Below are 52,940 nucleotides of genomic sequence, written 5' to 3' on the forward strand. Positions count from 1 at the left end.
CACTGGATAGGGAGACAGAAAGAATTAGAAACTAAACACATTCTCAAACTTAACCTAGTAACAGAGCCTATTGAGGAAGGCTGACCATTCCTACAGATTAATGACAAATCAGTGAACAAGGAATAGCTTCACAACAAACAGAAAGGCAAAGTATATCAGGGAAGATTTCTTCAAAACTTCCAGGCCACTTTGGAAAACTATCTCGATCCTTCCAGTCAGAAGCGGACCTCCTCTCCGCCAGGGGCGCTATAAAGCCGCGCGCCCGGGTTCCGCCCTGTGGAAGTGCCGCTCTAGGCCGCACGCCGCGCGCGTAGCCCTATTTCCGCCGTCGCGGGCTAAGAAAAGGGAGGTCTTGTCGCGTGCTTGTTCTTTTTTGGCGTCCCGCGCGCTCTCTCGCCATCTCTCGAAATCCCCAGGCATCCTGCAACTTTCCCAGCTGTCTGCTCTGTCTCCGCCGCTTCCCGGCGCCAGGGCGTCGAGGTGAGTTTACTGCGGAGTATGTGGTCTGCGCCTCTCGCTCCATTAGAGGAAACCGAGGCTCCAAGGAGCGGAGAGGCCTCTGGGGGTCATCGTCAGGCGGGGTCCGTCTCACCCGGTGCGTGTGTAGCCCTATTTCCCATGTCCCGGGAAAAGGCCCACGGAAGGCAACGGCCTAGGCCGCCCCCAGCCTCGTGCGGAGTAGGGTTGCCTCGAGCCTCAGGCCTTGAGCCTGGCAGAGGGTGCAGAGCTTCTGTGCTTTTCACACCCGGTCTTCGATCTCCGACGCATTAGAAAGCCCGAAGCTCTTTGAGTCGTCTAGACAGGCTCAGTCTTTGTGCCACGTCGTAGGAACGTTGGCTCACGTTCCCCTCGGCCGTTTTTTAAGGCTAGACCTAAAACCCATTTTGGACACTGGTTGGTGGAGGTTTAAGTCCTTGCTGTGCACCGAAAGCCCTTTCCTGTGTTTTTTTCTGCCTAGGCCTCGCTGTGAACGCCTCTCCTGCAGACATGAAAGCTCCCTCCTGGATGTTTCTTGCTGGTTCTGCAGCAGCCAGCGCCCTCTTCTCTCTGGATTCCCTCGGGGGCGTTCAGCCTCCAGGGGGAGGATGTCCCCGGGTAAGTACTGCTATTCATGGGCACTAGAAACCGGGGGTGACTCCTGGATTGCCTTCTGTGGACACCAGCAGAGGGGAAGGTGGTAGAGCTCTGTGGTGTTCCGAGAACTGCGTGGCAAAGCCCCTGTGCGGAGTGAAGCCTGGGGTAAGGGAGGAGGCTGAATTTGAGGAGTAGAAAGTCAGATCTTGGCTAAGTTTCCTCATTTTCCTGAGCTTTACTTTCTGTTAAGTAGGGAAGCTGCCAAAGTTCCATGAGGGCAGAGAGCCTCTGACTGCTTGTTTTTGAGCCCTCAGGCCTGCCTAAATGCAGATAACTAATTTTGTGCTTTGAGTGATTAGTTTTAAGCATTTTGATGGAAAGTGATCTTTCTCTGCTTTTTTGATGGGGGTGTGTAGAATTGTTTAATTTTTTGCTCCATGGATCCTGGGCTTGGATGGGTTGCTTTCTCCTCCTTGGACTGTTTGTGTGAGCTAATATCCTAATGTGGGCTTCTCTTTGGGTTCACCTGCCATTTTCTGCCCCTGTATCTGATTTGGGGTTGCCTGTACCTTTCTTTTATGGTGCAGGGAGAAGAATTGCTGAATGTGGATTGTCCACACTCAAGGGTTCACTGTTCTTTTTTTGTACTGGGGCATGAACTGGAGTTTAACCCTTGAGCCACATCCTCAGCCCTTATGTTTTATTTAGAGACATGATCTCATTAAGTTGCTGAGACTGGTTTTGAACTTGAGATCCTCCTGCCTCAGATTCCTGAGCTGCTGGGATACAGGCATGCGTCACCACTCCTGACTTTTTAAAATGATCCTTCTTGCCAATTTTAGATGCCTCCTTGCACCTGGCTTCTGGCATACCTGTGTTGTGTCTGAGGTGTCAACAGACACAACACAGGTGTGGGCCCCCTTTTGCCCTCCACTTCTCAGAAGTGACAGGAAGACTGGTAGAAATTATAAGACTGAAAGCCAGAGACTGGGTATGAGTGGTACTGAATCGAAAATCTGACAGTATTTCCACTGAGGCACGCTGACGACCAGAGCTGGTCACTGGAAATTTAAACACAGGTCTGTCAATCCCAACACACTGCTGCCTTCCTCCCAACATCTCACCTAGGGACTCCCAGACCCCAATCAAGTTCTGAAAGCACCTTCTCTGCAGCAGCTCTACAGAGGAGGAAGAAGGCCCAGACCTGTCCTGCTAGACAAGGGAAAAGAGCTCAGAGAAAAGGAAGCAATGTGACCTGGCGTTCTCATTCCCTGCTCCAGGGCACCACCTACCTAGAACTTCACAATCCCTGCTCTTGCAGAGGACAGATAGACATCTACCTACCTGTTTACCTCTCTCTCTCAGCAGTCACATGGCACTCCCTCGGGACACAGCCCACTTGGCACTGCTTACAAAATGTCTAAGAGACCATGATATTCACCAACAGGAAAACAGCTGGGGAAGCACAGTCTCTGGTGGTTATGCACCAAAAGCTCTAGCACAGGCTCAAGTAACTGCCACTATCCCACTAAGACTGTGGCTTCTGGAAGGGAAAAAATTGGACCCTCTGCATATGAGGACACCTTGAGACTTTTCCTATATTACCAAAGATCAATACACAGGCAGCCTGTAATCACTTTGAATGCAGGGGAAGAAACAAAGGGCACAGGGCTTGCTAAAACTGGAAACCAGTGTCAAACACATGGAAAATGGCCTGGGACAGCAGCACAGCAGAGCATAGTCCTAACAGTTGTCATCTTATCCTGCATGTATAAACTTAACCCGTACCAGCCAACCACAAGAGTCAAACAGAAGACCCTCCAAATAAGAAAGGTCCTTCTGTTGTGTAAGATAGGGATTATGTGTCTGATATCAGAGTCAGAAGCAACTTCTGGGATTACTACTGCAAATGTGAGCATTTTCTTGTTGCTGGTCTCTTTCCAGTTGAGGTCGTTTCCCAAGATGTTGGCCACAGCCTCCTTTCTCGCCTTCTCTGCCCTTTTCTGCCCCTGTATTCGAAAGTGATCATGGGCTGCCTGTGCCCTGGTCATTGGTAGTGCAGGGAAAGGAACCGCTGAAAGCGTATCCCCGTGTTTGGAGGGTCCACTTCTGTCCTTGCCAAACCCTGGAGCTTTCCCACACCTCTGTCCCCCTTTTTGATGGTGGGATGCTGGCATCATCTAATTGAATGCATTGGCTCTTTTCCCTGGCCCAGGGCAGGTTGTTGTGTTACATGAGGGAAGAATGTGGGTGCTTGGACTTGACTCCCAGGAGTAGTGGGTTAGGTGTGGAGTCTTGACAGTGGCCATCACCTTCTGCCAGAAGTGTTCTCTGCCTGTATCCTCAGCCTCCCCCCATAGAGCTAATCAGACTGGATGGAAGTTGGTGCTTTGCTTGTCTCTTTACTCTGAGGTGATCCTGAGGGCAGTATCTTCCTCTGTATCTTGCTTTGCTCTGAATGCTAGAGGGTCAGTGTTCTGTCAGGGTAGGGCAAATGAAAAAGGGGGAGTCTGTCTACTGTAAGGGAGATGGGGTTCATTACCTCGTGGAGTGTTGGCAGGGAGGAGATGCTGAGTATGCAACCTGAGTATGGAGGTTCAGGGTACGATTAGGTTGTTTTTTTTTTTTTTGTCCCACTGGAAGAATTCTACATGTGGTCTACTTCTGTAGGTCCTGGCCTCTTGTGGCCTTGGGAAAGTTTCTTTGGAAAGGCTCTTCCTCCAGCTGTGGGTAAGGTGGCAAAGATCTAGGGTGGGCAGAGCAGAATATAATTTGAGGGATTTATGGCAGCAGCCCATACTAACACAGCCCCCCTGCACCATCACCTCTTCCAGGTTGCCCAGATGCCGCTAGAGAAACACAGCGCACTCAACACCCTTTTGAACAGAGCCCTTAGTAACAGTTGGCACAAGAGATAACACTGATTTAGATTAAGATCTCCTGCCCCTTTCCTAGAGGTAAGCTGCTTGTCTTGTTCCTATAATAAATCTTGGCTATTTAGGTGATGGTCATAAGTGTTTAGTCAACATTTATGTGCCAGTGTGTACAGAGGCTTGGCCATAGGTGTTTTCATACAAGAGAAGGTCAGACCACAGGTGCTGAGATAAGCATCTCTGGTTTGTTCTCTGGAGAGTGACTTTCTGCATCCCTTAAAGTCATGTTCCTGTTCCCTGGTGCATGGGGTGGTGATGAAGGGGGAGGCAAGGATGATAAGGGATTGACCTTTATTGAGGAACCTGGATCACATTTGGCCCTTTGCATGCCTTTGGAGGCTGTGCGGAGCAGGTGGTTCTCGGGGTTGCAGAGCTCTGGAGCCCTTCTGTAGTGCAGCAGTGGCAAGTCATGGTGAGAAGTGGTAGAATTGGGCATCAGAGCCACTCACACCTGCTGGTGCTTTTTATTAAGGCACTGGCGATTGAACCATTTTGTCACTCAGCTGTATCCCCAGCCCATTTTATTCTATCTTTAAATTTTCAGATGGGGCCTTGATAGATTGCCCAGATTGGCCTCGGAACTTTGAGTCCTCCTGCCAGCATCTCCAAAGTCACTGGGATTACAGGTATGTGCCACCACCCCATCCATACCTGCTTCTTAAATCCTTTTTTGTCACCATGTCTGGCTAGTTTCTTTCTAGTTGTACTCGATGGTTAAGATTTATCATAGCAGCAGACAGAGGATATACAGCCAAATGTTAAAGGAAAAAAGGACAAAGGTGGGGTCAGGAGGAGTCTGCAGGCTTTTTAAGGCTGTTTCCATCCCTCATCCCTTGCAGGGAACCCATTCTTCCCCAGCAGTGGGTAGGCCTCCCCATGTTTGCCGTGTTTCTGCTCAGAGAAGCCCAATAGAGACTTGAGCCCAGGGCTTGTACTGAAGTCTGGTCATGTGAATACCATCTGCCTGGCATGCGGTAAAAGTCCAGGCTCCCAGGAGGAAAGTAAGTGCTGGGTCTAAACCACACTGTTTGCAGTCTGGGCTTGGTGAGCCACCCTGATCAGTTCACTGCTGAGATGGGAACATGCCGAGACCCAGGTTCCCAGATGCCAGCCAGGGGCTGGTCTGACCTATTTTGAACCTCAGTTTCCTGGTATGGAAAACAAAAGATGTAATAAATAGGTCTTATGGACATGTCCATGTGAGCCTGATCTCTGGCCTGTAGGTTTTTCCAGTGTTTTTTGTTGGAAGTATCTCCTCAGTTTCACCTTGGCAGTTTTATGGGGTTTTGTATGCTAGATGGCAGCTGCAGGATTCCTGTGCTCTTTGTCTTGGACTAGGCCCCTGGCATTAGTTTCCTGTCCTTGGCCCTTCCTTGATCTTTCTTTGGTCCTGCATTCGAAAGTGATCATGGGCTGCTTGTGCCCTGGTCATTGATAGTGCAGGGACAGGAATGGCTGGAAGACATTTTCCCCGTGTTTGGAGGGTCCACCCATCCCTTCCAAACCCTGTAGTTTTCCCACACTCCAGTTTTTCTTTTGCCAACCCTTATAGTTGTTTCTGGGTGCTTCATGATATCTGGCTGGGGATGTCATGTGTGGATTATATGTGGAAGGGTTGCCCAGAACAGAATCCAGTGTTGTGAGGTGGCGAGTGCAGGGTTGTGTGTGCCTAAGTTAGGGCTGAGATAGGGTATTATTACATGTTGTCCTTTAATAGAGATTCCTAAGTGTGTACTAATAAGAGGAAGGAAAGAGTGAGTGCTCATAGTGGTAGGGTGTCCAGCTCAGTACACCACCTCACTTCCCAGTCCGCATGGCTCCTCTAGGTTTTGCCTGCTCTGTGTCCCTATGAAGTATACATTGGCATGACTCACTGGCCATTGTTCTGTGCTTATTATTCCTCTGCCATTTGTCCTGGCCTTTGGGGCTCATCTTAGAATGCCTGGTTCTCGGGCTGACCCTGGAGGAATGGGTGAAATTGTAAGATAAAGAATGAGCTGGGCTCAGTGGTGCATGCCTGTAATCCCAATGGCTGGGGAGGCTAAGACAGGAGAATCCCAAGTTCAAAGCCAGCCTCAGCAGTGGTGAGGTGCTAAGCAACTCAATGATACCCTGTCTAGGGATTTGGCTCAGTAGCAGTTCAGTCCCCAGTGCACATCCCCCCAAAAAAAGAATGAAGAAAAGTATAAAAATTTAAAAAAAAATGAGCTGGGTGTGGTAGTGCATGCCTGTAATCCCAGTGACTTGAGAGACTGAAGGAGGATCACAAGTCGAGGCTAGCCTCAGCAACTTAGTGTGAAACTGTCTCAGAATCAAAAAGGGCTGGGGGTGTCGCGCTCAATAGTGGAGCGCTTGCCCAGCATGCCTAGCATGAGGCCAGAGAAGGGAAAAAATGAAGAAAGAAGTGGAGAGCGACGAGAAGTCTGTTTGTCACCTTTTAGCCCCTTCCATCCCCACTGGAGATTTATTTTTATTTTGAAATGAGGATCTTGCTGAATTGTTGAAGCTGATCTCAGTCGGGTCTTCCTGCCTTAGTTCCCAAGTTGATGGAATTACAGGCTTGCACTAACCACCTGATGAGAGATGGGTTTTTTAATTCTCGGTGAACGTCTTGGGTGATTGACTGATAAATGATGTATGTGGCTTCTTGTCCCTGCAGGATTGTCAGCTGTCCTCTGTGCCTAGCAGCCCCCTGTCATTAAGAGGAGGCTGAAAAAGGAAAAAAGGGGAGGCTGGGCTATGATGCTCCTGAGGTGTGGATCCTGGATGCTTCTCCAGAGAGAACAGTGATGTTCAGCTTCAAGACCAAGGCAAAGGCTGCTTCCTTTTGTTTGCTCCCTCACTGTGGCCTGTAGGGACATGCTCCCCAAACTCTCCTCTCCCATTCTGAGAAGCAGAAGAAGCTTTTGTTAAACACAGTAGGTATTATAGACCTCCCCTTGGTTTCCAGGAGCTCTGCAAGGACCTATGTAGCCCTCATCCTTCTTGGTTCTGCAGTAGCTTGTTAAAATGCTTTGGGAAGTCAGAAAGTTAGCTGGTGTTTTTTTCTGAACCTTGGTGGGATACTTTTTATGACTCAGTTCCAGACCTAATGAACTCAACATTACTCCCAAAATTTGACTTCCATCTCATTGTTAGGTCAAAGCTTATGAACCCCCAAGTACCTTTGAGAACCAGGGGCATCTGCTGCAGTTACAACCAGTAAACTTAGTTACTGTGTCCCTTTTCCGAGTCACTATGTCTCTCAGCCTGGCCAGGGCCCTTTCCTCAGCTGCTGACCCGGGCCTGTCTTTTTTTGCCCCTGTATTCGAAAGTGATCATGGGCTACCCGTGCCCTGGTCATTGATAGTGCAGGGAGAGGAATTGCTGAAAGCGTTTCCCCGTGTTTGGAGGGTCTGCATTTGTCCCTTTCAAACTCTGGAGCTTTTGTACATATATTGTCTCTCACTCTCTTACCTCCTGATACCTAGTGCTGAGGCCACTGCAGTGCACCTTCTAGCATGGTGTGGGCACTGGGGCCTTATAGAAAGGGAATCAAGGCGGGGCTCTGCCCCGGGGGACTTTGTTCATAGGCTGATTTTGCAATCACAATAGAGGTCATTTCTCCTCTATCTTTGCCTCATGCTTCTTGTCCTCAGCCCCAGCTCAGGTCACTGGTCACTGTGGTCTTGCTCATCATACCCTTCTCATGTACTGGGAATTGAACCTAGGGGCAATTAATCACTGAGACACATCCCCAGCTTTTTTTTTTTTTTTTTAAATTCTGAGATAGGGCCTCCCTGAGTTGCTGAGGCTGGTTTTGAACTCAAGATTCTCCTTCCTCAGCCTCTTGAGTCGCTACTGGTGTTGGCCACCATGCTTGTTTGCTGTAAGCTTCTTCAGGGCAGTGGCTCTATGTCTTTATATGTCTTGTCACAATCTGCTTTGGGCCTGGAACTCTTGTCACTTTTGGACAAAAAGGAGGCAAGTTCCTATAAGGATAGAGTTCTTTCCATTGAGCAGTCACAGGAAAATGCCCTTGGATAAGGCAGCCTGCCTGAGGTTGAGGCATTTGTCTCATTTTCTTCTCCCATTTGAGGAATTTCTTTGGTGATGAAACTTACCTTATTTTAGTCTACCCATAGACCTTGCCCTAAAGAGGGCCCAAGGTCGGCCCATCAGGTGTGGATTTTCCCACTGGTCTTCAATTAAGGGGGCAGGGACTACAGTAGTAATTAAGGATGGCAAAACACAATATGGACAGATAGGTGAACTCAACCCTTACACACCAGACGGTAGACACAGGCCCCCACCACCTCTCTCCTTCCCCTGATCTGTTCCAATCACTGAGGTCTGTAACATGTTGTAAAATAATAAAGTGGTTATCCTAGTAAAGCAGATTAACATCTGTCACACAGGACTTTTTTCCCTATTGGGGATTGAACCCAGAGGTGCTTAAGCACTGAGCCATATCCTAGCCACTATGCCTGTCTGGGCTGGGATTATCTTTTTTTTTTTTTTTTTTTAGGTGTATTGCAAGAGCAATTAAAATCTTAGGAAATTAATTTAACAACCTCTTAACATGGTATGATAATCCTCATGCTAACTCAGTCTACATATCTAAATCATTTGATTTATTCTGGCCCATTTCCCACTACCACCTGCTTTCTAGTCCACATATAAGTGAGAGCTTTTGGCTTATCTCACATAGCATAATGTCCTCTAAGTCCATCTGTGTAACAAATGGCAGGATCTCCTTTTTTTAAGGCTGAATAATATTCTGTTCCCTTACTCTGTCTCAGTATGTGTAGACATATATATCATTTTCTTGATCTCTTTGGGTTCATGTTGTTTCTGTGTCTTGGACATGGGGAAGGGTGCTGTGGTGAATGTGGGCATTCCTCTGTCTATGAAGTGATTCATCTTCGGGTGTGCGCCCAGAGGGGGAATAACTGAGTGTGTTATACATTGATAAGCAACAAATTGACAGTTGGTGCACAAATACATGGATATTACTCCTGTCAAGACACTGTAAAAACTGAGCTTCCAAAGTATTTTTGTTTTTTAACTCTTTATAAACAAGAACCTGCTGATTGGGAGTCCCTCAGTGGTGTCAGTTTGGACAGGAGAAGATGGTGCCAAACTTACTACTTTTCTGCTTCCTCAACTGTCTAGGTCTCATACCTGTAGAAGCAGAGACTATTGAAGGACATTCCCAGGCCAGGGAGTCTGTGGCCCTTGGGATGATTGGGATCTGGGTGTGCTGATACTTCTCATTGTGGTTAAGTTAATGCCGGGGGCCCTGGAAGCCACTGTCAGAAGCTGAGGGCAAATGAGACCTCAGACAACTATCTCACAGCCTTTTCTTTTAGATCTTGGTGGGTGCTGTTCATGGACACCGGAGGGGCAGAGAATTGAGAGTGATGTCATCCCATGAAGCTTCACTGCCAGCTGTATGCTGAGATCATTGAGAAACGAGGGCCATGGACGGGAAAGCCCAGCTCCATCTGTCTGCCTGTACCTGCAGTGACTTTTTTTTTTTTTTTTTTTTTTTTAAGTCATGGTCTCTAAGTTGAACAGGCTGGCCTTGAGTTTGCCATCCTCTTGCCTCAGCCTCCTGAGTCATTGGGGATTACTGGCATGTGCTGTGGTGGCTGGCTGTGGACTTTCCCTTGGTCTTTGTGTTTCTTCCTGTCCCCCCATCCCCCATTCAATAAATATTTCCTTTTTTTTTAATGTTGATGGGCCTTAATTATTTTACTCATTTATTTATGTGCAGTGCTGAGAATTGAACCCCGTGCCTCACACAATCTAGACAAGTGCTCTACCACTGAGCAACAAACCCTGTCCCCTCTGCCTGCCTCTTAAATTAGTAACAACCTAAGTAGGAGGCTGGATGTGGAGGCAGGGTATGTGAGATGTATAGTCAGGACTAGGAAGTGACCGACTGCTGCTCACATTCAGGGATTGTGAGCTGAGGGCTGTGCTAGCTTTTTGTCACTATGAAAAAATACCTGGTGTGAACAAATTATGGGAGGAAAGATTGATTTTGTCTCAACTGTCAGATTTTAGTCCGTGGTTGCTGGCTTTGTTGCTTTGGACCTTAGATGAGGCAGGATGTGATGAAAGGTGTGGCTGAGGAAAACTGCTTAGCTCATGGCAGCAGCCCAAAAGCAGAGGATGGAGGCATAAGTGGGAAACAAATCGTTCTAGTAACCTTCCTCCAACTAATCACTGGCTCCCCATGATGGCATCAAATTATTAATCCATCAGTGGGTTTCACTGATGAGGAACCATCCAGTCCCTTTCCAAAAGGGATTTTAACATTGCTGCCCTTGTTAACAAGTCTAGCACATGAGTCTGGGGGACATGTCGTATCCAGGCCATAAACACTTCAGGATAGTCAAGCCAGGAGTTTGAAAGGGTGGTTGGTATTAGGAAGACCACGGTGTCCATAAATTGAGGGCTTAGGCAGGAAGTGGGACCTCATTGCTGAAACCAGAAAAGTAGGTAAATGAACTAGTTGGCCAGCCTCCTATGGACATAAACTGCATGGTGTTAGCGTGAGAAGCTGTGGTGTAAGGGTGTGAGTAGTGTGAACGTGGGCAGCCACTATTGGAACAGGATGGGCAGGCAGAGGACGGATGTGGCTAGTGGGTAATTGCAGCAAAGAGATGATGCATTAACCAAGTCCTCATCCCCCTTTTACAGAGGGTCAGATCTGAGCATAGAGAAAACATCCTAAGGGTCAGGACAGAAGGATGGATTCTTCCTTGTAAAGATTTGTTAACATTTCTAGAAAATGGCCTCAAATGAAAGGCCTAAATAATAAGATAAAGCTGGTCCGATAAGACCTCAGGGACAAACTTGATCTAAGATTAACTACAAATGTCATTAGAGCTGTGTCTTATTTTAGTGCTGGGGATTGAAAGCTGTGGCTTCCTGACAAGAAATCTTTGATCCATCCTGGAATAGACAAAACCAAGGGGGCGGGGAATATAGCTTAGTGCTTGCCTCATGCACAAGGCCCTGGGTTCAGTCCCCAGCACCACCAAAAAAAAAAAAAAAATTCTATCCCATTGTTAGGGACAATTGCATGTTGTCCATTTGCAGGAGCGTGAGAGAGTCTTGAAGGTTTGATATCCAACAGGAAGGTGTGATATGGCTATGAACTGTTAACTGGTCATGCCTTAAAAAATACTCCTGCCAGTGTTGCTTTTGGGTTTCAGCCACTTGCCTCTTTAAAACAGAAGTGATTGTTTGTTAGAAGTTTTCCCAATAAAAATCAGGCTTGCTTTCAGTGTCAACTCTTGGTGGTTTGTTCTTTTAGACCAGGGATTGGCAAACTGGCCTACAGGTCAAACCTGGCCCACTGCTCTTTTTTTGGTACCAGGGATTTAATCCAGGAGTGCTGAACCATTAAGACAAATCCCCAACCTATTTTATATATTTTGTGTAGAGACAGGGTCTCCCTGAGTTGTTAGGGCCTTGCCAAGTGCTAAAAGAGCCTTTGAATTCATGATCCTCCTGCTTCAGCCTCCCCAGCTGCTGGGATTACAGGCAGTATACCACCACGCCTGGACCATTGCTTGTTCTTGTGACATTTATAGTGACACTCACTTCTTGTCTATGGGTATTTTCTGCAATGGCAGAGGTAAGTTGGAGCAGAGATGATATAGGCCTAAAATATTGACTATCTGTTGCTCTTTGCAGGAAAGTTTGCTGGGCTTTTGTTTTGGGCTATAAGGTTAATGAAGACAGAAACCATGTGTTTTTGTGTTCACTCTTTGACCTTCGAACCCTCCCCAGCATCAAGTGCAGAGACAAGAGGCCAGTATGGATAAATGATCAGAAAATTGAAATCGAGGTTTGTTGAACAAATGTGTTCCCTATCTAGAGGCTGGATGCTTGGCGGTGGTCCCACCTCAGAGTATCACCCAGTAAGGAGCAAAATGAGGCTTTGAGCACATGTCCATCTGACTCTTGATCTCTTAACCACAACATCCAATGACTCATACAACTTAGTTGCTCTGTGTTTAATTTGGGCTGCTCGGTGCCTGGCCACTGCTGGTGCTTTTTTCCTTAATGGAAGTAGATTCTAGTGTAGACTAGTATGGAGTCAGGTTGAGCTCCCCAGGGTAAAGCAGGGGATCCAAAGAAAACACCTGGGGGTGGGGGAAGGAGAAAAAGGAGGAGGAAAGTTGGGAAGGTGTCTCCAGGTCAGATGTGTCTTCAGATGTCATAGGTTCTCTGGTGACAACTGTAGGTAGGGCAGCAGGAGCTCATGGGAGAGAGTAGCTGCAGCCTTTGAGCCTCCACTGGGTCAAGGGCAGGTCCGGCTGTGATATGGTCACTCCTCTAGCCACAGTCTAATTGATGTTGGCCCCTAAGAGCAAGAAGTTCTAGAGAGAAGGCAAAAAGGACAGTCAAGAAAGGTCACTTGCTGAGCCACACATGCGCTTCTGGAAGAGAAGGTTGAGTGGGGTAGGCCAGTTCTTACATCAACCAGAAGCCTTAGGGACCTTCGCAACAAATTGTCCCTATTAACTGCCTGTCCCCAGGAATTTATTTGCATCTCCCAAGTTACTCATTTCTGTCAGATACCCACAAATGTCACCTTCCTTCTCTAAAATTTGTGCCCCCAGAAAAATAAGTCACAATTGGTTGTTGCCTGTGATACTCAATTCCAGGAAAATGCTGTCCAGGATTTCCTTGGAATATATTGTGTGGGGCTGGGGTTGTGGCTCAGTGGCAAAGCACTTGCCTAGCATGTGTGAGGCACTGAGTTCAATCCTTAGCACCGCATAAAAATAAATAAAGGCATGTTGCCCATCTACAACTATAAAAACATTAAAAAAAAAAAAAAGAATATATTGTGGCTGGGTGTAGTGGTGCACGCCTGTAATCCCAGCAGCTCAGAAGGCTGAGACAGGAGGATCACAAGTTCAAGGCTAGCCTCAGCAATTTAGTGAGACCCTGTCTCAAAAAAAAAAAAAAAAAAAAAAAAAAAAAAAAGCCCTGGAGTATAGTGCAGTGGTAAAGTGCCTCTGAGTTAAATCTCAAGAACTCCCTCTATCACCACCACCAAAAAACCCCACTGTGAACAGCAAAGACAGTGGCACACAGTACCTCTGGGCCTATGAAAGTGCTCTGGTTGTGCTCCCTCTGCCCCTGCTAAGTTCCTTCCACCTGGAAGGCATGCTCTATTTTTCTCCACACCATCCCCTGCTTCTGTGGATGGGAAGGCTGGTCAGTGACCCAGGGAGACCCACGCACCACCAATGAGATTCTAGGCCTATTCAGATGGCCCCTCATCAACCCAGAAGTGGCATCTCATCTGACCCTTTTCTCATGTTCCTGCTGGGCACGGCTGAAGTGCCCTGCAGTCACAGATGCTCAGTGACTGTCGGATTGTTGAGAAGTGAGTTTTGGAACATGAAGTCAAGAGTCCAGATTACAGATGCTATTTAGACTCCAACATTTGAAACAGATTATTATTTTTTCTTAAAAATTAGGTCCAGGTTGTATGTGGGGGTCAGGGCTTGCTTCCATCTCCACCAGCCCCTGAAGCAGCCTCCCAGCAGGGCTTAGAGCCCCCCCAGATCCCACTTCTCACCTCGTGAATCTGGAGCTCCACACTGTTGAGGAAGATGTTCCTTGGAACGGGGATTGGAAATCCCTTTTTGAGCTGGGCTGGAAGATAAACAGCGAGAGGCAATAGAAAGCATGAGTCAGCTGCTGGCTACTGGGTCCAAAGCTGGTTTAGGGTGGGGACGTAGAGGCCTGGAAAATGCAGCCTCTTCAGGAGGGGATGGATGTCGACAGCTTCTTGGGCCTCTATCAACCCATTTGAGAGCCCTGAAGTGGCTAGGCCTGGGTGTGCAGTGTTCATGTCTAGGGACTCATCCCTGAGGGCCACACTCTGCCTCTCCCTCTCTCAGATCTTTGTTTTGCTCTTATCTCTTGGTCATAGATGTAGATGGTGAGGCCAACTGGAGAGGGAAGGGTGGGAGGTCTGCTAATTCTTAGGCAGCCGCTGGACAAGTACTACATCCAGCAAGTTCCCCTGGCTTGGGACCCAGGGATGCTAACTCCAGGTGTCCTGCTAGGGGTCAACTATTATGTTACTCCTTTGGCCTCACTCCTATGTCTTTTTTTTTTTTTTTAATTGGGAATTGCACCCAGAAGTGCTTTACCACTGAGATACATCCCCAGCCCTAATTTTTTTATTTTGAGATAGGGTCTAAGTGACTGAGGTTGGCCTTGAACTTGCAATCCTCCTGACTTGACCTCCTGAGTTGCTGGGATTACAAGCATGCATCACTGTACCTGGCTTAACTCCTGAGCTTTGAGACAGCTTATCCCTCATGTCTAGGGAGCTCTGCCTGATCTCTAAGTCCATGCTCTCTCCCAACTCCTGTGGTTCCCTGAGCTCCCTTCTATAGGCACCTGTTACACATCTGCCTTCTTAACAAGGTGGGAACTATGGGGCATGGGTCGTGGATTGCCAGCATCCCAGGTGGCACAGAAGAGAGGCTCAACTTGTTGAACGAATGAACCAGGAATCCTGTGGGGAGGGGAGAACCCAGCCTTTGTACTCTGGTGCAGGTGGTGGCAGCTCTTCTTACCATTGATAGAGGGGTAGATGACCTCGCGTGCAAAGAGGTTGAAGATGGTTTCCATCTCCTCCACCTGGAGCACAGATGGGGCCAGAACAAACGGACACGAAGAAAGAGAAGTCAAGGGAGGATCAAGGGAGGAACATCCGGTCCCACCCCTGGAAAAATGGACGTCACTCCATTTAAGGCATAGATGCTGACTGACTACCACTCTTCCAAACAGCCCCTTGCTCACAATGCAAACCCTAGTCTCTGCATTTACTTTCTGTAAGAGCATGCAGGCCCAGTGAATGCCGCACCATGATGTGAGTGCTATTTCGTGTTTCTTTATGCCACTTTATGTGAACATTGTTAGGTTTTGTTGCAAAAATATCACTGTTTGATTATAGAGTTTCCCCTGGTCTTGCTGGGGAAGTCAAAGGATGCATGCACTGTATTATGTCTCAGATATTCTCAATCCCTAAACCCATCGTCCTCAGGGGTTTGAATAAGGCATTGTGACGCTGAGCCATTCATATTCCAATTGTGAACATAGTCAAGAGCTTACTGTGTCTGAGGCACTGGGTCAAAGTGTTTTACGTAACACACTGCCTCATTTCATGTGACAGGCCCCATTTATGGTAGATGCCATTCATCTCATTTTCAGTAAAAGAAACTGAGACTCAGAAAGATTAAGCACCTTGTCCATGATCATGATCACCTAGCTAGCAGGTGGCACAGCCTGTATCTTACTCCAAAACTCGCTGTAAGAGCCTGTTGCTCTTTAGCCCTCAGATGGAGCCCTTTGTATAAAGTAAACTTTCAGATATGGGATCTCATTCCTTCTGGCATCTCTGTCTGGGACTTGGTTGCGTCTCCTGGAGCCTAACGGAACCTGTCTTGGCAAAGACGACTGAGAGACACTGATGAAAAGTAACTCACGTCGACAGAACCGATGTTGGAGTGTTTCAATTCGAGTTTCAGCTCACTGTGTAGAGAAAGAGACAAGTGTGGGTCATTGGGCTGTGACTCCCATTTTCTTGTCACCCCAGTGAAATCTGCAGTGTGTTTGGAGGCAGAGGCCTGTTGCCTGGAGATTGGGTAACCTGCAGTTCCTCGAAGTGTGTCCCTTGTGGGTTAAGGTATGCATTGTGATCTGAGAGGAAGTGCCATTGTTAAAAAGAATGTTTGCAGAGCATTTTAATAAGGAAATTATGATGGAATAAATATTAAGTGGAAGTGAGCGTGGTGATACATTCCTGTCATCCCAGTGGCCCGGCAGGCTGAGGCAGGAGGAAGGCAAGTTCCAGGCCAGCCTCAGCAACTTAGCGAGGCCTTAAGCAACTTAGTGAGACCTTTTTTCAAAATAAAAAATAAAAAGGTCTGGGGATGTGCTTAGTGGTTAAGCTCCCCTGGGCTCAATTCTCCAGTATTAAAAAAAAAAATTATACGGAAAAAATGGAATATAAAACATTCCACTCAGTGTTTCCAATTGTATAAAGAATGTACTTGAAAAAGGGCTGGAAGAGGGCTGGGGCCATAGCTCAGTGGCAGAGCACTTGCCTAGCCTGTGTGAGGCACATAAAAATAAACAAAATAAAGGTATTCTGGCCATCTACAACTACAAAAAAATTTTTTTAAAAAAAGGCTGGAAGAAAACAAACTTATGAGCAGAGCTAGTCTCTGTGTGGCAAGTTTAGGGGTGATTTTGTTTTTACACTTAGGTAATTTCCAACTTTTCTTGTATGAGAATGCATTATTTTTATAATGTAAAAGTGGGCAGTGATTTATATTAGATGGAAACATGACGTAAAGAGGGAAGCAAGGCCCCTCAACTGGTGCAGGAGTGAAGGAAGACAGTGGCTAGGGGCACCTGATCCTCGTCACTGTAGAAATCAGGTCTCCACTGATTTTCCTCCTGTTGGGCTCTCCTCTTGCTCTGGTTCCCTTGTTCAGGAATTCCAATAGCCCTGGATGGATGTCCCTGCTTTCTATCATGGGGTAGAATGGTCTTTGAGAATTCCTTGGAAAAACCCTCATTCCAGACCTTTGTGGGAGGCCATCCTCGCACGTGATTTGAGTTACCTCCCTGGCTGGGTGAGAGGCGCTTAGGTATATCTTGTGTCCAGAGCTTTCCCCACCCTTCTCAGGTCCGAGGGCTTGTCCGTGCAGAGGCATGTCTGGCCACTACCCTGAAGACCCAATTGTCACCCCTGACCTTGGGATGCTGTCCCCTTAATCTTCATTGGATGGGATTTTCCCCAGAATTTTTTGTTCCCCAATAAAAGTCCACTCCCTGGCGTGTTCGCTGTGTCTCTTGCTAGCCTCTTCAGTAAACCTCGCTACCACAATAGGTGGCTGGAGGCTGGAGCTAGGAGGAGCCATCCTGGAGCTGGTTTAAAGGTAATTAGAGTCTTGTCTCTTTAATTAAAAACTCCCTAGAGATTTCTCACGTTTCCAATCTTCATTCACTCGGGCTAAAGTCTTTGGCTGTCCTGAGACCCCCAACCAGGAGGTCTATGCCTACGTGCAAACTCTAGGGAACTCCAGAAGTCCATCTGTCCCTACCAGCTTTCCCACTGCCCCAAAGGCTCACCATTAACTTCTCTCTCTCTCTCTTTTTTTGGGGGGAAGGGGTTATTAGGGATTGAACTCAACCACTCAACCACTGAGCCACATCCCCAGCCCTATTTTGTATTTTATTTAGAGACAGGGTCTCACTGAGTTGCTTAGCACCTCACTTTTGCTGAGGCTGGCTTTTGAACTTGTGATCCCCCTGCCTCAGCTTCCCAAGCCACGTGTGCCATTGCGCCTGGCTATTAGCTTCTCTTTTTAAAGCATCCTAAGACGTTCATTTTAATGGGGCCAGGGCATTTTATCAGCCCAAGCACATCTAGCAAGAAGCATCACCCAGAGCAGACAAGACACGGGGCTTGCACACCTGTAATCCCAGCAACTTTGGAGGCTGCAGCAGGAGGATCACAGTTCAAAGCCAGCCTCAGCAGCTTAGTGAAGCCCTAAGCAACTTAATGAAACCCTGTCATGAAATTTTTAAAAAATAAAAAGGGCTGGGGACTTGGCTCAGTGTTAAAACACCCCTGGGTTCAATCCCCAGTACCAAAAAAAAAAAAAAAAAAAAAAACCCACAAAAACAAAAATACAAAGATGTGGGGCTTGGCACAGAGGACATGAGGTATAGAGGACAGGTGCCAACCCCCAGGAGGCTGCCCAAAGCCTGAACTCTTTCTGCATTGATCCACCACCTAAACCTTATGCTTATGGATTGGGAATCTGGGCAGGGGAGCGGTGGGCAGTGGCTTGGGGCGCTTCAATTTTCCATCCAAAATCGCTTTGTGACAGTGGACACTTTTCCTCAGAGGTAAAGTCCTTGTGAACACAGCTTCAAGCTCTACCCTCCATCTTGACCTACACTATTCCTTTGCAGAAATTCCAGCTCCTCTGAAGCCTGCGGGGCGGGCAGGAGGAGCCTGGAGCGACAGGCATCTGGAGACACCTGGCGGTTCTTCCCCCTTCCAGCTTTCTGCCCGAGCATTGTCACTGTGCCTTTACTACAGGGCACTCAGATCTGGTGGAGAGCTGCCCCCATGGGTCACCTTCAGTCCTGAGTGAACCATGCTGGCTGTTATGGCCACTGTCGGCATGTCGCTGCCCCCCCTCCTTCCTCTCCCCACTCCTGCTGTCTTACCTTTCTGGGGACACTGAGCCAACGATCCTATCGGAGTTCACGCTGATGGAGATGGAGAAGTTGGTTTTCTACAAAAGCAAAAGACCACTTAGGCACCTTGTTTGTTCCTGATCCAAGAAACCCCAGGCCATGTGGCCATGTGGAACGAATGGGCAAAAGCAGCCACCCAGGATTGTGCGTGGTGTGTGGTGGCCCCACAGCTGGCACAGAAAAGGGAGAGCTGAGGCTTCATTCTCCCTTTTACTTGCCCAGGCTGACCTTGAACTTATGATCCTCTTGCTTCAGCCTCCTGAGCTGCTGGGATTACAGGTGGGTGCCTCGGTTCCTGGCACATGTCTCCATTTTAATGAAAGCATTGGGAAAGGGAATAAGCCCAAACTTGAACAGGGGCACTTTAGTCTGTTTGACTGAGTTCTTCAGAGCAGACTCCTAAGGGACTTTCATGGAGTCCCTGAGTCCGGGAGAAATTTAGACGCCACTTACTGACACCCATCTTGGAGACTGAGGATTGGCTTGCCGAGGGATGGCATTGAGCCAGGTGATAGAATCGGTCAATCCCTCAAAGCCCAGTGCCAGCTGGGATGGTCAGCTGTCCACCTGGGCCACTTCTCACCTGGGGGGGAACTCCTACCTGTAACACCTGGTTGAGTGCTTGGGTGGCACCACTGAACAGCTTCATTTGAAACCTAACTGATGTCCCAAAGACTTGTGACAGGAAAAGGGAACCAGATTGTGTCTCAGCCAAGGACAGAAGGCTGGCTTCTGCTCATGTGTGGACAAGGTCCACATAGGCTTGAATGGTAGCCAAGAAATATTAAAAATGCCTGAGCAACATGTGTGGAGAGACTGGGTACACCAAGACCCATTTCCTTTTCTTCTGGGCACACAGTTGGACTACATTTCCCAGCTTCCCAGACAGTTAGGTGTGACTGTGTGACTAAGTTTTAGCCAATGGATGGTGCGCATAAAAGATGTGTGTTACTTCAAGACCTGGTCAATTAAAAGACCTCTATGATCTTCCACCTACTTTCTGCACCTACTGAACTGTGTGGAGGGGACTATAAAGCTTTAAAGGACAGAGGAATCACAAGGCAGAAGGAACCTGGGTCCCTAAATGGCCATGTGGAAGGCCATCTGCCAACTAGAAATGACTGATTTTATGTGAGATAAATTTTTTACTGGGTTAGACCACTAGAATTTATTTTTATTATGGTAATTAGCTTACTCTAGCTACATATGACTGATTATGACTGTTTTGAATTCTTTAATTTTTTACTTTTGCACTTTTTTTGCTGTTGTTTGTATTGGGGATTGAACTCTGGGGCACTCGATCACTGAGCCACATCCCCAGCCCTATTTTGTATTTTATTTAGAGACAGGGTCTCACTGAGTTGCTTAGTGCCTCGATTTTGCTGAGGTTGACTTTGAACTTGTGATCCTCCTGCCTCAGCCTCCCGAGCCTCTGGGATTACAGGCCTGTGCCACTTTGCCCAGCAAGGCTTGTTTTATGGGCCAGGATATGGTCTGTCTTAGGATGTAGACATTTGAAAAGGATGTATTTCACTGTTATGGGTCATGGTATGAGTGTTGTTCTTTTTTTCTTTTTACTACTGGGGAATTAAATCCAGGGTTGTTCAACCACTGAACCACCCCAAACCTTTTCATTTTTTATTTTGAGAAGGTCTCACTAAATTGCTGAGGATGGATTTGAACTTGTGATCCTCCTGCCTCAGCCTCCTGAGCTGCTAGGATTACAGGCCTGTGCACCATTGTGCCCTGAATGAGCGTTTTTAAAAAGCCTGTTAGAAAAAAAATCTGTTGGTGGTTGGTGTTGAGCTCTGTATCTGAGCTGGTTTTCCATCTAGTTGCTTTATCAGTTGCTGAGAGCGGATGTTAAAATCTCCAGCTATGGTCAAGTCTGTTATTTGGGGCAGTTAAGTTCTATGTATTTGCTGTGAACATGGGATTAGTGAATACTTAATCAATGCCCTTTGGGGAAATACAAGATTAAGTTCCTTTGTGTCTCTCGTCACATTTTGTTAACTGATCAATCTATAACTTTGTTTTATGAGTGTTTAGAGAGACCTTACTTAACACGTATGTATTATTGATTCCTTAACATTGAACTAATAGCCAATGGCACTATAACTCATGCCTGTATGAAGTATATATAACACACACATTTTCTTTGCTAGGCAACACAGCCTCCTTGTACTTAAGAATTCTAGAATTCTAAAAGAAAATGAGGAAATTAAAAAAAATAAAATAAAAAAAAGAAAGAAAGATAAAGAAAACTACAAATCTGGCTTCCCAGTTGGCCTTTTCTGGCTTGGGGGTAAGGCATCATTTTTTTTTCTAGTGTTTGGCTAGAGAGAGAAGAGTTTTTTATCTGTGCTTGTTGGCATTTCTGGGCTGTTGACTTCTTCAGCTCCAGTTTGGGATATTTGAAGGAGGGAATTCATTACCAGGTTGTCCTCCAGACCCTGAGATCCCGAGCTCATCTGCCTTCTCTCCCCATTCTACAGAGTCTTATTACATTTATTTTGTATCCAGTGTCTAGAGTTTTTAGTTGAACTTAGCAGGAGGTATGGGGAAACGGACATCTATTCTATCTTCTTAGAATTGGAAGTTCCCCTTTTGAAGTTCTCTTTTGTGTTATTGAGTTATAAGAACTCTTATATTCTGGATACAAATTCCTTATCAAGTATATATTTTGCAAATACTTCCATTTCATGGGTTGCCTTTTCACTTTCTCATGCATCCCTTGAAGCACAAAAGTTCTTAATTTTTATGAAATTCAATTTATCTATTTTTAATTTTGTTGTTTATGCTTTTAGTGTTAAATCTTTGAAGATTCTGCCTAGCTCATGTAGATTTATGCTATATGTGTGTATTTGTGTGTATAATGTATATATGTATGTATATGTTTACATATACATACATACATTTTAGTTGTAGGTGGACACAATAACTTTATTTTATTTATTTATTTTTATGTGGTGCTGAGGATCAAACCCAGAGACTTACATGTGCTAAGCGAGCGCTCTACCATGAGCCACAACTCCAGGCCCAACAGTTATGTTTCTTTTTTAAGTTTTATGTTTTAGATCTTATATTTAGGTATATACCCATTTAGAACTAATTTTTGTGTATAGTGTAATAAAGGGGTATGATTTCATTCTTTTGCTGGTGGATATCCAGCATTATTTATTGGGGAAAAAAACTATTATTCCTTTTGAATTGTCTTAGTCTCCTTGTTGAAAATCAACTGACCATAAATATGAGGTTTATTTCTATACTCATAATTTGTTCTATTGATTTCCATGTTTATCTTTGATTATCACAGCCTTATAGTCAGTTTTGAAATAGCAAAGTGTGAGTCCCAACTTTATTTTTCTTTTTCAAAACTGCGTTGGCAGTTCTGGGTAACTTGAATCTCAATGTGAATCTTAGGCTCCTGCTTGTCAGCTGACAAAAACTGACCTGGAGTTTTGTTAAGATTGCAAATCAGTTTAGACAGCATTGCCAAATACTATGCTGCCTTTAAACCTTCTTTAAGAAGGCAATTTGATATGCTGGGAGCAGTGGCACCCGCCTATAATTGCACAGTTGAGAGGCTGAGGCAGTAAGATTGCAAGTTTGAGGTGAGGCTCCGCAATTTAGCAAGATCCTCAAGCAACTTAGCAAGACCCTGTCTCAAGATAAAAATAAAAGGGTCTGGGGATGTGGCCCAGTGGTTAAGTGCTCCTGGGTTCAATCCTCAGAACCAAAAAAAAATAATTATTTTATGATTTTTATTTATAAAAATAAATACTCTACTTCCAGTTCTACTGAACAAGATTGGGGGATGTTTTAAATGTAAAAAGATTACAGCAAACATCTGGGTGTAGTGGTGCTCACCTGTCATCCTAGAGACTTGGAAGGCTGAGGCAGGTAGATTCAAGTTGGAGACCTGCCTGAGCAACTTAACAAGATTCTGCCTCAAAATAAAAAATAAAAAAGGTCTGGGATGTGGTTGGTTCATTAGTAGAGTGCCCCTGTGTTCAGTCCCTAGTGCCTCAAAAATGTGTATATGTAGAGAGAGAGAAACAGTGAGAAAGTGAAAATGTCCAACTTGGCTGGAGCGAAGCCTCGAGGTTTCTTGCCACTCTGACAGCGGGCAGTTGGTGAGCCATGGTGATTTAGGAAGCCTGGTTATTAGGAAGGGGGGCCACTGACGCTGATGGGAGACATGAATAGCCTTCTGCAGGTATCAGCTCTGTAGTCACCTCTCAGCTAAGGGAGTGACTTCCACCCATGGCAAGCAAGACCCTTTGCTGCCTGATCAGGGCCAAACTTACCACCCTGAGCTGGAAGAGTGGCCTGCGGTCAGAGGAGTTGGGCAGGATGCCGAAGGCTTGGACGTCCATCACGGGAGCAATGGTCACATTTCCAGGAGTGAACCACAGGTGCGGCTCTGATTCAGGTGATGCCTCCAATTGTACTTGCATATTGGGGAACAACCCGGCCAGCTAAAGAGAGGGAGCAGATATTCATAGCACAGCAGAGACCTCAGGGACCCTGAGATGCGGTGGGGAAGGCCAGATGGGCAGGTCCCCAAGGGGCAGATCTCTAAGGGTCCTAAGCCAGCAGGGGAAATATCCCAGGATGGGGGGAATCACATTTTCCAGAAGTCCTTTCCAAGAGATGGCTGTCAGGGTGGGAAGGGGCACCTTGATGAAGTGTGTAGGTGACACAGCACCCAGTGGATGTGTTTAAGTGACTTCAGATGGTCACCATGATGCCTTCCAAAGCCAGCTTGCCTTGTCTGGCAGGTGAGTTGGGGACTGGAGCTTGAATGCTCTGCTCTGCCTCTGCCACTTTTCAACTAGCCTCTATAGAAACATCAAATAAATATTGATAATCATCAGCTTAGCCCCTAGTGATCAGCCTGCCCAAGGCCCTGCATTTGTGCCGAGAAGGGCCTCTGCATGTGGGCACTGGTCGATGGCTTTTATCTCCCATGTGAGAATCTCGGGGGGTGGGGAGATGCCATCCTCATCCCCATTTGTAAAAGGAGGAAACCGAGCCCAGCGAGGTTGAGTCCAAAGCTAGGAAATAGCAGAACCAGGATTCAAATCCAGGTGGTCAAATCCAGATCCCATGTCCTTGTGCCACAAGGAGTCGGGGGATGACAGGAATTGATTTTACAAATGAGGAACTTTTATTTTTTTACCCATTTTTTTCTGTTGGGTAAACTGTACCCAGCCCATTGATGCATGTTCCACAGCACCCAAAGGATCTCTAGTCCCATTTGAAGCCCTCTGCTGGTGCCCGGCCTCCTTCTCTCCCCTACTCACGTGCCCATTTGAGATGGTGACATTCAGGAGCCCAGCCTGGTGGTAGACCCTGCTGGCTGTGTTGAAGACGTACTCGGAGACTGCGAAGTAGACCATGCGGTCATATTGTTGGGGCAGCATCATGGCTGGGGCATCGAAAGGGACTGGGGTGCGTTGGCTTTGGCTGAAGAATTCACCCTGGAGACAGAGAACTTTCCAGTCACCCCAGTTCCTACCTGTTAGGGTGAAGGTCTCAGGCAGAAGCATCCAAAGCCTGTCAGGTGGAGGCCTCCTGTGCCCTGGGGACAGCTGGGGTAGGGTTCTTCTCCAGAGTGAGGGGTCAATGTGCTCAAAGATTCCCTCTAGACCCACACTACCTAGGTCCTGACAGCTGCCTGAAACTGATAGCCCAAAGAGACCCGGCCGGGGGCAAACTTCATGGATCATTTCAGCCTTTTAATTAGGAACAGGACTATCCCTGGGGGAATGGACCCACTCTCCTGGTGGAAAATGAGCCACTGAACAAAGGAGGGGACTGGGGGCTCACGTAGGCTGTGGGTGATTTAGTGCGCATGTCAATCTGAGCACTCAGGAATTTGGGTTTTGGGGCTGGGGGTCAGTGGCCAGCACCTGGAGAGGAGCTGTCTTGGGAGAGATTAGTGTTTCCTAGAGAGTCAGTCTAGTCTTTAGAAACACTTTCTCCAGCATCTGAAAAAAGGCTGATCTTGAGAGAGATAAGAGCTATCCGTGTCTGCCTCTCTTTTCCATTCCCTTCTCCCAGTCCTCACTATTTGGGGGTTTTCATTTTCCATATCCAATAGGAACCACTCATCAGCGTGGCATCCCTTTGGGGTGGACCAAGCCTCCTGTGTCCTCAGGGGATCACGACATAGGAGGCACAGCCATGGTGAAGAGCATGGAGTTTGGAGCCCCTGCCAGGACTGGAATCCTGCGTCTTGCTAGCTCTGGACCTTGGGCCAGTTACCAACTTCCTCACCTAAAAAAGGGGACAGGGCTAATGGTGTGAAATCTCAGTCAGTTATTATTTGTACAAACTCTTAGAACTGACCCACAGCAAGAGGCAGGTAAGTGTGAGCTAAGGCAGCTCCAGGGCCTGGCTCCACCCACAGGGAGTGAAGAGGGAACACTGGGAATGCAGAGGGGTGTGTCCGGTTCCTCTGTGGCTGTAGGAAATGACCACAATCTTAGTGGATCACAAATTAATTCCCCACAGGTTTGGGGCCTGCGATGCTTCTGAAGGCTTCCAGGGAGACTCTGAAGCCTTGGAGGCCACCAGCTCTCCTTGGCTTGAGGCCTCCTCCCCACCCCTAACCTCCCGCCCCTCTCCTGTTCTTCACCTCCTGCCTCCCTCTTGTAAGGACCTGTGAGCACACTGAGCCCAGCAGGATAAACCAGGATAATTTTCCCATCTCCAGGCCCTTAATCACATCTGCAAAGTGCTTTTGCCATATGTGGTGACATTTACAGACTCTGAGGGTTAGGATGTGGACATCCTAGGGAGCCATCGTGCAGTCTGCGAGGGGTGATGCAGGCAGTAGAGAGTGTCCCCTTATGCATACAAGTGCCAGGTACCTGCTGGGAATCTTATGCACATCATCTCACTTAATTCCTGTAAACTCTGAGGGGTTAAGGCTATGATTATTTCAATTTAATAGAGGCTCAGAGAGGTTAAATAACTCTCCCAAGCACCCCAGCACATAAGTGGTAGAGCCAGGACTTCAAGCCCAGGCCTTTGTATTTCAGACAGATTTACCTCATTGGTTCACAGAACCCCTGCATTACGTCTTGGTCTGTTGTGACTAGTGCCACCTGTGCCCACCCTGGACACTGGTCAGGGACAGTGACTAACAGGTAGATGAACTTGAAAGGAAAAGGAAGAGCTGACTCTGAGAGGTGAATCTGATGCTCTACCAGTCTTCAGTTCCAAGGTGCTCTCTCTACAGCCCCTTACCTTGATGGGTATGTCCACACTTTTAGAGGTCACCTGGGGAGCTCCAAACAGTCTGTAGTCAATACCAGCAACCTGGTCAATCATCAAGGTGACTGTGGGAAAGGAAAGAAGCAGCCTGTGAACACGCTGTTCCCAGCTAATTACAGTTGTGCAAGTTTATGCAGCACAACTCCAAGGAACTCATTAACACGGAAATGGGGTTGGGGCCAATTCTTGGTATCTTTAGCCAAGGAAGGGAGAGGGAGAAGGAGTGGGGGGGTGTGAAGGGAAAAAGGAAGGGAGGGAGGGGGAGAGAAAGAGAAAGAGATTGTCTTATTTGTCCACTCTGCTCATTCAATTGAACCCAGGGGGTTCTCCAAGCTATATCCTGAGCCACCCCCTCCCTTTTTGAGGCAGGGTCTCACTGAGTTGCTGAGACTGGCCTAGAACTTGCAATCATCCTCCTCATCCTCCCCAGTCTCTGGGATTACAGACAGGTGCCACTGCACTGGGCACATCCAATATTTTGCACCTGCTCTACACTAGGCGTGATGCAGGTGCCAAAGAAACAGCTGTGAGTAAGGTGGGCAAAGTCTCTGTCTTCACGAGTCCAGAGGGGAAATAGGCAGTCAGACACTTGAGCAGATAAATGTAACACTGCAGCTGTATCAGGCAGCAGAAGTCCGTAGGGTGATGCAGCCATGCAACTGGGGCAGAGTGGGTGTAGGCAACTTAGCTTGGACAGGAGTCAAGCAGGGTTTCTGAAGGAGGGGTTGCTGGGGCTGGGATCTGGAGGAGGAGGTGTTGAGTGGATGCAGGGGGGACATGGAGAGGGCATTCCTGGCGGAGGGGGCAATGTGGGTGCAGACGTGCAGCAGAACGGAGGTGGTAGCTAGAGGGACTCATGGGCCCATGTGGCTGAGCGAGTGGGGACAGGAGCAAGATGACACTGGGGACTGGGATGTAATGGACAGGCCAGACCACACAGGGCCTGCTACCAAGGCTGGGCTCAGTATTCTGAGAATCACAGGAGTCTGAGACAGTCTCCAGGAAAATTGGTGACCGCCCCTGTGTTCCTGTGGCAGCAGAGGTGAGGGTGGGAGGGCCTCAGCCCCACCCAGGGATTTCACAGCACCCTGTTTCGTTAAAGCAGCCGGCACACGCCAGATACTGGGGATTGAACTCAGGGGCACTCGACCACGGAGCCACATCCCCAGCCCAATTTGTATTTTATTTAGAGACCAGGTCTCACTGAGTTGCTTAGTGCCTCATTAAATTGCTGAGGCTGGCTTTGAACTTGTGATCTTCCTGCCTCAGCCTCCCGAGCCCCTGGGATTAAAGGCGTGCACCAACACACCCGGCTCCCAGCAGGCTTTTGAATACCTCCTCAATCCCTTTTCTCCCCATCTCCAGAGAACAGATCCCAGGAGAGGTGGTCACCCCAAAGCCAACTCTGCAGGATGAAGATACTCAATGGCAATTCTCCCAGGGCTGCCCCAGGGGTGACGGTTTCAGGGATGCCCAGTGACATGGTATCTGAAGGCACCCAGAGAAGTCGGGTGGGAGGGCTCCAAACCTGGCAGAGTCTGGAGGTAGGGCTTCAGGTGCGAGTCTGATGACTTCTTGACCACTTCGCAGATCTGTCGGAAGCGGGTGAGAAAGTGGGGTGAGTCCTTCCTCCGCCTTTCCCTGGTGATGCCCTTGGCTTCCCCACTCCTCTCTAGGAATCATGGTGGCATTCCTGTTCCATGGGCACCTCTGTATGTGCACAGGGCAGGGATATGATGGAAAGGAAGGAGAGACCACTCCCCTGGTGCACACAGCACTTGGCTGCTGTTCCAGTTGGACTGGCCTTTCACGCAGGAGGGCCCAGTTTACGTTCCTGGACTTTCCTGGAATCCACATTAAAAGTGGCTGGTGGTCAGGCTGGCCTTGCTCTGGGGTGTGCTATTGGTACTGTCCTCAGGTCAATGTGGTGCTGGCAGCTAAGGCATCAAGAAGTGCAGTACTTACACGGAGTTATTAGAACAGGGGGACAAAGCAGTGGAGCTCCTTGGTACAGGGCGTAACTCTGGACTCAGAGACTCCACACCCCATTCCCTGGCCCCTTTGACTCCTCTTCCTACTTGCTTCCTGAAACCTCACCATTAATGCCCCTCTGGAATAAGGGGGAGCCATGCCCCAGCACCGCGGAGGCTCCGCAGGCAGTACTGACTGCAGTCACTAGATGGCGCCAAAGCAAAGCAGAGGCGGGTTCCAGTGGATTCCAGGGTCCGCATTGGCTGCCAGCTTCCTGCTGGATCCGTCAGCCATGGAGTTCCAGGCTGGGGCGGTCCCAGAAGCTCCCAGTCTCGTAATTTCCCAACTTCAACGATTCCTGCACCATCTTCATGATTTTTGCCTTTCTCACTTTTGAACTGTCTGTTATTTCTACCAAGTGGTCTTATTAAAATCACATACATTGGATTCCAACATGGCGGCGGGCGCGGAGAGATCAAGTCTCTGACCTCTTCAGCTGTGCGGGCATAGGGAGTCGTAAACAACCTAAATCTGTTTGCTCAGGATCACTAGGCAATGCTGAGCTGATGTGGATCTGGGGCGAACAGTCTGGGCCTCTCAGAACACACACTGAGCCCGGATCGGCTGAATTCAAGCTCCAGTTCACCTGCTTCCCGCAGACAAACAGCTGTGACTCAGCATTAATCCATCCGGCTGAAACAACTGGTCAGCCCTTCTCATCCTACGGAGGTAAATGCCTACCGAGCCTTCATAGGTAGTGGCCACAGGTTTGAAATGGGGCTTGAGAGAGACAGTAAGGACCCACCCGTTGCATTAGTCGCCCGGCAAAGGGAAACGAACTGTCGCCATTTGCAAGAGACACCACTATGGCAGAGAACTGACGTCATCAGACTGCGGCAGAGGAGATAACTTCATTGAAACCTGTGGCTACAGGTGTGTAATTCCCTAGCCTTCCCTCTCCACACATCGGGGAAACCTTAAGGGCCCCTCCCAGCTCTCCCGTAAGGGCCCCTCCCAGCTCTCCCGTGAGTGCGACAGCCAGCCCGAGGGAATCAGAGGTGGCGCAGGACCCATGGCGCGGAACTACCGCTCCCACCAGGGCTGACTGCTGAGGTCTCTTGCACCAGCTACCGGGGGAGTGGCTACCGGAGGGCAAGTAAAATTCACTGAGGATTCTCAGCCCCAAGCTCTACAAACTTAGGGTCTGAGGGAATGGCAAACTGGAAGAGTGTGCCCAGTTGTTCATGAAAACAGGGCTCCCGGGAGCAGCAGACCTGGCGTGTAGCCAGTATTGTGATGAGCGGCACCTGTGAGAGGGGCCTGGCTAGAGGAAAAGTGGAAAGTGACTAGACACAAGAGGAGGCCCTAGACACTCAGGATTGGAGACTCGCCCAGTCTGGGAGGAGCTGCTGCACAGTGATTGGTTCCCGCGTATTGACAGGAGAAACTTGGCCTGGTGGGCACAGCGCCACCTACTGGAAGAGAAGTTAATCAAACTCTAAGACTGCATTTATTAGTTTTTTTTTTCTTTTTTTCTTTTCTCTTTTTTTTTTTGATTTGGGTTTTTCTTTCATTTTCATTTTTCTTTCTTGTTTTTTAATTTTTTTTACAATTTTTTAAATTTTTTTCTTCTAATTATAATTTTAATTTTTTAAATTATTTTTTTAAATTTTTTTTCTTTTTTTATTTCCTATTTTTTTCTTCTTTTGTCTTTTAATTTTTCTTATCCCCCTTCCTTGAATTCTACCTGCTTACTCTCATTCTCTTTAGTGACTTCTTCCCTTCCCTTCTAATACCTTTCCTCCCAAGCATCAAATAAATTTATAGGAGTAAACAGTAACTCAGCAGTCAAACAGAACAAGAAGTAACATGAGCAGCTTCAAAAAGCAAGGAAGAAAAGGAGTACAAACAATGCAGGACAGCCTAAATATTCAGGAGGACCTAGAGTCATCAGAAAAATGGTCATATAAAGAACTCAAGGAACACCTTAGACAGATGGAATGGAACCTTAAAGAGGATACAAGACAGCAAATTCAAGCAGCGAAAGAACACATTGAGAATGAATTACATAAACAGATAAAAGAAGAAGTTAAGCATCTTTATCAGGAGATAGAGATTATAAAAAATAATCAAACAATAATTCTGGAAATGAAGGAAATGATAAACCAAATTAAAAACTCAATTGAGAGTATCACTAACAGAGTGGAGCAAGTAGAAGCCAGAATGTCAGATAATGAAGACAAAATATATCATCTTGAAAAGAGTCTAGCCAACTCAGAAAGGCTGGTAAAAAATCACGAGAAAAACATCCAAGAGTTATGGGATAACATAAAAAAACCAAACTTATGAGTCATCGGGATAGAAGAAGGTACAGAGATTCAAACCAAGGGAATGAGTAACCTGCTGAATGAAATAATTACAGAAAACTTTCCAGAAATAAAAAAGGAAACAGATATACAAATTGAAGATGCATACAGGACACCGAGCACACAAAATCACAGTAGACCAACGCCAAGACACATTGTTATGAAGATATCCAATATACAGAAAAAAGAGAAAATATTAAAAGCTACAAGAGAAAGGAGACAGATTACATTCAGGGGTAAACCAATAAGGTTAACAACGGATTTTTCATCACAGACACTGAAAGCAAGAAGGTCATGGAACAATGTATTTCAAACGCTGAAAGACAATGGATGCCAACCAAGAATTCTGTATCCAGCAAAATTAAGCTTCAGGTATGACAACGAAATAAAAATATTTCATGATAAACAAAAGTTAAAAGAATTTGCAACCAGAAAACCAGCATTGCAAAGCATTTTGAGCAAAACACTACACGAGGAAGAAATGAAAAACAATAACCAAAACCATCAGTGGGAAGTGTCTCAGTAAAGACAGAGGGCGAGGGGAAAGATAATCATGGAGAAACAAACTAGATTTTTTTTTAAAAAGGATAAACAATCAAACATGGATGGAAGTACAAACCATATATCAATAGTAACTCTGAATGTTAATGGCTTAAACTCTCCAATAAAGCAACATAGGCTGGTATCATGGATTAAAAAAACAAATCCAACAATATGCTGCCTCCAGGAGACACATCTGATTGGAAAAGACATACACAGGCTGAAGGTGAAAGGATGGGAAAAAATATACCACGCACACGGTCCTCGTAAGCAAGCAGGGGTGGCCATCCTCATATCGAATAAAATCGACTTCAAGACTAAGTTAATCAAAAGGGATAAAGAAGGTCATTATAGGGCTGGGGATGTGGCTCAAGCGGTAGCGCGCTCGCCTGGCATGCGTGCAGCCCGGGTTCGATCCTCAGCACCACATACCAACAAAGATGTTGTGTCCGCCGAGAACTAAAAAATAAATATTAAAAATTCTCTCTCTCTCTCTCTCTCTCTCTCTCTCTCTCTCTCTCTCCAACCCCCACTCTCTCTTTAAAAAAAAAAAAAAAGAAGGTCATTATATACTGTTAAAAGGAACCATTCACCAACAAGACATAACAATTATCAATATTTATGCACCAAATAATGGTGCTGCGACATTCATAAAACAAATTCTCCTCAAGTTCAAGAATCAAATAGACCACAACACAATAATTATGGGTGACTTCAACACACCTCTCTCACCATTGGACAGATCCTCCAAACAAAAGTTGAATAAAGAAACTATAGAACTCAATATCACAATCAATAATCTAGACTTAACTGACATATATAGAATATATCAACCATCATCAAATGGATATACTTTTTTCTCAGCAGCACATGGATCCTTCTCAAAAATAGACCATATATTATGCCATAGGGCAATCCTCAGTAAATATAAAGGGGTGGAGATAATACCATGCATTTTATCTGATCATAATGGAATGAAACTGGAAATCAATGATAAAAGAAGGAAGGAAAAATCCTACATCACATGGAAAATGAACAATATGTTACTGAATGATCAATGGGTTACAGAAGACATAAAGGAGGAAATCAAAAAATTCTTAGAGATAAATGAAAATACAGACACAACATATCGGAATCTATGGGACACAATGAAAGCAGTTTTAAGAGGAAAATTCATCGCCTGGTGGTCATTCCTCAAAAAAAGAAAAAACCAACAAATAAATGAGCTCACACTTCATCTCAAAGCCCTAGAAAAGGAAGAGCAAAACAGCAAATGTAGCAGAAGGCAAGAAATAATTAAAATCAGAGCGGAAATCAATGAAATTGAAACAAAAGAAACTATTGAAAAAATTAACAAAACTAAAAGTTGGTTCTTCGAAAAAATAAATAAGATTGACAGACCTTTAGCCATGCTAACGAAGAGAAGAAGAGAGAGAACTCAAATTACTAACATACAGGATGAAAAAGGCAATATCACAACAGATGCTACAGAAATACAGAAGACAATTAGAAATTATTTTGAAAACCTATATTCCAATAATTAGAAGATAGTGAAGATATCGATAAATTTCTTAAGTCATATGATTTGCCCAGACTGAGTCAGGAGGATACACACAATTTGAACAGACCAATATCAATGGATGAAATTGAAGAAGCCATCAAAAGACTACCAACCAAGAAAAGCCCAGGACCGGATGGGTATACAGCAGAGTTTTACATAACCTTTAAAGAAGAATTAATACCAATACTTTTCAAGTTATTTCAGGAAATAGAAAAAGAGGGAGCTCTGCCAAATTCATTCTATGAGGCCAACATCACCCTGATTCCGAAACCAGACAAAGACACCTCAAAGAAAGAAAACTACAGACCAATATCTCTAATGAACCTAGATGCAAAAATCCTCAATAAAATTCTGGCGAATCGAATACAAAAACACATCAAAAAAATTGTGCACCATGATCAAGTAGGATTCATCCCTGGGATGCAAGGATGGTTCAACATACGGAAATCAATAAATGTTATTCACCACATCAATAGACTTAAAGATAAGAACCATATGATCATCTCGATAGATGCAGAGAAAGCATTCGACAAAGTACAGCATCCCTTTATGTTCAAAACATTAGAAATACTAGGGATAACAGGAACTTACCTTGACATTGTAAAAGCTATCTATGCTAAGCCTCAGGCTAGCATCATTCTGAATGGACAAAAGTTGAAGGCATTCCCTCTAAAATCCAGAACAAGACAGGGATGCCCTCTATCACCACTTCTATTCAATATAGTTCTCAAAACACTGGCCAGAGCAATTAGACAGACGAAAGAAATTAAAGGCATAAAAATTGGAAAAGAAGAACTTAAATTATCACTATTTGCAGATGACATGATTCTATACCTAGAAGACCCAAAAGGGTCTACAAAGAAACTACTAGAACTAATAAATGAATTCAGCAAAGTGGCAGGATATAAAATCAACACGCATAAATCAAAGGCATTTCTGTATATCAGCGACAAAACTTCTGAAACGGAAATGAGTAAAAACACTCCATTCACAATATCCTCAAAAAAAAATAAAATACTTGGGAATCAACCTAACAAAAGAGGTGAAAGATTTATACAATGAAAACTACAGAACCCTAAAGAGAGAAGTAGAAGAAGATCTTAGAAGATGGAAAAATATACCCTGTTCATGGATAGGCAGAACTAACATCATCAAAATGGCGATATTACCAAAAGTTCTCTATAGGCTTAATGCAATGCCAATCAAAATCCCAACAGCATTTCTTGTAGAAATAGATAAAGCAATCATGAAATTCATATGGAAAAATAAAAGACCCAGAATAGCAAAAGCAATTCTAAGTAGGAAGTGTGAATCAGGCGGTATAGCGATACCAGATTTCAAACTATATTACAGAGCAATAGTGACAAAAACAGCATGGTACTGGTACCAAAACAGGCGGGTGGACCAATGGTATAGAATAGAGGACACAGAGACTAATCCACAAAGTTACAACTATCTTATATTTGATAAAGGGGCTAAAAGCATGCAATGGAGGAAGGATAGCATCTTCAACAAATGGTGTTGGGAAAACTGGAAATACATATGCAACAAAATGAAATTGAATCCCTTTCTCTCACCATGCACAAAAGTTAACTCAAAATGGATCAAGGAGCTTGATATCAAATCAGAGACTCTGCGTCTGATAGAAGAAAAAGTTGGCTCCGATCTACATATTGTGGGGTCGGGCTCCAAATTCCTTAATAGGACACCCGTAGCACAAGAGTTAATAACAAGAATCAACAAATGGGACTTAATTAAACTTAAAAGTTTTTTCTCAGCAAGAGAAACAATAAGAGAGGTAAATAGGGAGCCTACATCCTGGGAACAAATTTTTACTCCTCACACTTCAGATAGAGCCCTAATATCCAGAGTATACAAAGAACTAAAAAAATTAGACAATAAGATAACAAATAACCCAATCAACAAATGAGCCAAGGACCTGAACAGACACTTCTCAGAGGAGGACATACAATCAATCAACAAGTACATGAAAAAATGCTCATCATCTCTAGCAGTCAGAGAAATGCAAATCAAAACCACCCTAAGATACCATCTCACTCCAGTAAGATTGGCAGCCACTATGAAGTCAAACAACAACAAGTGCTGGCGAGGATGTGGAGAAAAGGGTACACTTGTACATTGCTGGTGGGACTGCAAATTGGTGCGGCCAATTTGGAAAGCAGTTTGGAGATTCCTGGGAAAGATGGGAATGGAACCACCATTTGACCCTGCTATTGCCCTTCTCGGACTATTCCCTGAAGACCTTAAAAGAGCATGCTATAGGGATACTGCCACATCGATGTTCATAGCAGCACAATTCACAATAGCTAGACTGTGGAACCAACGCAGATGCCCTTCAATAGATGAATGGATAAAAAAAATGTGGCATCTATACACAATGGAGTACTATGCAGCAATAAAAAATGACAAAATCATAGAATTTGCAGGGAAATGGATGGCACTAGAGCAGATTATGCTTAGTGAAGCTAGCCAATCCCTAAAAAACAAATACCAAATGTCTTCTTTGATATAATGAGAGCAACTATGAACAGAGCAGGGAGAAAGAGTAGGAAGAAAAGAGTAACATTAAACAGAGACATGAGATGGGAGGGAAAGGGAGAGAAAAGGGAAATTGCATGGAAATGAAGGGAGACCCTCATTGCTACACAAAATTACATATAAGAGGTTGTGAGGGGAATGGGAAAATAAACAAGGAGAGAAATGAATTACAGTAGATGGGGTAGAGAGAGAAGATGGGAGGGGAGGGGAGGGGGGATAGTAGGGGATAGGAAAGGTAGCAGAATACAACAATTACTAATAGGGCATTATGTAAAATTGTGGATGTGTAACTGACGTGATTCTGCAATCTGCATTTGGGGTAAAATTGGGGGTTCATAACCCACTTCAATCTAATGTATGAAATATGATATGTCAAGAGCTTTGTAATGTTGTGAACAACCAATAAAAAAATAAATAAATAAATAACTCACTTGAATCAAATGTATGAAAGATGATATGTCATGATCTTTGTAATGTTTTGAAAAAAAATAAATAAATAAAGATACTGTATTCATCTACAACTAAAAAAAATAAATAAATAAAAATAAAATCACATACATTAAATAAAAATATAGAAACTATCTCTTGTCAGTAGAAAACTGGTCTCCTTTGGCATAAAGAGGGAATAATTGAGAAAATGAATATGAAGGATTTAGAAAAATATGCTCTGGAAGTCTGGCCAGATGCTGCTGCCTAATTAGATAATGTCCTCTTTGTATTTAGGGGAAAAAAAATTGTTCAGGATGCATTAAACCCCACTGAAACGTCCTGTCTTTGACATAAGAAGAAATAGAAAGAATACTGCAACTGGAGTTACTTATTCTGTCATTCTGCATAATTTAATACCGAGGCTTCATAATTCATAAAATCAACTCTGTTGATTTCTGCATTTTGAGAAGCATTGTTTTAGTGCAAAATTCTAATCTAAGCCAGCCAGAGGTTTCCAGGTAGACCCAACCAGCCTCTCCTAGACCTTTGAGCCAGGCAGTGTTACTCAGGGAGCCAGCCCTTCCATGGCTTGAAGTATGACCTCCTTAGATCTTCTCCATTGTCCCCCAGGTCCCCTGGCCAGAGATCCTCTTTCTGCAGAGCCTCCTGGAACCTGGAACTCACAGCTCTGTGGGAACTTAAGTCAGGGATGACATCTGAACCTGTCCATTCCCTGGGCTCAGCCTCCCTAGCACTAGCCTCATTCCCTCTGGACAAGTGGCATCCAGATTTTTCAATTGTAGGTCAGTGACTGCAACCCACACAAGACTGTTGGGGAGCTCAACTGTCTGTAAAAATAGCCTTACCCCCATTCACTCAGCTCTTACTCGGTCCCTGGGTGCTCACTAGTTAAGTATATCACATTGCCTGGTCCTCAGAACAGCCCAGCAGGGTACATGTTGTATCTTGTGATTATTCCTATTTTACAGATAAGAATCCTAAGACTCAAAGAGGTTAAGTCAGTTATTCAAGACCTCACAGCCTGACAATGACTGAGCTGGGATTTAAACTCTGAGCATCTGACAACAGAGCTCAAGTACTCAACAGGGAAGAGACCAGGAGGTGAGTCCAGTTGAGACAGGGCTCTGAGATGTGAGTGCGCTGAGCCCCCCTTGTATACCAGATATTCTGTGAGTTAATCTCATGAAATCCTCACCAACTTTCTTCAAGGTAGGGGTCATTGTCTCCGGTGGGCTCACTGACTTGTCCCACAGTGCATGGAGTGTAAAATGAAGAGGTATCTCTCTGCCACCAAGACCAAGGCCATTCCCACTGCTATTCTCAATATGGGGACTTACTTGGGAAATCAAGTTCTTAAGGTGAGATAGATACCTTAGATTTTCTCCTAAAAAAGTTTTAAGATATATTGTGGCATTTAAATCCACAGAACACCTGGAATTGAATTTCTGTATGGTGTGAGGGAGGGATTCAAAATCATTTATTGCCAGTCTTTCTCACTAGTATTACCGACAGTTAGATAATCAAATAACCTTGGTCAGTTCCAAATGCCGGTTTAGTGTGCGTGCTCACACAAACCTGAGAAGGCCTTGACATTTGCCTTTGCACCACGAATGAGGAAGGTGTTTCTAAGCAAATTCAAATGACCACATACTTAAGAGAAAAGGCTCTTTCCAAATATCAAATAAGCAGATGCTTGGTGATTCATGTGCTAATGACCAATATGTGTATCTTTTTACCTGGTTTTCCAAGATTCTTTTGATACTGCTTTCAATTCTTTTATGGAAGAGATTCAGGATCCATCTGAAGAGAAGAGAAAGAAGGTCAGGATACATTTTAAGGTGAACTGAGGCTCCCAAAAGGAAGGCTACCCAGGGATCTGAACTTTCCCCATTTTATCTCAACAATGGGACCCAGGCAGATGCATTTAATCCAAAGGGGGAAAACCGTGGACAACCTTTAGTATAACTATGTACATCTTAAGGCCCACTTCTTTCCTAGCCCCCAGGTCTAAGAATGAGTAGCAAACCCTGTTCAGCCAATCAGAGCTCATGCTGATTAGTCTAGAGATGAGCATGTGACCCAATGTGGACCAATGAGAGCTTTTCCCAGGGCTTTTATGGTAAAGGATGCTTTCACTGAGGGCCAAGGAAGCCTGAGTTCCTGGTGACCATCATTTCCACTCTAAGGTGGGGGACCCTGCCTCAGAATGAAACCAATAGAGAAAAAAGCAGAACCAGGAGCCAGAGATTCCCAGTGATGCTGGTCAAACACCTGGATCCAGTCAGAGCTACGACTCTATCCCCTGGCTTCCATGGGAACCACTCAAGTTCATTCCTGTCTCTTTTATTTTGATTTTGGTGCCGGGGACAAAACTCAGGGCCTCGTGCATGCTGGGCAAGTGCTCTACCGCTAAGTGACATCTCCAGCCCCAGTTTATCAACAGATGACTGCTAAGTCATTGTAGAATCTTCTTGTAATGGATTAATTTGAAAAGGAAACTTGCTTTCTGATGAGGAAGGATTTACAAATACGCGAGAAGTGAAGAAAAGCTAGGGATGTGAGATTGTATACAGCATGCTCCTCTCTGTGTAAAAACTAAAAGACTAAATACCCACCCAGGCAGTCAGAGAATTTCAGGACTCACACCTGGGATGCTCAGCCTTGGTTGCTGCTAGCAAGGAGAATTGATCGGCAGGGAACTAAAGTGGAGAGAGATTTCCCCACCCTGTACCCTTTTGCACATCTTGAATTTTGATAAATCACCTATTAAAAACATTTGAAAACATTCAAGGTGTAAGGTGGGGGTTAAGCCTATTCTTTATACCTTCCCCAAGCCTGCCAAACAATTTTTTCCCCCAGCAGTTCAACAGTTTAGTTTAGTCACTTGTTAATTTCATGGAGATCCGATGAGTCGAAGCCACTGCAGATAAAGTCACCTGCAGAGGCTCCCTCCGACCACAGACGACCCCCTGGCAGAAGTGAGGACCAGGACAGGGTTCCCACTGTGTTCTTCCAAAGACTGCAGCTGAGGGTGAAAGGTTTTTGGAAACACAGGGACTAAGTTACTTGACTTACTCTGGCAACCTTTTCTCTCTCGTGAAGTTTCCTTTGCCATTCGGTTCCTGCTGGCTGATGGCTGGTGAGGTGCCGAGCAGGTGCAGGAGCATCACACAGGTGTGTATTATGATAGTAAAACCATGTGCTTCCTGGGTTCTACAGAAAGCATCCTGAACTTTCCAGAGCTCTATCCCCGGAGCAAACCTGGGACCCACAGCCTGCCTGAACCTTGGTCCCTGGATGGGCCTGAGCTGTCCAGCTGTTGCTGTAGACACCCTGGTTGGGGTCCCTGATGGCCATGGTTGGGGTATTGCTTCCAGTAAAACCTTCTACACCCATGGGTAGGCCTACAACCTGCGCCAACATATTGAAGCAGTAAGAGGTTTTTCCGTGGGTCACAGACTCCGTGAAGTCACCCTGTACTCCTTCCCTGCCTTCCTGCCCAAGTTCAACCTCTTCTCCCGCTTCCAGCGTCAGCAGCTGTCTGCGGCCCATCATCTCTCACCTTGACAACTGCCTCTGCCTGCAACCTGTCTCCTTCCCTTTGTGCTGCCTCACTCTGATCTCTCCTAAAGATGCTGTCTTTTACAGCAAAAATCTGATTTTATCACCCCTCTGCCTTCTTAAAATCCTTCAATGGCTTGCCACTGCCCCGTAAGAGAAAATCCATAATCCTGTTCCTGCCTAATCCTTTAAATACTTCTGGTAACCCCCACCCCATCCTTTTGAGGTACACTGAATTCTTTTTACTTCCTGAAAAGCACAGCATTTTCATGCCTCAGGATCTTTGCACGTGCTTCTCTTTATGCCAGTAAAGCTCTCTCCTCCCCTTTCCCATTTTGCTTAAATTCCAGGCTCATTTCTGATATCCTGTCTTCCAGGAAACTGTCTCTATGCATAAGCTAGGCCAGTCCTTCTGCATTCAGAGCACCTGGTCTCTCCTTATGAGCATGTCATCATAATTATGTCAAGTGTAGTTCATCACATACTAAAATATTTAATACCACACTGGGGTAGAGACTCTGTCTATTGCTTCCTCTTATATATATCCTGATCTTGCGGTTAGATCAGGATCTGGTAAATAATAAGGGAATCAATAAGTATTTGTTAAATGAATGAGTTGGTAAAGCTACAAACTTTCCCGTTTTGGTCAAGACCATGTTTTCTGGATCTGTATCCCTAGAACCCCAATCATGTAGCAGCCGCCGACGAGCAAACAGCTGAAAGATTTTTCAGGCCACACTATGTGTGTGTGTGAACTGCATAGAATCTCATGAATTTGCTCCTGAGAAATGGGGACTATGTCCACCTGTGAGGGTTCGGATATGAGATGTCCACCCAAAAAGCTCTGTGTCGATGCAGGAGGGAAACGATCAGATTGTGAGAGTTATAACCTGATCAGTGGATTGATTCATCTGATGGATTAATAATTCGAAAGGACTATTTACAGTACTGGGAGATAACTCTAGGCAGGCAGAGCATGGCTGGAGGACATAAGTCACTGGGGCCGTGCCTTGGGGTTTATAATTGGTCTCTGGCCTTGCATTTCCTGTTTTCCGGTTGCCGTGAGCTGAGCAGCTTTCCTTTGCTGTCCCTTCCCCATGATGTCCTGCCTCACCTCAGGCCCAGAGCAAGGAAGGTGGCCAACCATGGCCTGAAGACCACTAAAACTGACAGCCCCCAATATACTTCCTCCCCTAAGTGTTCTTGTCAGGTGTTTGGTCACAGCAACCCACCGCCTGGTTAAAACAGTGCTCCGAGGGCTAGAGCCTCAACCAAAAGTTTCCTTTCTCCTTTGGCAGATTCCAGCTGAAGCCTCCAAGCATTTGTGCAGAAAACATTAATCAGTGAGTAAATGAACAACTAACCGTCTCTGCTTCCCAAAACACAAATCGCCTGCAAGCCCAGGATGGCAGGTCTCCACGCTTCGGTGGGCATTTTGATCTTGTCAACGAGGCCGCCCAGAATGTTAGCTTCTAGCAGAGAGGGGCTTGGCTCTTTACCCTGTGTGCCCCTGCTACCTGCCAGGTCCAGCTCTGTCCTTCTGATTTACCTCCCAAGCCCTCTTGCTGGGCTTCTGTTGCTCTGCTGCCCCACCGTGTCCTGGTGATGGCCGTGTTCCTCCACGGGTATCCTTCTAGATCTGCAACACCCTTCTCCCCCTCTGACCTTCAACCCTTGGGGTGATACTGGCCCCCTGCTGTCACACTCTCAGGTGCAGCACTCCTTGTAGGTTTCCACCATTCAGTCGACTCTTTGATTGACAGTCCCCTCAAGAGAGTCTTATCAGCCTGTGGAGTTGCCTGCCAGGACCTGAGTGATGCTGTGACAACTCAAATACTGGGAAAGCAGTCGTGCTGGAGACTGCCACCCTTCATTCAGTGTCCCCTGAGTATCCCCCATGGGCAAATCTCATTGGCGTGCTGGGTTCCCACTGAAGACCATCTTGCCTGGGAATCAGCATGTGTTTTCTTAAAGAGACAGATAGTAAATGATTGGGGCATTTGCCTGTCCTGTGGGCTCTGTTGCTCCTACCCAGCTCTACTATTGTAGAGCTAAGGCAGCCACTACTAAAATGTAAATGGGTGGTCGTGGCTCTGTTTCCATAACATCTTATTTACAGAAACAGGTGGCAGGCTGAATTTGGCCCACGGACTCCTACTCCTGAACCCTGGAAATCTTGCTCTTCTGCCTGTTAGAGGTGCTGAATGAACGTTGAGCATATTACTGAAGCAGCACTGTCTCTAGCCAGTGTGTTGAGGTCACTTACTTTAAGCTTCCAGAAATGCGGACGCTCACACGGCCAATGGAGTTGCTACAGTGGTGTACGGAGGCCGTGGGTCGCCCAGTCTCGTCCTTGCCCAAGTTCAGAGAGACTGAGATGGAAATGCCATCCACCTTCAGATCAAACGAGCCTTTCAGGTTGCTGGTTGGGGGAAATGAGAAGTAAACTGCTGTATAAGCTGAGTCACCATCAAGAAGAGCAACCAAGACACAGCCCCAGATTTGTCTCCCAGGTTCCCACTAACCGGCTGTGCCTCCTGCCTGGGCCTCCCCTTCTCTTTAAAAACAGTGTCACTGAGGATTTGCTATGTGCTAGGCACACTGCTAAATGCCTTACCTCCGCTGTTTTATTTAAACAACGGCATCTCTGAGACATGTTATTATTAACCTCATTTCCCAGATAAGGAAACTAAAGCTTAAGGATTGTTGGATCTGGGTCCTTTATAGACCCGACTTTGAATAACCAGGGAGGGAGGGAGGGTGTACCCTTGCCCAGAGCTGAGCCACATTCCTACCCGAGTGCTACTCACATGAATCCTTTTTTCACCTTCCAGTTCCCACCCACAGACAGATCATTGTTGGACAGGGAAGCTCTGATTCCCAGCCCTGGAAGTAGACTCAGATCTGAGTTTCGGACCTCGAAGCGATGGATCTTCAGGCTGGGGAGGAAAGCAGATGTCAAACCCATTAAAAAAAAAAAAAAAAAACAGGGGCATGGGGCTGAAGTTGTAGCTCAGTGCTGGTATGCTTGTCTTGCATTTATGAGGCCCTGGGTTCGATCCTCAGCCTCACTTAAAAATAAATAAATAAAATAAAGGTATTGTGTCCATCTACAACTAAAAACATTAAAAAATAATAATAAAAATAAAAAACAAAAAACAGGGGCCTGTTCATCCCTGAGTCCCCTCCTGTTCCTCTCACTCTCTTTTGAATATATTGACCTAACCCACAAAGGACCATCCAACCTTCTCATGTGCCTCTTTCAAGATCCGCTCAGGCCTCCTCCTGGAAGCTTCTCCAACCCTCCAAGGCCAAGGCCTTCCTCTCTCCTTTGACACACATCCTCACGGCTGCTCCTGTCCACCCTGCTGACCTGACTCTGGCGAGCACCCTGTGAGCTGGCCTGTCTCCACCCTGAGGTCTCTAGGAAGCAGCTGTCCCCTCTGCTCTTTGCCCCTCGTTACTTCAAATAGAAACAAGGGCTCGAGGCCCTGGGTTCCATCCCCAGCACCACAGAACAAAAACAAGGACTCATGGTTCGGATCAGAGATCATTCCCTGGCAACCTGTGGGATATATATATATATTTTTTTTCCTATGTACTTTTTTTTTTTTTATAAATTATGAATCAGCTGTAAAAATGTTGGCAAACAACTAGATTTCTGGCTTGTCTTGAAAAAATCCAAAGGAAAATGCCACGCTCCCCATGGCACTGACCAACTACAGGCGAGAAGCGCTCTCCTCTTTAGGTGGGCACGCACCATGCTCTCCATTTGATTATTGGCTCTTAGATCCATTCCCTGGCCTTCCCATGCTCTGAACCACGTGGACTGGGACTGACCTGTGCAAACTACATTTCCCAGGCTCCTTTGCAACTGGCTTCTAGTTAGAATCGGCCAATGGGAAGTACTTGAGGGGAGTGTAGTGGAGGGAAGAGGGAGAAGCCAGGGTGTTTCTTCTTCTCTCTCTGCCAGGAATTGCCTTTGGCGGTGGTTCCACGTCCACAGTGGGGTCAGCTCCTATCAGACACCTCTTCAGGGACTGAGTCTTTCTGGAGGACTGACCGAGGGCTTGGGAATGATTTCTAAGGGTCTCTCTTTCGTTCTGATGATTCAAGGAGCACACATCCCCTTCTGGAAGCCCCACAAGAGCTGGCCATCATCCCTCTGTCTTTGCCGACTCCCTTCCCCAGGATCCTAGGTTTCCATCCTTCTTCCTCTGCGGCCCCTGATTTGGGGAAAGGAGCCCTCACCTGTGAAAATTGTAGCTCACCCGTCCAAACCAACCAATCTTGAAGCTTCCTGAGAAGTCAGGCAACCTGAAGGCCGGCAGCTCCTTTCTCAGGGTGGCCACTGCATACTGGTTTGCTGGGTGGGGAGAGGGAAAAGAAGGATCTGTGAGCCGAGTGACTTCATTCAGTGGGAGGCAGATTTGGTGGCCAGGCTGTAGAATCACACACGCTAGGTTAGAACACAAGATGTGCTGTGTGCTCACGCACACAAAGTGTTGTTTTGCTGTGCTTAGCAAAACAAGGAGTTCTGTGAGAAAGTATGAACTCTTTGAACTGTGTCCTTGTTGCTGTCTTAAGAAGATAAAAGAATGTTCTGCCAAGTGTAAAATTTATATATATATATAAATTTTATATATATATAAATTTTACACTTGGCAGAACATTCTTTTTATATATATAAAATTTATATATATTTGCCTGGGAATAACTAACCACAAGTTAATTGATAAGAAATATGGAGCACTGTGACCATAAACAAAGTTTGCCTGAGAATGTTTATCCATGCTTGTAAGGATTAAGGTGCCGAAAGGATGTTTTTTCTTTTCCTTTGTTTTAATTAACAATGCTGTATAAAAGAAGGAGAGAAAAAAGTAAAGACGGTGCTCATTTTCTACTGAATGCGTGTGTGTGCGTGTGTCTTTCTTAAGCATCTCTGCTGTACCAGGATTACAGATTGTCAGCGGGTTCTGACAATGTGCCACTTACTACTGATGCAATCCCACGTGAGTCCCTTGAGCCTCAGCCTCCTCGTCAGGAAAATGGTAACAATGATAGTGACCTAAAGGCTTATTAAATTGGGTTGGGACTCAGAGCACCAGGTAAATGGCAATCATTGTTCTTTATTCCTTCAACAGATCTTGAGCAATAATGAATTACAGGGGGCTCTTGAGGAATCATCTGCTACAGTTTGGTCAAATCTCCTGCCCCTTCATTATTGCCTGGACAGTTCGTTAGCAGATTTTTAGGTCTGGCCCCAGTCAATATTGAGTGGATCCCCAGAATCTGGTTTTTTTTTTTTTTTTTTTTTTTGTACCATGGATTGAACCCAGGGGCGCTTAACCACTGGACCAATTCCCCAGCCCTTTTTTTTTTTTTTTTAGAGAGGAGAGAGAGAGAGAGAGAGAGAGAGAGAGAGAGAGAGAGAGAGAGAGAGAGAGAGAGAATTTTTTTTTAATATTTATTTTTTAGTTCTCGGCGGACACAACATCTTTTGTTGGTATGTGGTGCTGAGGATCGAACCCGGGCCGCACGCATGCCAGGCGAGCGCGCTACCACTTGAGCCACATCCCCAGCCCCTCCCCAGCCCTTTTTATATTTTATTTAAAGATGGTATCTCGCTAAGTTGCCGAGGCTGGCTTAGAATTCATGATCCTTCTGCCACAGCCTCCCAAGCTGCTGGAATTATAGGTGTGGGCCACCATACTTGGCCAGAATCTGTATTTTAGCAAATGTTCCAGTAATTTCTTTTTCAGTCGTTGAGCTCACGAAATACTAGACAAGTACTCTCTCAGTGAGCCCCATCCCCAGCCACCGCCCCCTGCTTTTTTAAGAACTTGACTTTTATTTTTTATTTATTTATTTTTTATGTGGTGCTGAGGATCATACCCAGTGCCTCACCCATGCTAGGCAAGTGCTGTATCACTGAGCTATAACCCCAGCCCCCTTTTAAGTTTTTTTGGGGGAATGAGGTCTCACTAAATTGCCCAGACAGGCCTTTAACTTGAGATCCACCTGCTTCAGCCTCCCAAGTGGTGGGACGACAGGTGTGCATCACACCTGGCTCCCAGAAATTTTAATGTGGGAAAATTGCTGACCTAGTCTTTACCCTCTGATATTCAAGATGAGGAATTTGAATATATTGACCTAACCCACAACATATTCCAAGATGTCCAAACCAGGTGGTGGAAGAACCCCAGCCTGTGACTCATTGTCCTTGTGACCACACCATTCTGGTGGGCAGCAATGGGCCTCAGAAAAAGCAACTCAGTTCCCTTACCATATTCCAGGCCTTTTCTGGTGATCCTGGCCACAACTCCAGGATTAGAAGCTCCTTCTCCAAACCTGGCGGAACTTTCCAGCAGCAATAGGACCACTACTACATGGTACGGTCTGGCCATCATCCTTGCCCTCCTCAGTTCCTTCCTCTGCAGAGGTTAGTCAGAGGCTCTTCATAGGAGCCTCCCTTACCAAAGGTGAAGGCAGAGGCTGAGGTACTTATAAAGCCAGAAGCCGGATGAGATCTGAGCCAACTGGGGAGTGGGGTGGAGGTCTAGTTCCCAGCAACTTGAGATGATGAAAAGGTTGCTTGTGAAATTGTTTGAGTTTTCTGTTTGCCATGCCTCCCAATTCTTCCTCTTCCAAACTTTCTGGCTCAGTGCTTGGGAGTGCCCCTCCTCCTCCCCTCCTGTCACACCCCTCTCTAGCTGAACACCAGCCATTCATTCCCGTTATCGGGAAATTGAAGTCTAAACACCCAGCTGGCAGTGAGGGCCATCACAGCATGGCTGCGTGCCACTGATCTCTCCAACCAGCCTGCCCGTGCTCTGCCCTCTGGCTGTGCCGCAATCCACTGTTCTCTACTGACATCATGCAAGAGCCAATCAAATCAGGTCACAAATACAACAGGTGTATCCAGGAACTCCAAGTGGGTTTTCTCTTGCCTGTGTTGTTTCTAATCAGTTTTTGAGGCATAATTTATATGCAATAAAATGCATACATGTTAAGTGTACCGCACCATGGATCTTGACACAGGCATGCATCTGGGTGACCACACCATAATCCAGGTGTAGAACACTTTCCATCACCCCAGGAAATCCCTTGTGCCTCTCCCCAGTCAATCTCCCTCCTTGCATCCTATATCAGAAACCGCTGCTCTGCCCTCTAGGGCCCCATAGTAATTTTACCTGCTCTCGGGCTTCACATAAATGCGGCATATCTTCCTTTCTGACTGGTTGCCTTCATGTTTTTAAGCTTAGTTCATGTTGTTTTGTATTTCAGTAATTTCTTTCTTTTTTTAGGGGGTACCAGGGGTTGAACTCAGGGGCACTCAACCACTGAGCCACATCCCCAGCTCCCCCTCCACTTTTTTTTTTTTTTTTTGTATTTTATTTAGAGACAGTGTCTTGCTGAGTTGCTTAGGGCCTCACTAAGTTGCTGAGGCTGACTTTGAACTTGTGATCCTCCTGCCTCAGCCTCCCAAGCCACTGGGATTACAGGTGTGCACTGTGCCTGGCTTCATCTCTCTTTTGGGTCCTCCCATTTTCTATCTCCTTTCCATCATAGCAAGGCACAATCGTGCTGAGTAAGTGTTAGGAGACACAGGAAGTGCGGGAGGGCTCGCGGGAGCACTCCAGAGAGTGGGTGCTGGAGCTTGGTGTTGAAGTAGGAGTTGGATGAACAGAGAGAGGAATGGCGTCCTGGGTGGAGAGGACAGCACCAGCCAGTGCTGCGGGCATTTTAGAGGGCACGAGGAGGTGTGGGAGGGTGTGGGCCAGGGGTGGGGTGGAGGAGAGGGGCAGGAGAGAAGGTGTGAAGCCGGGTGCAGGAAGCTCATCCTGAAGGTTCTTGTCAGAGAATGAACGCGAGATGATTTTGGATTTTCAGTGACTGCTGAAGCTCATGTTCTGTCGGAGGCTGTCCCCTGGGTAGTGAGCTCCCTTCAAGACGTCTCCGTCCTTGTTGCATCACTTTTTGGTCCTCTTGGCTTCTTTGAGACTTGGTCCTATTCATGTGAAAATGGTGACCTCAGGGCCTCCTTAATGTCCTCCCCCTGGTTCCGGGCAGGCTTTCTGTGACTCTTGTGGCTTCAGGGACACGTGTGTGTGTGTGTGTGTGTGTGTGTGTGTGTGTGTGTGTGTGTTCTCTTCCCCTCTCTTTCTGTCTCTGTCTGTCTGTCCCTCTTGCTCTCTCGCTCTCACCCCCTCCTTCTCCCTCTCCCCTTTTCTGTTCCCTTGAGGAAGAGGAAGGGAAGCTCCCTGAGGTGGGTTGGGGGCGGGTGTCCTCTTAGCTGACCTCAGTGATCGTGATACTGCTGTCACCTTGCTTAGGGTCCTTGCGCTGGCCAAGCTTGATGTCTGCCAGTTCAGGGTGGCTAAAGAGGCCCCGCCAGCCCTGATGAGGGTCTCATTCCAATCAGTGGCCCCAGGCAGGGACAACTCCTGGGACAGCCATCCTCTGTCTTTGTCCCTCCAAGTCACATCCTCAGATGGGGTCAGAACTGGCCGGTTTTCCTTCCCTGTGGGAGTCTCAGGGAGGCCCCTGCTGCTTCTCCTACCGCCCCTGCCACCTGCCACGGTCCCATCCCTGGCCTGTGTTCTTCCCCCCTCCTCCTCTGGGCACGGGCAGTTCAGCCGATAGCCAGGTAGGAAAGGAGATGTCAGTGTCCACTTTTTGCACTGCCCCTAAATTTCTAGAAGCTTCTCTCTGGGGGGCCTTCTTCCTTGCCTTATTTTAGGGGAACTGGTAGAGAATCCCTCCAGACTCCCGTAGGATGGTGAGGGGAAAGGACAGCTGAGGGTCTTTACCACCTCGTGAAAGTGGCTTAATCAAGAGCCTGGTGTGGGCAGCTCTGGGTTCTGCCCAGATGGGGCCAGCAGCAAGTGGAGGATGGACAGGCTCTGCACGGGGCTGTGGGGTTGGACCCCAGAACTCCACAGGGGACAGAACTCGGTACCTGTGGTAGTTTGCCAGGGCTGCTGTGACAGCAAACGAGGCGGCTTAACAGAAATCTCTTTTCTCACTATTCTGGAGGTTGAGGGTCTGAAGTCAAAGCGTTGGCAGGGTCGGTTCCTCCTGAGGGGTATGAGGAAGGATCTGTCCCGTGCCTCTTCCCTGCCTTCTGGTGATTGGCAGGCAGCCTCAGCTATTCCTGGGTGGGTACATGCCTCACATCGTTCTCTGCCCTAAGGTTGCCCTAAGGTGTGTTGACTGCACCCAAACCTCCCTGTCCTAGGGATGCCATACTGAATCAGGATCCACCCTGATGATCCTATTTTAACCTAATTTATTATATCTGCAATGACCCTGTTTTAAAATAAAGTTGCATACTGAGGTACTGGAGTTAGGACTCCAACATATGAATGGGGGAGGCAGATATAAACAAATCAACTCCCTTTGGTATCCTATCAGCTACAGGAGTGACCGTGGCAACTTAAGTCAAGGAGATGCTGAAATTTGAGTCCTGTCCTTCTCTGTGCCTATATCCCATCCCCCAGATGGGGTTAACAGTGTCAATTTTCAGGGTTCGTGTGGGGATTCCATAGGGAACATTTGGGAGTGTGCTGGGCCCCTGCTGGCCACTGACTCTGGGCAGTGACTTCATCTGGATTGGGGGCACCCCCTGAGCTGGCCTCCTGGGAAACCTTGTATTGCTGGAAAAGCAGGACCAACAGTAGAGGAAAAACTTCTCATCACCTTTCTCACTTCCCCTTTGGCCAGGGATTTGGAAGCTCCTGTCAATACAGAGTTCAATTTCCTCAAAAGCTCTGGGATGAAGCACCTGCCTTCTGTGGGTGTTTGGACAAGTGCTATCTTCATTGGACCTGCTGGGGCACCTTGGGCTCATCTGACTTGGGGTTCCCTTTGCCACATCATTCTGAGATTGGCCTTCCCACCAGTCTCCACCTAAATCCCTCCACTCCCAGGGAGGGAGGGCAGGCCAACCTAGAAACACCTGTGGCTGGACTACCCCTTGGTAGCTTTTCTTCTAACAGCAAGTGGGCCCCTTGACCCCTTGCTTAGGTCCACTCCAGATATTAACCAGCAGTGTGGGCTTTGCAATTTTCATAGGTACTTGATTCTAGGCTCAATCCCATTCCCCAGGGACTGGGCTGATGCCGTACTTGATAACAATAGAGATTCAGGGGTACAAAAGGGTGAAAATAACCTTCCTCTGCCCCTGGTCCCTTCCCCAGTGTAGTGTCCTTCTCATTCTTCCAGAAGTACTTTGTGACCATAGAAGCCAATGGACATGACAACCCAAGCCTTCTCCATCTTGCTTTTTGCACTTTACTGTAGAGCTTGGGGAGGGCTCCACGTCGGCACGGGCAGATCTGGCTCACCCATTTGAATGACTGGAAGCATTTCATTTTGTGGCTGTTCACAGCTTATTTTAATCAGTCTGCTTTTGATGGACATTTGCATGAATTGCTTTCTTGCTTTGACAAACCTCACTCCAAACTATCACCGTGAGATTGTCTTCATGCAAATGAAGACAATCTGCGGGAGTTATTCTGAGAAGCAAATGTTCTGGGTGACGGGATATTGGCATTCACCATTTTTTGCTGGATTTTTGATAGATTGCTTTCAAATAAGACGGATCCATTTCCATCTGTTTTGTTATGGAAAGGGCTGAGGTCCTCTGTGGAACGGAGGCAGGAACTGAAACACACGTCTCATCTGTAGCCCAACACATGTCCACTCCTTGTGATGGACCCAGCCTGATTCCATCTTAAGGTTGGGAGCCATCTCATCACAACTTCATGAAAAGTTCATTTCTGTTTTACTGTAAAATAAGAAGATTTCTATTTGGCCTGACCATAGTTTGATGTTTAAAAAAAAAAAAAAACTTGCTTGGGATTCTTGCCTGTGCTTTGAACTTGCCCAGCCCGGCTGTCCCTGACGAGATAACAACCCTCCCTGGAATCCAGCTGCTCCTCCTTGACTTTGATGTTAGGATCTGAGTTTGTTCCTACCTTGAGATGTTAAACAATATAGATCATAAACCTGCTAACTGCCCTAGTTTACACTTGACAGAACCCTGACAGCTGTCAGTTCCCAAGACATCCCCCTTTTTGTAACTTTTTGTGTTATAAAAACTTCCCTGTCACCAGACCAGCTGCTGTTCTTGGCCCTGTTTTTCCGGGTGAGGCAGCTGCCGGCCAGCTTTTGTGCACACAATATAAGCTTGCTTTAGTTTCGTTTTAAACTGGAATTGGTGGTCTTTTTTTGCATCATGGTTCAATATTTGGAGGCCCCAGTGAGATTCAGACCACCCAAATTCTGAAGCCGAACATTCGCTCTGGGACTCCAGGGCCTGAGCGCTGCCCCAGGGTTTGCGCACCTTGAGATGTTCCCAGGCCCTGGGGTGTGCCTTTGGTTCATCAGATTGCTGGAGTGAACTGTTGCACTAAAACAATTAGCAAGCATCCAGTGAGGAGGCCTCCATAGGTAAGTGGCCTCCATAGGTAACATAACATCTGGTATCAGGTTTAAGAGTGTCACGAGGGGGCAAAATTGTGATGTAATGCAGTCGAGGGGAGAAATAAAGAATGTCACATAAAAATAAAGAAAATGAAGATATTGTGTCCTGCTTAAAAAATAAATAAAAAGAAAAAAAAGAACGTCCACGTGCTTCTGCCCCTTTCAATGTTTTATTCACTCAAATTACTCAATACAGTTTCATTCTGTAGGTTCTTAATCAAGAAAAACGACAATCCTTAATGCTAGGCACTGCAATCGACATAATCAATTCACAGCAAACAATTCTAGATTAATTCTAGGCATTGCAAAACACACTTAATCATGACAGGCTAATGACAGACATTCCCTCTGTTTGCTAAGTTCAAAAGTCTCAAGCCTTAGGCTTTATGTCCAGCAGATGCACACTCACTCAGACCGAGGTGATCAGGTCCGGAACCAAGGCAGGCTTTTCCTGGCGTGGAGTGGGCGACCAGTTGAGGAGAGGATCGTAGGGAGAAGTTGCGGCTCTCACCAAGGACCAGACGAGGCCATAGAGTTTGAGAGCAGTGAGGATCACACAGAGGATCAGGAACGATGACAAGTGATGGGATGTCAGGTCCTCATCAGGCTCTCCAGCTCCAGTGCATCCTTGTTTCAGCTGGCTGAATCCCTGTTCATTTGCTCTATTATATATAAATATATTATTCATACTAAATTTTGGGGCTTTTGATCTCCCCCCCTTTCAATCCTTATCAGCTACTACCAGATTTCTCAGTGATATCATTTACCCTGGGGTCAGAAACATCTCCTGCTGGGGTTTCACTCTGTTTATCAGGTGAGGGGAAGTAACTTGTCTGAGGCCATACTGGAGGGCTCTGTGGGTGCGCCTGGTGAGACTGCAGGTTTCACACTGGAGTTTTTAAAATGGAGTTGCTTAGGCTCAGGCCTAAGACCATCCTCCCAAAGAGAGATCTCTTCTGGGGACAGTGAGGTGCCTGGCAAGGCACATACACACTCCTGTCTAGGACAGTGGCAAAGTGTTGCACTGTCCTCTGGTATTGATCTGGTGTGGAATTCCTTCTGCGGACAGTGAGGTATCTGGTGAGGCACATACAGACATCCCCTCTGCAAGCTAAGTTCAAAAGTCTCAAGCCTTAGGCTTTAAGTCTGGCAGATCCACACTCACTGTCTAGGATGGTAGTGAAGTGTCGCACTGTCCTCTGGTCTGGTGGGGACAGTGAGGTGTCTGACAAGGCACATACACACTCATGTCTGGAGCATTAGCAAGATGTTGTACTGCTCCCTGTTTTTTTTGGGGGGAGCACCTGGTTCTTGTTCCCTTTTGTCTCGTTCCATGTTCTATGTTTTTTCTGCCTTTTCGTTGTGTGTCTTCTCTGGTATAAACGTAAGACAATTGAACAACAAAATGGGTAATAAGACAGATAAGCCTGACACTCCTTTGAACTGTGTTTTAAGAAACTTTGACAAACTTTACCCCGGCCTTCATTAAGCAGGATTATGATTATCCCATCACCAAGACTCACCTCAGAACTTTCTGTGAGAGAGAATTGTAATGGGGGTCCCTTCACCTTCAGAATGTAGCCCTCATTGCTCTAAGGTTTATTAAAAAAAACATATATATATATATATATATTTTTTCCTCTCTTCTCCCCCCCACCTCCCTAGCAGGATTAGGGAGACAGTGTTATCTTTTCTTCCCCCCTAGTTGGCTGCCCTTGAGTACACTCACTGCAGGAGGGGGAAGCCTGCTGGGGATCTGGGAAGTGAATATCTCCCAAAATAACAAGTGAATCCCAACATGCCCTCAGGGTACCCTGGGAACCCCTACTGGAATGTAACCCTTGAAAAATTCTTTTAAACCCCTCCTGTCCCTCCTGTCACAGCCTTTGGGACAGGAGTCCCCTGTGTTTCTCTTTTGCTAGCAGTAAACCTTCTTTTTCCTTTTTCTCAAAACCTTGTCCTCATTATTAAATTGGCATTGATTGATTTTGAGGACAGAGACCAAGCTTTCAATTACAGATTTTGACACCCCAGATGGGACCCCAGAGCAGCCCCCCTCTGCTTTCTTGGGCAGGCCTGGCACTCCAAGCAACTGTACTTCCATGCTGAGGATGTAAGTGAACTTTTTGAGAGCTGACTACTGGAAAGTTAGGAGACTGGCGGATGTGCCTGGGGTTGAACCAAACCAGAGGAGCTATTCCTGTAAGTAAAGGGAGGGACTGAGGGACTCCCAGCAGCTGCCAAGCCCCTTTTGCTTTGGGGAACTCCCGCCTTTCTTCCCTACACTGTCAGGACTGCTCCATCTTTGTTTACTTTGAGAAAAAGGAAACACAACCACAAGACCCTTGATTCCACACTTCTGGTTCCCCTTTGTGGGAGCATCTGGTCCCCTCGTGGGGACATCTATGGTGCCACTCGTGTAGGAGTCATGTTAAGTGGGAGTTAGGAACTTGGGGAGATTTTTCCCCTATCTGGTCTGTCTGTTTTAAAGGTTCCTGTCTGTCAGCCATTGGAGATCAGGTTCTGTCATTTTGTTTTTTGTTTGTATCTGTTTTTGGCCCTTTAAGACATGGGCAATAATACATTGATCTTATAGATTGTTTCTTGGGAATGATCTTGGCTGAATGTGTCACCTATAGATGTAAACATGTCTAAGAGGATGATGTTTTACTGTAACAATCTGGTTTTTGAGTGTTTTTCTGAAGTATTATACAATCTTGCAGTTGGAAGTTGGTTTGTCAGAGTTAAAATAATTAATTAATTAATAAGGAGTCTTAACAGTCAAAAACTAAGTTGGATGCAAAAGATGTTGCTTCTAATGTGTGGGCACAGCAG

At 46.2% G+C, this 52,940-nt stretch overlaps 1 protein-coding gene and 1 long non-coding RNA gene across 3 annotated transcripts; one reads left to right on the forward strand and one right to left on the reverse strand.

Moving 5' to 3' along the window:
- Positions 1–319: 319 nt before the first annotated feature.
- Positions 320–9,726, forward strand: LOC308648442. Of its 2 annotated transcripts, XR_014021830.1 has the most exons (7): positions 320–480; positions 959–1,095; positions 3,718–3,804; positions 3,909–4,031; positions 4,552–4,633; positions 6,667–6,925; positions 9,359–9,726. It is a non-coding gene; the product is annotated as an uncharacterized lncRNA (long non-coding RNA). The 2 variants fall into 2 exon arrangements; XR_014021831.1 differs by lacking the exon at positions 3,718–3,804.
- Positions 9,727–12,094: 2,368 nt separating this feature from the next.
- LOC308647419 (lipopolysaccharide-binding protein-like) lies at positions 12,095–45,025 on the reverse strand (the record flags this gene model as incomplete). The annotated part of the gene is made up of 13 exons (XM_081291453.1): positions 12,095–12,151; positions 13,603–13,679; positions 14,615–14,678; positions 15,527–15,572; positions 18,291–18,358; positions 22,631–22,801; positions 23,630–23,806; positions 25,581–25,672; positions 27,136–27,199; positions 36,791–36,854; positions 40,882–41,037; positions 42,867–42,981; positions 44,902–45,025. The coding sequence occupies 13 exons, from the start codon at positions 45,023–45,025 to the stop codon at positions 12,095–12,097; spliced, it is 1,275 nt and encodes a 424-aa protein (XP_081147579.1).
- Between the last annotated feature and the right edge of the window lie 7,915 nt (positions 45,026–52,940).

The sequence above is a fragment of the Spermophilus citellus genome (genome assembly GCF_964194105.1).
Source record: "Spermophilus citellus genome assembly, chromosome: 4".
Lineage (NCBI taxonomy): Eukaryota > Metazoa > Chordata > Mammalia > Rodentia > Sciuridae > Spermophilus > Spermophilus citellus.